Source organism: Budorcas taxicolor, chromosome 8 (genome assembly GCF_023091745.1).
Source record: "Budorcas taxicolor isolate Tak-1 chromosome 8, Takin1.1, whole genome shotgun sequence".
NCBI classification, from domain to species: domain Eukaryota; kingdom Metazoa; phylum Chordata; class Mammalia; order Artiodactyla; family Bovidae; genus Budorcas; species Budorcas taxicolor.
The window spans coordinates 8,886,332-8,958,420 of NC_068917.1; the positions used below are offsets into that span (position 1 = coordinate 8,886,332).

General features: G+C 41.8%; 1 protein-coding gene across 1 annotated transcript; it reads right to left on the bottom strand.

Moving 5' to 3' along the window:
* Positions 1–5,085: 5,085 nt before the first annotated feature.
* SCRG1 (stimulator of chondrogenesis 1) lies at positions 5,086–7,779 on the bottom strand. Its single transcript, XM_052645169.1, has 2 exons — positions 7,538–7,779; positions 5,086–5,140 (listed from the first exon to the last, which is right to left on the bottom strand). The coding sequence occupies exons 1-2, from the start codon at positions 7,777–7,779 to the stop codon at positions 5,086–5,088; spliced, it is 297 nt and encodes a 98-aa protein (XP_052501129.1).
* Between the last annotated feature and the right edge of the window lie 64,310 nt (positions 7,780–72,089).

Genomic DNA, 72,089 nt, shown 5'->3' on the forward strand with positions numbered 1-72,089 from the left:
ATTATCTTTTTCTCTTTTAACTTCTCTTAGTTTCCTTCATATATTTTCTGGCTCTGTTGTTTGGTGTGTATATATTTGTAATTTTTAAATCTTATTGTAGCTTGACCTTTTGTTTAACTACAAAATGTCTCTTGTACAATTACTTTAACTTAAAATCTATATTGTTTAATATTAGTATGGCCAGACCAGCTGTCTTTATTGCTATTTACATGGATTTGCATAGCTCTGATAGCAAAGTTTAGATAATGATCTAGGCAAGTGGTAGTCGTTCAAAAATGAATTTTTGTCATGTTATTGCTTATTCAATTATCTGAAGTTAGTTTAAAAGTGTCAAGAAATGTCTTATATATGTATATGTATTTTTTTCAAGTGTGTGTACTATTTACTATAGAATTCATTTTTCTGAGATCATAAAATTGCTTATATTTATTTGTAGCTAAAAGCTGATACTATAAACTGTAGTTTACTGTGTGTGTCATGTCCCAGTTACATTTATAGTCTACATGGTCAACTATAGTTCTCAAATAATAATCATAGTAATTGCTGCTGGATTATCAGATGTTTATGTGCATGTGTATCACGTATATGTGCATGTGTATGGGATGTACATCCCCTTTAATGTATATTTCAAGTGGACATCAAGTCAGTTTTATATCCAGAATACCCAATAGACTTATATTTTGACTTCTAAGACTCTAGAAACATAGATCACATACAGTTTTTTCATTTAAAATTTACTATAGGTCTTTATTTATAAAATTCTGAGAGTATATTGGCTACATGTATGCCATGCATTGCTTTCCAGTTATACCGCTATACAAAAATGAGAACATTTTGGTGATATCATTTTATAGAAGTAAATTGAGGGAGCTAATTCAATGTCCATTTACTATACTTTTAAAATATCTGTTTCTCTTTAATTCTTTGAGAAAAAAATTTAGGTATAGGCTGTTAATGCAATATGATTTAGAAATATATGAATTTGATAATTTTTTCCTTTTGTGAAAATTATTTTAAAGCCCATAGTGTTTACTGACAAGATTATTTACATTTTAGAAGCACCTGCCGTAATACTTAGCTAAAACAATTTATTATTAAAAGAATTCCTGCGTATCTATGAGCAATTATAAGGAAGTTAAAGTTGCAGAATAATCTGTGAATGTTCTTACCTGTCCTCTCCCTCTGAGAATTGTTGCTCATTGTTTTATTTCTCCATGTTGCTTCCAATCTTTAATAATCCTCTAGGATTAGTACTTAATCCCAGGAAACAAAAAAAGCAAAGCATCCCTATATATTATGATGAGGAAAAGAAAAATTTCATCAGGAAGAGATGAGATATTAGTAAGTATTACCAACAACCATCAACTTTGTGCTCAGTACCATGGAATTTATAGTAAGAACAAAAATATAGAAAGTCAAAGGTAAATTTTTATTGTTATTCAGTAAGCATTTAGCATATATAAGCTATATGAAATGTACAGTCGTATGTCTAATACCAGTAAGTTTGCTTTCCTGAAAAGGAAATAGATTAGATGATGCTATTAAGTAAAGCAGAGGTTAAGACTTGAGTTCTAGAGGAAGACTGGCCATATTCAAAACCTGGCTCTACTGCTCTGATAATGTAATTCTGGATGAACCACTTAATCTCTAAGCCTTGCCATTTTTGTCCATAGAGTAGGGATGATGTTGGTAGTAAATACCTTGTTCAGTTGAAAGATGGTGTTAGTACATTTTCAATAAAAGCTTAGTCATCTTGTAGCTAAAAGCTATTGAAAAAAAAAACTATTCATTAAATAATTGGATGAAATGTTTGCTTTTAAAAACATGTTGACCAAGTCAGAAACTGTTGCATAAATTGTGTGAACATTCATGTTTTTACATTTATAAGAAACAGTGTGTGCTTCTATAATGCATTTGTTTCTAAAAGAATGTAATATAATTGGATGTTACAAGCTATTTCCAGAAAGGAAAGAATATGATGAAAATCATCATAATTATCTATAAAATTCCATTTATTAAATATTCAGCCTTTTTTCAAGTGCTGTTTTTCTCATCAGGGTTTGATTGCAGCATTAAGGGAATACTTAATAAAATGCCATTGCTGAATTGCTTTTTTTGTCTTCCTCAGAGACAGTCTATACTGAGTGGAAAATGTAACAGATTTACTGATAATTTTCTTTGTTTACCTATGCTATGCACTGTTCCAGAAAGGATGTAAGATTTCTGTTAATGAGTTAGTTTGACTTTAATACCTGTCAATTCAGTGCAGGAGAAAAAGCTCAATCAAATCATATGCTATGTTGATAAAACAATATATTTTAGTTTTTTAAACAATTCCACTTCATGCATTTTTGCAGAGGTCAAACTATTTGAAAACATGTTCTTACTTATGCTTTTGTAGCTTTTAAGAGGAACTGAATTCTGACTACCTCAAAATTATCTTATTATTTTTTTAAATATAAATTTATTTATTTTAATTGGAGGTTAATTACATTACAGTATTGTATTGGTTTTGCCATACATCAACATGAATCTGCCACAGGTATACATGTGTTCCCCATCCTGAACCCCCTTCCCACCTCCCTCCCTGTACCATCCCTCTGGGTCGTCCCAGTGCACCAGCCCCAAGCATCCAGTATCATGCATTGAACCTGGGCTGGCGATTCGTTTCATATATGATATTATACATGTTTCAATGCCATTCTCCCAAATCATCCCACCCTCTCCCTCTCCCACAGAGTCCAAAAGACTGTTCTATACATCTGTGTCTCTTTTGCTGTCTCGCATACAGGGTTATTGTTACCATCTTCCTAAATTCCATATATATGTGTTATTGGTGTTTTTCTTTCTGGCTTACTTCACTCTGTATAATAGGCTCCAGTTTCATCCACCTCATTAGAACTGATTCAAATGTATTCTTTTTAATGGCTGAGTAATACTCCATTGTGTATATGTACCACAGCTTTCTTATCCATTCATCTGCTGATGGGCATCTAGGTTGCTTCCATGTCCTGGCTATTATAAACAGTGCTGCGATGAACATTGGGGTACACGTGCCTCTTTCAATTCTGGTTTCCTCAGTGTGTATGCCCAGCAATGGGATTGCTGGGTCATAAGGCAGTTCTATTTGTAGTTTTTTAAGGAATCTCCACACTGTTCTCCATAGTGGCTATACTAGTTTGCATTCCCACCAACAGTGTAAGAGGATTCCCTTTTCTCCACACCCTCTCCAGCATTTATTGCTTGTAGACTTTTGGATCACAGCCATTCTGACTGGTGTGAAATGGTACCTCATTGTGGTTTTGATTTGCATTTCTCTGATAATGAGTGATGTTGAGCATCTTTTCATGTGTTTGTTAGCCATCTGTATGTCTTCTTTGGAGAAATGTCTATTTAGTTCTTTGGCCCATTTTTTGATTGGGTCGTTTATTTTTCTAGAATTGAGCTACAGGAGTTGCTTGTATATTTTTGAGATTAGTTGTTTGTCAGTTGCTTCATTTGCTATTATTTTCTCCCATTCCAAAGGCTGTCTTTTCACCTTGCTTATAGTTTCCTTTGTTGTGCAGAAGCTTTTAAGTTTAATTAGGTCCCATTTGTTTATTTTTGCTTTTATTTCCAATATTCTGGGAGGTGGGTCATAGAGAATCCTGCTGTGATTTATGTCGGAGAGTGTTTTGCCTGTGTTCTCCTCTAGGAGTTTTATAGTTTCTGGTCTTATGTTTAGCTCTTTAATCCATTTTGAGTTTATTTTTGTGTATGGTGTTAGAAAGTGTTCTAGTTTCATTCTTTTGCAAGTGGTTGACCAGTTTTCCCAGCACCACTTGTTAAAGAGATTGTCTTTAATCCATTGTTCAGCCCAGTAACTCCTATTGAACACTGAATAGATACCAGATACTGTTCTGGATGTGGTCTTCAGAAACAGATCAGGGACCCCAAAGGATGTATTTCAATGAAATAATGTCACTTTAATACACAAGATGGTTATCTCCTAGTTTTACTACATGTGTGATGCTTCTCAAATGATTCCCCACAGCAATACTTTATAAAGCATCCTATACTTCTTCTTTGGAGCAGCAGGCTTCACATTTATAAATGTTTGTAATGATTACTGTTTTGGTAGGATACAAATTCCAAGAAGAGAAGTCCGTCTTATTCATTACTACATTCCCAAATTGTAACATCCCCAAATAACTGGCACTGAGCAAGTATTTCATACATTTTTATAACATGAAGGACTTTCTGAAATTAATTCTGCTGGCTACCAGTCAGTGAACACTCCTAAGGTATGGAGCATAGTCCAATACTGCCTCTAACAACCAGAAAATATCTTTGAAAGAATCTGTTTTATTTACTTTTAAAATTTGTGTGACTTTTTAATTCTCATCCAACATCTATATCTTTTAATATGTGTTTTGTTATTCCCCCCAAAAAGGGACATGTCTCGGGTATGCTGCATAGTTTTAAGGATACAGCTATGTGAGTGTTTTGGAGCTGGAACTCTATTCAAAGTCTGTCTTGATTTTTTAGCAAATATCTTAAACTTGAGTTAGCATCTGAAAGATTGGTTTAAGAATATTTATCTTGACAGTTTCATTGTTTTTAAAAGAGCAAAATGCAAATACACTTAAAGTATTTGGCATGCATAATATTTATTCACATATTGACTCCCTTTTCCCCTCTTACTTTTAATAGAAAATTTCTAGTTTCCCTTCCAAGAACCTCAATTTATCTCTGGTTCTTTCCATTAAGTGTACATGGTCAATAACTGTTAATGAAGAAGTGAAAGTATTCTTCATTTTTGATCCACAGTTATGGCTCTGCATGTAGAAAACAGCATTCTTTTATCAAGCATATTAAACACCTTGTAGATGAAAATTTTCTAGTGAAAAATTTTAAACAATGTCCACAGAGAAAAATTAAATTGAATTTTTATTACTACTTATTTAACACAAGTTTGCTTAGACAAGTAAGAATTTATAGAATCTGTGCTTTATTGCACTGCACAGAAAGCAGAAATACAGTTACACTATTATAGCACTGTTTGTGGGGAATTATGGGTGGTTTGTCTGGAATACATGAAGATTTTCAGTTATTGTTGCAAGGAATCACAAAAGAGATCTTTGGTCCAAAGAAGACATCTCTGAAAAAGAGTAGAACATGAATTAAATCCAGCTGGAAATTAAGATATATGTTAGTCTTTGCTGGGCTAAAAATGGACAGTGATTTCCAGGATTTCAGACATAACTGTTCTTTTCAGGTGAGCAAAGTACAACGAGAATGAGTGGGAAGACTTGCCACAGGAGCAACAAAAATCAAGAAGGTAATCAATTCTTCTACTTTTCCCCATTTGCCATTGACATGATGCTATCATTTATTGATAAAGAAAAGCAAAGACTGGGTGACTTCAAAACATTACAATCCTACCAAAAAATTCACTTCTCTGTTATGGGTGGGATGGGCATAATGTTTAAGTCTACTGATAAGAAACAGAAGTTTAAAATTTTCTAGGGAAGCAAATAAATACATTTCTAGGTTTTATAGGGAAAGATGAAATGTTGAGCTACTCAGCTTCACTCTTGTTGGAAAAATCACTTAAGGTGATATATAGAAATGTGATGCTGCCTTCTGTACTAACGTTATGTGTAATCAAAACATGATCCACAGGAGTTGGAATTATTAAGGCGGGAAAATACGGATAAACTAATTAGGAAAATGAGGGCTGTTTGTAATAAAATGCCACTCCATTTGAAAAAAATGCATGGAATAATATCAAATTATATGTGTGTGCAAGGTAGTATTGTGATTATGGCTCAGTAGAAATATACTTAGCCTACAGTGTACAACATGATAACCGTAACTAACACTGTGTGTGATATATTTGAAAGTTTCTGAGATAAGATATCCTAAAGTTATCACAAGGGAAAACAATTTTTTGACCATGTGAGGTGATTTGTGTTAACTGCACTTATTATGGTAATCATTTCATAATACATTTGACCCTTGAACAATACAGCAATAAGGGGTGCTGACCTTCTGTGCAACCAAAAATCTGTGAATAACTTTACAGTCAGTCCTCCATACCTGTAGTTCAACATCTGAGAATTCAGCCAATCATAGATGATATAGTGCTATAGTATGTATTTAGTGAAAGAAATTTGCAGGTAAGTGTACCCATGCAGTTCAAATATGTCTTGTTCAAGGGTCAACTGTCTATTTCTTTCAACTCATTGTGCTGTACACCTTAAATGTGAACAGTGCTATATTTAACTGTATCTCAGTGCAACTGAAAAAAAAAAAGATGCAAAATTTGTGTTTACAGGTTAAAAAAAAAAGAAATATACTTAGCTATTTGTTGCTAATGCAAGAGCAGTAACCCTAAATCAGATAGAAACTACTTTATATATTCATACTTCTATTTCATCCATTAACAATGGATGATCACAAAATTATATCATAAAATAACTACAAGTACATTTCAGTAAATCAGTTTCAATCTTATAAGAAAATTTTAAGTATGATATTTTAGTATTAGATGGCATTTCATTTATGTGGGAAAAGTTAAGTCATTTTATGGAATCAGTTAACTTGCATTCTTGATATCATTGTTTAATCAAGTGATTCTCACAAAATTATGAGATAAAATGCATAATCATACCACTCAAAGGGTTTAAACCATAATTGCTTTGCTTTCTCTCCATTGTTTCTGATCCAGCTGGTTTGGTCTGGGGTCCAAGGTTGGATTACATTCTTAACAAGAACTCAGCTAATACCGGAGCTGCTGTCCTGGGAACCACACCTAAGAATCAACTGGTTTGGTAGAAACATTACCTGGTCCAAATCAGGAGTCCTGGGTTCTAGTGTCAGAGCTGATATTAACTAGTTATGTGGTTGGTGCTAGTCATGTTTCCTCTCTGCACCTTTCCCTGATAAAGCGGTTTTATCTGCCCTTTCTATCTCACAGATTTCTTAGAAAAATGAAAAACTGTGATGCCATATGTTGAAAGTAATTTGGAAAAACTAATTTCAGATGAAATAGGCAAGATCATAGTCTTTGAGATTCCCCAATAACCTGGAAAAGATTACATTAAAATCAAGAGCTAAAAATCTTTATTGATTCATCTACCTTTGTATTATACTTAAAATACATCTACTTTCCAAGTTGGTAGAAACTTCAATTTAGTTAATTTCTGGTTAACTCATATATAGAACTAGAAAGTTTTTCCTCTCACTGTTACCAAACTTTCTATCCTGTTACTTGATCTGTTCACTGGGATCTTTTATCCAAAACCTTTTAATAGACTGGAGTGTTCTTAATTTGTCTTTCATTTAGCTTTGCTAAAATCTGCCAAACTCTGTCTCTTAAATGAAAACATTCAGTTCAGTACATAATGTTGATGATCCTAAAAAATAGCTGAGATCTGAATAGGATTTTATTGAAAAGGGTGATAAGTTTCAGCAAACTCCTTGTGAAGGTGTCTTAAGAAAGTTGTTATGCATACATTTTACAACCATACGGTTTGTGACTGCATTTCCTTACTTTGGGCAGCAGAGCAGTTCGCTGAAGTTGCAGTAACAGATCATCTCACATCCCTTCCCATCCCAGAAGTGATCCTGGACATTGACATCAATCTTTGTCAGGTCAGCTACTCCTTCTGGAAGACTGTGACAGTTGCGATCTTTTAGTATTTTTCTGTAGCAGGAAAGGCGGTTTGCAGGCATGGCTTGGACTCCTAGCAGCAAAGTTAGTCCAACGGCGACAGCAAGTACTGTAAATTTCATTTTGGCTCTTGGCTGTGAGATAAAAGAAAATCCAAAATGTGTCAGTGTTTGTTTGTTTCGTAGGTTTTTTAAAAGGATGGAGTTCATCTGAACATAAAGTTCTGTAGTGTCCTCATTAACTCTTAAATTGAAAGAGTAGGAATTGATTTTTTTTCTACTTTATTTGAATGTCTTTCTCAAAGTTTTATGACTATCTACAATAAAAATCACTTGTTATATTTCTTTAACAAGCTCTACAAAGAAATACTGAATGAGAGTTGTGTGAGGGAGGGAGAAGGAGAAAGTGGGAAGAGCCACTTGGATTTTCAAGTACTCAAATTCATTAAAAAAATTTTTTTTGTTGCTTTACTTGCACAATTCAATGATTTTTGGAATATTTGCAGAGTTGTGTAACTATCATCACAGGCATGGATGTTCTTGTTGTTTTTTATTTTTGACCACGAGGCGTACGAAATCTTAGTTCCTTGACCAGGGATTAAACCCATGCCCCTTGAATCTTACCTGCTGGACTACCAGGGAAGTCCCCCAAATTCACTTTTTTACCAGTGTATTCAGTAGAGAAAAACTGCTTTTAAGATGATAAAACTGAAGTAAATTTCTAGAGCAGATATCATCATTGTGTACAGTGATTCTTGACTTTACATATCCTAACAACATTGTCAAATAACCTGGACCCCACCCTGACAGAAACAAAAAGCCCACTCATCCTGATGCTGACTGATTATATTCTATAGATATATTTACAGTTAAGTTTTTAAAAGTTTCAGACTTATTTAGGGGACTGATTTTTTTTTTCATAAGTTTAGTAATTTGTGAACACTTCTCCCACATGGGTTACATCTCAGTTGAAAGCAGAGGCTTGAATTCCCCATAAGAGACCTTTAGCCTGTTCTTAGACACCTACTGTAATAGGGAACTCAATTGTTGACTAAATCCACATATTCCACTGATACAGTTCTAATGTTTCCCTTCCTGGAAAATATTTTTCTGTGGCTTCCACCCATCGGTTCTAATTTGAACTCTTGTGGTCATACCAAGCAAGTTCCTCTTTTAGGAGATAATACTTCCAGTATAGTATTTGTATGGACTATTCCAAAAGAAGGCAGAGTGCCAAAGAATTGATGCCTTTGAACTGTGGTGCTGGAGAAGACTAAAAATCAAACCAGTCACTCTTAAGGGAAATCAACCCTGAATATTCATTGGAAGGACCAATGCTGAAGCTGAAGCTCCAGTATTTTGGTCATCTGATGTGAACAGACGACTCATTGGAAAAGACCCTGATGCTGGGAAAGGCTGAAGGCAAAAGGAGAAGGGGGCAAAAGAGGATGAGATGTTTGGACGGCATCACCAATGCAATGGACATGAACTGAAGCAAACTTCGGGAGATGGTGAGGGACAGGGAGGCCTGGTGTGCTGCACTCCATGGGGAGTCACGGAGTCCTCGCAGAGTCAGGGCTGGGAGACTGAACAGCAACATGGAATACTCATGATCTATTGAATCTGGCTTCTCTGGCCTACATATTAAACATGAAGAGAATAGAGGCTTTTGCAGTAAACGGAGACTAGCAAGATAGTGAAGGAGCCAGAATCAGACACCACAGCCCTTCAGATTGCTGAAGTATCCTAAATGTTTAGAGGAGTTCACCACGGAGCCCATCTGGCCTTGGTGATTTCTGTTCTGGGAGGTTATTAATTACTGATCCAGTTTCTTTCGTGTATACAGATCTACTCACATCATCTGAGGAAGGACACTCACTGCTTTTTATGAGTCTGGTGGTTTAGGTGGTTTAGTCGCTAAGTCGTGTCCGATTGTTGCGACCCCATGGACTGTAGCCCACCAGGCTCCTCTGTCCATGGGATTTTCCAGGCAAGAATACTGGAGTGGATTGCCATTTCCTTCTCCAGGGGATCTTCCCAGCCCAGGAATCGAACCTGGGTCTCCTGCATTGCAGGCAGATTCTTTTATGAGTTTAGAAACTGAAACTACTCTTTCATACTCTGACAGAGTTTTAGATTTTATTTCATATTCTGATTTGAATTAGTCATTTTTGGCCTTGCTTATATATTTTCTTAGAATTATAAATATTTAATTTAATTCTTACCTCCAAATACTAGTGAAAGGAAAGACAAAAAAATGAGATCTATTTCACTTTATATTTTTTTCAGATTTGAGAGAACAAGACCCTACAGTGTTGTATTACATCACAATCCAGTATAGATAGAATAATACCTTCCAATAATAATACCTTACACTTTGCAAATTGTAACATAAGTTGTATTTTTTTTAAAATGTAATTCTGTGAGGTGTTTTAGCTCTCAGTTACTTCTGATTCAGGCCTTCTTTATCCCCATAAGGTAATTGATGTTAAAAAAAAAAAAAGAGTTACATTTCCTGACATTTTTTCCAGATTACTCTTCAAAGAAGGATGATTGAATATCTTGTTAATTGAGCATTTAATATATGCTAGGAATCACCACAGTCATTAAACTTTAAAAGACATATTGAAGTCATATTGAAGTCTAAGACAGAACTCTACTATGTAAGCAAAGTTTTTGTTTAAAGAGCTTTATTGAGGTAAAATTGACATATACTAAAGGACAGCTGTTAGAGGGTACAGTTTGTTCAGGCACATGTATGTCCCCATTATACCATCACTGTAGTCAGGATAGTGAGGGGACCCATCAGCCCTAAGTCTCCTCCTGCCCTCTTGTCATCCACCTGTCTCACTCCTCCCTGTCCCCACTCCCATCCAGACAACCACTGACCTGTTTTCTCCCCCGAGATTAAGGTGCATTTTCTCCAATTTCATATCAATGGAGTCATAAAATATGCACTCTTTTTTAATCTGGCTTTTATCACTCAGCATACTTACTTTGAGAGATATATATCTGTCCATTGCCTGTATCAATAGCTGACTCCTTTTTATTGCTGAGAATTATTGCATTATGTGTGCTATAAATTGTTCCATCTGTCTGTTGATGGATATTTGAGTTTTTTTTAAGTTTCAGGCCGTTGCAAAGCTGTTGTGAACACTTGTGTACAAGGCTTTGCAAGATCAAAGCTTCATTGTGTGCATGTGTGTGCGTGCTCAGTTGGGTGTGACTCTTTGCTACCCCATGGACTGTAGCCCACCAGGCTCCTCTGTCCTTGAGATTTTCCTCTCCAGGGGATAGCTTTCATTACTCTTGAGCATATACCTATGACTGGAATAACTGGTGGGTGTATGTTTTACTTTTTAAGGAGTTGCTAAATTGTTTTTCCAAAGTGGTTGTACCATTTAAAATTCCCACCAGCAGTCTGCAAGAGTTCCAGTTTGTCTACGTCCTCTCCAACACTTGATACGGTCAGTATTTTTAATTTGTACATTCTGATAGGTGTCTTGTGGTTTTATGTAGCATTTCCTTAATGATTAATGGTATTAAACCTCTTTCATATGTTTTCTTCGTCTGTGTATCTTCTTTGTTGACCTGTCCAAATCTTTTCCCATTTAAAAAAAGTTGGATTGTGTTCTTGAGTTGTGAGGGTTCTTTGTATATTCTGAACACAAGTTCTTTATTAGATATATACTTTCCAAACATTTCCAAACATTTACTTCATCTATGACTTTCCTTTTCACCTTCTTATTTAAAATAAGCAAATGTTTTAAACTTTTAAAAGAAGGAAAAGTTTAAATTTAATGAAGTATACTTTCTCAGTTTTTTTCAATGGAATGTGTTTTTGGTGTTATTTCTAAGGTCACAAGGGCTTCCCAGGTGGCACTAGTGGTAAAGAACCCACCTGCCAATGCAGGAGACATAAGAGATGGGGTTCCATCCCTGGGTAGGGAAGATCCCCTGAAGGAGGGCGTGGCAACCCACTCCAGTGGTCTTGCCTGGAGAACCCCATGGACAGAGGAGCCTGGCGAGTTACAGTCCATGAGGTCACAAAGGGGTTGGACACAACTTAGCGACTAAATGACAACAACGTATAAAATAAATAACAAACTCCTGCCCTATAGCCCAGGGAAGTGTACTAAATGTCTTGTAATAACTTATAATAAAAAAGAATCTGAAAAAGAATATATAACTGAGTGACTAACACAACATTATAAATCAACTATACTGTATTTCAACAACAATAAAAATTTTTTGAAATAAAATTCTATCTTCCTTCACAGATTCTTAATCTGCCTTTCTTGCTCTAATTTTCCTTGGCATTTATAAACCTCTAAATTATTATAAAATATTCTTATTGTGTCTCCCCCAAATTGAACGGAAGCTCCAGGAAGGCAGGGTTTTTTCTGAGATGTATCCATCCCAAGCACCCTTAACAGTGCCTGTCACATTAGTGAAAGAATAAATAATATATCCTCATCTCTAGATGCTTACAGCCGGAGAAGGATGTGTCTCTCGGATTGCTAAACTCAGTAGCTAGTTGCAGAGAGCTGTTTACAACTGGAAGAGGTTAGTGAGCTGCTACATCCTTCAATTTGCATGTCATCAGGTACTATTGTTTTAATTTAAATTAATTCATTGTATTTAACTTTTGCTAAATAGTCTGACTTTAAAATGTATATCCCAATTTCTGGTTTTTGTTTGTTTGCTTGATTTTTGTCAAAACTAGCATTTGTTCTGGATTATTAGCTCATACCTGACTTAAAAATATATATATTTCTATGTATGTGTACATTTATGAGAAGATTCAACAGCAAACATCAGCTGCCTTTGCTGTAACCTCCCTCGCCTGATTCCTGTCTTTCAAAAGATTGGGAGTATGGGGAGGAGTTGGGAGGAGAGCTGTAAGCTCTTTTTGATCTTTTTGCCTCAATGTATTAGAATTTTTCTATTACTTTAGATCGCTGGCATTTTTCATATCTTTTTGAGCTATGATCTTCCTAGTTTTTTACTATGTAATCATGTTCTTATTTTTGGTAATCTAGCTTAATTTTGTTTATTTCTTGTGGCTTTTGAACAAACTCATTCATTTAGCCAGCTTGGGTTCCTATTGCCTTTCTTATATTTCCCACATTTAAGTGTAGGTTGTTCTTAAGCTCATTTCATGACTGTTAACATCTTATGCTTTCTTTCTATTAGATAGTTCTAATGAAAGCCATTAGATTTGTTTAAGAAAAATTATTTTTCTAAAAAAATAGTAATACTTAGTGTAAGGCATGGAAAATAAAGAAAAGCACAGATAGAATAAAAATCAACTAGAGTTTCAATGTGGAGAGGATGGTTGTGAACCTCACTTAGGACTTCTAATTTTTTTTTTAATTGTGATATAGTTGCTTTACAATGTTGTGTTAGATTCTGCTGTACAACAAAATGAATCAGCTATACATACACATATATCCACTCCCTCTTGACCCTCCCATGCAGTGGCAAGGATGTGGAGAAGGAGAAATGGAGATGGCCAGGGACACTGGGAAACTAATATTTATGTTCTTGGTGGGAAGTATGTCGGAGAAAGAAGTTGATGGAAGAGATGAGGTGAGAGAGAAAGACTCCAGGATGCCTATTAGGTTTCTGACCTGAATGGTGCTGACATTTATTGAGCTGAGGGGGATTTAAGAGTAAATTTCTGGACAAGTTAAACTGAGATGCCCATCAGATGTGAAATGAAGATGTTGAGTAGGCAGCTGAATGCAAATCTGGAGGTATGAATTTGAGGGTCATGGGGATACTTATTGCTTTGTCTTTGTCATGGTGGGACTGCAGGGCAGTGAGTACAGACTGGGACGAGAAGAGATGAGGGACGGAGGCCTGGGCCAGCCTCTGTGTGGGGACTGGAGGAGGTGATGTGGGGACTGGAGGAGGCGATGCCAGTTCCGTGAAGGCAGGGCATGCACCTTTCCCTCCTCCCTCACCTCTCAGAGGCCTGCTTCCAGGCCAGGCTCACAGGATGGGCTCACAAAGCATCCGCTGAAAGAAGGAACAAGTGAATTGCTAGAGAAGGCAGTGGGTGTGTTGCCACACCGCGTGCCTCTCTGGCTGTGTCCAGGCCAGAGCACAGAATGGTGTTTCTGTCTGCCTTAGTCACATACTAGGGTGGAAAGTTCCATACCTGGCAAGTACTCGCTTGAAGCTTTTTTAAAAAAAAAAACAAACAACACTTTATAAATTACCTGTTTGAATTGAAGTCTTCTCTTCTTCCTTTACTTAAGTACAGATAAATAGCTTTAACTGTTATTCTGCAAGTGGGGAAATGTCTGAACCAGTATGTTCCCATGATACATTGGTTTGTTTTTTCTTTAAAAGACACTGACCTTCATCCTTAGCAATCCATCAAGACCATATATTTTCAAGTGCCAACAAGAGTGAGATTATTTTGACCAATTTGAAGCAAATTGCTCTCTTTTTTCCCCTCGTTCTGTTGAAGGACCTGCCCTTTAAATTCCTCCTGGAATACATGCAAATTACAACAGCAAATAAAGCTAAAAACTGAACATCTGAGGAAATAACAAGAGATCTTTAGAGAGTTACCAATTGGTTTCTTTGAATTCAATTTTATGTAACTAACATTGTTCCTAATGTTGTAAGATATCATTCCTATCCCAATAGGATAGCGGCATTATTTTTTACAATAAAGTTATATTGTATCTCATTTTATGTGTTTAATAATTGATATTAACAAATACAGTTCAGATGAAAAACATCAAAAAATATAGATCACCTGATAAATGTCTGATTAATCATAACCCTGGATAAATTTTTTTTTGAGCTTTTTATTTTGTATTGGGGTATAGCCAATTAACAATGTGGTGACAGTTTCAGGTGAACAGTGCAGGACTCAGCCATGCATGTACATGCATCCATTCTCCCTCAAACTCCCTCAATAGTGGCCTTATTTTAAAAAGATCAATGCAGAGGATATAGGGCTGTAGGCAAGATGTTTCCGGTTAAACAATAAATCACTGCCACCATCATATAGGGAGGGGATTGCAAATGTTGGTTGTGTAAGGGTATTTGGCACCAGCAAGCTTTTGAATGACTGGACTTAAGGGGAAACTGAAAAAGAAAAATTATCTCATTTAATGGCCCAAACTTGTAGGATTATGTTGTGAAAGCGTTCAGACCTTCAGGGAGCAATGGTCCTGCAGACAGCTGATGTTTGTTTGTTCTAGCAACTGGCATTAAGAGCACGGGATGAAGCAGAATTGATGAATTAGAAAGGGCAGCCCTTTTTCTGATTGCTTTTGTAACACGGCCAGAAAGAAGTGAAGGCTGCAAAAGCAATGAAAATTCCAACCCAGAGCTTGACATTTAAAATATCAAATAGTTGGAAGAGATGAAAACTGCCATCCAGTCCATGACGGTGTCCATTCATCTTGCCTGGCCGATGAAAATCAATGATTTTTTTTTTTTTTCCTACGATTCCCTCTCTTTCTTATTAACTGTACCAGAAGAGATTTATATTGAAATGACTGAGCACTGAATTGAAACTTCTCAAAGTGTAGGTTAAAGGAACAGAAGTGGTATTACAATGTGAATAAGCCTTCCAAGCATCTTTAAAACAGTCAGCTCCAAGAGAGCCTCATCAGTGGAAAAACAAAGTCCACATCAGCCCCAAAGGTGATCTGCCTTCGAGCATCTCAGAGGATGCTATGAATATGCAGGCTTACATCATTCTCATTATTTCCCTGAAATCATCACCACTGCAGCATTTGGGAGAGCTTTTCACAGCTTGTGTAACTAAGTGAAGGACCTTTAAAGAGGAATTTTCATAAGTCCCAAAGGAAAAAAGAGTTCCTTTTATTGTAGCAGTATAGACACTGTGTTGTATTCCATCCTGGGGGTGCCGAGGATAAATTCCGTGAATTCCCTCTTTGTCTCACATATTTATACCAGTTTCTTTTTAGGAATCAGAATTTTTCAAAAGAAAAAAAAAAAGACAAACATTGCTTTCTCACTGTTTTTATACTTCATGTAAAGTAGGAATAAAGAGATACAGCTCGTGCCTTGAAAAGGAGCTCATATATTTCCATCAGTCTCACGTAGTCCTGAGTAGTGAAATTGTGGGGCCAGATTCAGAGAAGATGGGGGGCTTTAATAAGGACCAACAGTGAGGGAGCTGCCTCCTTTAAAGCCCCCAATTAAATGCCTTTCCTGTTAAGAAATGTACATTTTCTCTTCTCTTTTCATCTGATTCTTTCCCTCTAACTTGGGAAGTATCTTTTTTCTCATCACCTCCTCTGAGGCTTTCTCCATCTCCCTTTCTCTTCTGACTCAGACACAAAAACACTTCTGCCCTATTCTATAGCAGTAGTTTGCAGCAGAAACAACAACCTAAAATGATTTTTAAGGAAAAAGTACATACCCTTTTTCTTCTTCTTTCCTTTGGTCTTCTTGGCAGAGGAATCTCCTTAAATGCTCCAACTCACTGGGTGAGTTTGGGCAAAAGGAGAAAAGAGGAGGTGCTGGAAGGAGGTTACAAGTGGGCCTTTGTCTGCTTCATCCCTCACCAGCCCGCCTGGCAGGCCACTGCAGCCAGGACTGGGGAGAGGAGCCAGTGGAGAGAGACGGGGCTGCGAGACGGAGAACAGCCCCCTGGATTCTTCCAAACCAGGTGGGAGTGAGCTAACAGCTTCTTGATGGAAGGAAATAGCTGGTCTGCAGGCACCTCAGGGAGGCGGACTGTCACAGCCATGAAGTGTAGAACCTGAGACATTTACAGAAAGCACACAGAGTGATTTTTACCTTAAGGAGTGTGTGTGTGTGTGTGTGTGTGTGAGAGAGAGAGAGAGAGAGAGAGGAGAGAGAGAAACAGACAGGCAGAGAGCACAGAGTGGTTTTTACCTTAGGAGAAGAGTGTGTGTGTGTGTGTGAGAGAGAGAGGGAGAGAGAGAGATAAGGGCAGAAAAAGCAGAGGAGAGGAGGGAGGAGGAGCAGGAGGAATGGCCACTGTGATTCAGGAAGGCGGTTGGCTGAGGATCTTTTCCCTTTCACAGTTTCTTTGTGTGTTTTTGCCAAGTTTTCCTCACCATCCAGATGTCTTATTTTGATATGGGTTGCAGAGTTGGACATGACTTAGCGACTGAACAGCAACCATCCCAGCTTACCAGGTCTTCACCCAAATGTTATCCATCACTGTAAAACAAAACATAAAATGACTAAAGATGAAGTCTATTCTGTGCCTCAGAATAAAGGCATGAAAGGCATTTCATTCTGTTTGGAGTGAAGTGGGATTGTAGCATCTGTTAACTATCCTTTAGTCATTGTTGTTTTAATTCAATTTTGAGCAGACTTCCAGGAGTTAGAAAGATTATAATAGAGCAGGATCATCTAGATGACGAACAGGGGGGAAAGCATTCCTGGTTGTACTGAATGAACTTTTCAGCCAACCCAGTGTGTATGTCTGTGTGTGTATGTCTTATATATTTATGTATGTATGTATGTATGTATGTATGTATATATATGTGAGAGAAGGAAATCGCAACCCACTCCAGTATTCTTGCCTGGAGAATCCCAGGGACAGGGGAGCCTGGTGAGCTGCCGTCTATGGGGTTGCCATAGAGTTGGACATGACTGAAGTGACTTAGCATGCCTGTGTGCATATAAATATATATATATAAAATCACTCATGTCCAATCAAAGTTTATTACAAATAGAAAGTGTTAGTCACTCAGTTGTGTTCAACTCTTTGCTGCTCCATGGGCTGCAACTTGCCAGGTTTTTCTAAGTCCATGGAATTCTCCAGGCAAGAATACTGGAGTGGGTAGCCATTCCCTTCTCCAGGGGATCTTCCTGACCCAGGGATCGAACCTGGGTGTCTCACATTGCAGACAGATTCTCTACCCTCTGATCCACCAGAAAGAAAGAAAGTGAAGCCTCTCAGTTGTGTCAGCCTCTTTGATACCCCATGGTCTGTAGCCTGCCAGGCTCTTCCATCCATGGGCTTTTCCAGGCAAGAATACTGGAGTGGGTTGCCATTTCTTCCTCCAGGGGATCTTCCCAACCCAGAGATCAAACCCAGGTCTCCCACATTGCAGGCAGATTCTATACTGTCTGAGCCACCAGGGAAGCCACCAAATAGACAAATTTCCCCAAATTAATGACAGTGCCAGTTCATGATATAGAACTTAAGCAATAATCTTAAAAGCATCGGTGTTAAATTTGAAAAGCAGGCTGATTAGTATTTCCTGAAAAACAAGTAACAGTAACAGCAAAATGTTTCCAATCAGAGAAAGTCTCAGGAGATGTTTTAGGTATAAGTAATTGCAGACATTGGACATCTTAAACTTGGGGGGGAAAATGGGAACATACATAAACTCTTCCCCTGATTCCCACCTGGGAGCTTATGCCTGCACCCAGATTTAGGATATGCTGCTGTTCCTTAACCAGCCCCTTTCTCCCGTTTCCTCCAGGCTTAAAGCCTTCTGGAGTGGCTGAGGGTGAGGTGTGGAGAGAAGCAGCTTCAAGTTTCAACCATCACAGGTCCCCTCCCAGGAGAGAAGGAGGACCTGTTTTATGTGACTATCTTTGACAAAAGGATTTTCACAATAATGATGCTAATTGAAAACTAATTCACGGTATATTTGTTGACATAATAATGAGCTACAGACAAAATCGCCTTTGAAAATGTCTCTAAAAATCTTCCATCTGTTAAAAAGAAACAATTAACCTGTTTTATTAACTTAATTACTTTTGAGCTCCATATAAGAGTATTCTTTTTGATGAAAACTAAACTTTCCTCTGAACCTGGAATGTTTATGCTGAGAATGGCTTTTGCAAGTGGATTGAACAAGATAACCTCTAGTACCCAGACTTAGCTTTCTGCTACTGCAGTGAAACAGGAAAACTGACCCACTGAGGAACCTCCATGAGGCCCAGAGGAGACAGCAGAATTAATCACCAAGGGGCTGTGGCCTGTGATGTCAATCTTATGCTGCTGTAGCTGCAGGAAGGGACCTGCTTCCCAAAGGCCCTCCTGTTGGAATTAGGATGCACTTGGGAACTACTAGGACCCCAGACAGGTAGCCGTGACTGTAATGGGGCATATGGGGGAAACTTCCTGCTTAGAAACTTTTTGTCAGAAGAGCAAACACACAATCTCCTTTGCCTGGGTGTGCACAGCAAGGCACCCTGACCCGTAGAAGTCGTGAGCACCCTGCTGGACCTGATCTTTATTTTTTGCTTTTGAATACACTAACTTATTGTTCAATTTGTTTCAAAATAATCCCTGGTGTCTCAGACAGTAAAGAATCTGCCTGCAATGCAGGAGACCTGGGTTCAATCACCTGGAGTAGGGAATGGCTTCCCACTCCAGTATTCTTGCCTGGGAAATCCTATGGACAGAGGAACCTGGTGGGCTATAGTCCGTGGGGTTGCAAAGAGTCAGACAAGCCTGAGCAACTAACACTTTAATAGTGAAATAGTTTGGTATAACAGCAATCACTATTTAAAGTATTTTATGTTTTTAGGTATAGCTCAAGGCACGTGCATTCTGTTGCTTAATCAACCCTTTGCAATCCGTGGACTCCTCTGTCCACAAGATTCTTCAGGCAATAATAGTGGAGTGGGTTGCCATTTCTTCCTCCAGGGAATCTGCCCGACCCAGGGATCGAACTCGCACCTTCTGCATGTCTCCTGTGTTGGCAGGCAGATTCTTTACCACTGAGCCACCTGGGAAGCCCTCAGCTCAAAGAACACCCATTGCTTAAATGCACTTTGACATAGTAAGACAATGCTTTTATAGGCATCATTGACAGCTATGAACAATAAATAGCCTAGTAGACAGATTAAGGTTTAACCTTTCTTTTCTTTGGTGGCTATTTAGAGATTTAAAAGAACAGATAACTCATTTCAACAGGAATCTGCCACTGATACTTACCTCTGTATAATCTTCAGCTCAGACAGGGAATGCCAACAGCAAGCTTTCGTTAGCTTGGCCCCCTCCACCCCCAACAATAAAAATTATTCCCAAACCCTTGTTTTTATTTTAGATATATTGATCTTCTAGTGTAAAGCTTGTCTTTTTAAATACCAAATGCAATCTAGGACCAACAACCTGACTCTAAAGAGTGAGAAGAAAGCAGAACTGAGAAATTTCTTTCAATTGTTTGATGACTATGTACAAATTTTAAGAGGTCAGTCAATCTTGATACATGGAGCTAAACCTGCTGGTAAATAATCAATTACACTTCTCAGACACTGCAGTCTTTATCTTGTGACGAAAACTGATCTTTAAGTATCATAGAAATCAAGTCAGAAAAATGGACCTCAGGAGAGAAGTGAATCGAGGAGAACTGGCCAGTTTTAGGAGCCCATGGAATATTTAGAATGAATGATCATGTTCACGTGGAAATAAACTCTGGCAGGAAAAGAGGCCAAGAAAGAGGGAAACTTGAAAATGAGCCCTTTGGTTTCCTGGCAGTCTAAAAGAGGCCTTGGTCTGACAGTAAATGGAATCATAGTCCAGATCCCAACAATAATTGTGTGGTTTGTTGGACACAACCTACGTATCAAACTGAGAATGAGAAAAGGTTAAGTTGCCAACGGGTGTTCTCTGTAGAGCCCAAGTGGGTGCTGAAGCCTCTACAAGCCCCTGGTCAGTTGGTAATGAGGACAATACCTATATCAACATTAGTGATAAAAATGACATTGCCAAGTTCGCCAAACACTTCAGAAATCTTGGCTTATTTCACCCAAGCAACATTCCTTCCTGAGGTACTTTTTCAGGTGGGGAACTGGGGCTCCAAGAGGTCAGGCGGCGAGATCAAGCTCACCCAGCTGGTAAGCAGTGGAACTGAGACCGGAAAGAAGAGAATATTGTGCTGTTAGCCTGTTGCCTTGGTAGGAGGAGGAGTGGAATGAGAGTGAGCCTGAAATTACAGTGCAGTTGGAAATGGCAACCCGCTAGGGCCACAGGGCTTACATGCAGGGCCTTTTGCCCTCAGTTTTATAGGGTCTATTTCCAAAGTTGCTCAGGTCATCACCTTTCTCTTCATCCCACCCTCTAGAAAGGTTGTTTTGTACAGTTGTCATATAATTAGCTTGTTATGTCACATTCTATTTTCCATCCTGTGATACCCCAACTCTTAAATATACTTTTTAAACTTGCATGCATTAAGGATCAGTCTTCATACTGTAAAGGTCAGTGGGTTTTGACAAACACATAGTATTCACTATCCCCTATTACATTATAATACAGAATAGGCTCATTGCCCTAAAATATCTCCTTCTTGTTCAGTCGCTAAATCGCGTCCAACTGTTTGTGACCCTATGAACTGCAGCACGCCAGACTTCCCTGTCCTTCACCATCTCCCCTAGCTTGCTCAAACTCATGTCCATTGAGTAGATGATGCCATCCAACCATCTCATCCTCTGTCGTTGCTTCTCTTGCCTTCAATCTTTCCCAGCATCAGGGTCTTTTCCAATGAGTCAGCTCTTCGCATCAGGTGGCCAAAGTATTGGAGTTTCAGCATCAACATCAATCCCTCTGAATGAATAGTCAGGATTGATTTCCTTTAGGATTGACTAGTTTGATCTCCTTGCTATCTAAGGGACTCTCAAGAGTCTCCTCCGGCACCACAGTTCAAAAGCATCAGTTTTTTGGTGCTCAGCCTTTTTTGGGTCCAACTCTCACATCCATACATGACTGCTGAAAAACCATAGCTTTGACTAGATGGACCTTTGTCAGCAAAGTAATGTCTCTGCTTTTTAATATGCTGTCTAGGTTTGTCGTAGCTTCTCTTCCAAGGATCTAGCATCTTTTAATTTCTTGGGCTCCAGTTACCATCTGCAGTGATTTTGGAGCCCAAGAAGATAAAGTCTGTCACCGTTTTTCCTGGACTTCACCTATTCTTCCTGGAACTCTGACAATTACTGATCTTTTCACCATTTCTACAGTTTTATGTTTTCCTCACTGTCGTACAATTGGAACCCTAGAGTATGTAATCTGTAGAGACTGGCTTCTTTCACTTAGCAGTCTGTATTTGAGTCATTCATGTATTCTTAAGCTTTCTTAGCTTATTTCTCTTTATCACCAAATAATTTTCTGTGATAGTGATGTATCATGGTTTGTTCATCTTTTCACCTGTTGAAGAATATCTTTGTTACTTACAGTTTTGCAATTATAGATAAAAGTGCTATAAACATTTGTGTGCAGGCTTTGTATACACGTACATTTTCAAATATTTTGATCAATGTCTTTTTAACATTTTTCAGGTTGATTGTAATTGTTGATTTATAATCAGCTAACTTTTATATGGCTTCTCAAATATAGCTATTTGAAAAAATAATTTTCATATAATAAATCTGTTCAGAGTCAGGTATCATTTTTATAAAAATATAAACAATGAGCCCATAAGTGTTTTATGGAAGAAGAGAGCTCTCAATATAGAGCAACTTAAAATGTGTTTAGATTTCATATTCTTTGAAATATGAGCAGACATGTGGTCTGCTGAGGCCATTTCTTTTACATTGCAAACAGGGAAATTTATAGGTGTTAAATGAGCCTCAAAATTGTTCCTTTATTGCTGTAACCTCACTAATAAAACGTTGAAATTTACACATTTGGAAATCCAAATAAAACTTGCAAGTTGAAGTAATAAATACAATAGGGTCTTAGATAACTAAAAGCAGTTCCCTTTGTGAATATACATATCAAGTAGGACACAGGAAATCCCAAGAAATAATAAGCTTTGGAAATATTTTTCCTGGATATTTCATCTCTAAGTACATGATATGTGTTACATGTATTATAATCCTATTAAAACATCACTTACTGGGAATTCCCTGGCGGTCCAGTGATTCAGACTCAGTGCTTTCACTTCTGGGACCCAGATTTGATCCCTGCTCAGGGAACTAAGATCTATAAGCTATGCGGAGCAGCCAAAAAAGTTAAATTACTTACTGTTTCATAGGATATGGACATGCATTAGAGTGGAAGGCAAATATATTCACTGTGTGTGTTAATCACTCAGTTATGACCGACTCTTTGCGACTCCATGGACTATAGCTGGCCAGACTCCTCTGTCTATGGAGTTCTCCAGGCAAGGATACTGGAATGGGTTGCCATTTCCTTTTTCAGGGGATCTTCCTGACCCAGGGATCGAACCCAGGTCTCCTGCCTTGCAGGCAGATTCTTTACTGTCTGAGCCACTAGGGAAGCCAGTTATACGTTCACTAAAATTAATCTAAAACACAATAACAGTTCTACCCAAAAGCCTTTCTGTAACACAGTGTTCTATCAATGGCAAGTCAGCCTTTGCCTTTATTACTGGTATTGCAAAGAGAGCTCCTTTGGGAATGAATTAGCAAAAATTGTCCCCACATTGTGACCACTTTATAGAACCTTTACTGAGTTTTCCCACAGAATCCAAGTGATTTGTATTGATTGGACCAGCAGAGCTGAAGTATAAAATATCCCACATCAAGAGAGCTCTCTAGCAGTGTATGCTATGTTTTAATTTGTGTCTTAAGTTCCTCGATGTAAAGTATTTCAGAAAATAGTGTTCAAGTATCAGAATGAGGGATTTAAGACCATCATACAAGTTCCATTTGTTTCTCCTCTCCATAGAAATGATAGCCTTTTTAGGGTCAGAAAATTAATGAGTCCAAACCATATTGGCAAATGCTGGAATTTTTCCCCCTGACCTAAAAGTTTTGGAGATTTCTCCACTAGGAGTTTGATTCACTAAGAGGTGAGGACTGGCTTCCAAGAAGCTCATAGGGGAGGAGGGGATAGGGGGTGGGAGGGGTGGTTAGGGCTTTAATTCAGTGGAGGAAATTCAGGAGAGAATTCTTGGGATCTTGATTCTCTCTGAAGCAGAACACACCTTATGATCCATTTAACAGGGGCTTCTATAGAGAGACCCTCCCCCTTTAATATGTAAAATTATAGCAGGGGAAAATATTTTCTTCTATCTCTCTTTCACAAAAATATATATTTGTTTGTTTTAATTTGTTTTTGGCTGGAGGAGCAGCAAGACATTGGGCCTCTGGATCTTCTTGGGTTATTCCCTGAATACTGTTGATGATGACAATACAAGTGAGTTGATATTCATGTCTCTGGTGAAGGAAGATTTACAAAGATTGTTCTCAGTATCCCCTCCCATGTGCCAAATTGAACTTACCAAGAGTCTTCCAGGAGAGGAATCGAGGCCCTCTCCCCTTCCCTTCTGAGATTCAGCTTCCTAAGAACTGAGATGGCCCTGGCACTGTTAGCAAGAAAATGTAAAATTTCCCCCAAGATACAAGAGGGAGTCTTGGTCAGGGACTTGGGCTCCAGACCAGAGCCTAGAGGTTTGTGGGGGATAGCGTGTTCTAGATACAGTGTGCAGCTGTGGTTAGAAACCTAGTTACAGCCGGGCACCTTGGCAAAGCAGCCGTGTTTGTGGAACAGTGGCTGGCTGTGTGAATGCAAATCCAGTAAGTGTTGACTTGGGAGCCTGTGGCCTCCTCAGAGCCACCCTGCTGCCTGCATGAGGTTCTGAAGCAGAAAGGACAGCCTTTCAGCCTGACAGAACCAGTTCTCAACACTGACACCACGCAGAATGAATTAGAATCAGAACTAGTTTAAGAATTGAAATATAGTTGATTTACAAGGCTGTGTGAGTTTCTAGCATACAGCAAAGTGATTCCGATATGTGTGTGTCTGTGTGTTTTGTGTCCTTTTCCATCAGGGTTTATTACAAGATATTAAACATGGTTCCCTATGCTGGGCAGTAGGACCTCGTTGTTTATTTTATATATAGTAGTTTGCATGTGTTAGTTCCACATCCCTAATTTATGCCCCCACTTAGAAACCATAAGTTTGTTTTCTTTCTTTCTTTTTTAATGTATTTTATTGAACAATAGTCGTGGCACACAGGCTTAATTGCTCTGAGGCATGTGCTATCTTCCCAGGCCAGGGATTGAATTTGTGTCTCCTGCATTGGCAGGCTGATTCTTTACTACTAAGCCCAGCGAAGCCCTATTTGTAGACATCTTTTTAAATTTATTTATTTTTAATTGAAGGATAATTGCTTTACAATATTGTATTGGTTTCTGCCATATGTCAACATGAATCAGGCATAGGGATACGTGACCAGCGTGAGGTGATACCTCACTGTAGTTTCAATTTGCATTTCTCTCCTAGTTAGTGTTGTTAAGCATCTTTTCATGTCCCTGTTGGCTCTCTGTGTGTCTTCTTTGGAGAAAGGTCTATATTAGGTCTTCTGCCCTTTTTTTTTTTTTTGATTGGGTTGTTTGTATTTTTTAGTATTGAATTTTATGACCTGTTTGTGTATTTTGGAAATTAATTCCTTGTTGGTCACATTGTTTGTAAATATTTTCTACTGTTGGTAGGTTATCTCTTTGTTTTGTTTATGGTTTCCTTTGCCATGCAAGAACTTGTAAGTTTGTTTAGGTCCCATTTGTTTATTTTTGCTTTCATTTCTATTGCCTTGGGAGACTGTCCTAAGAAAACATTGGTATGGTTTATCTCAGAGAATGTTTTGCCTGTGTTCTCTTCTAGGAATTTTATGGTGTCCTATCTTTTAAGTCTTTAAGCCATTTTGAGTTTATTTTTGTTTAGGGTGTGAAAGTGTGTTCTAACTTCATTGATTAAGTGCTCTCCCAGCAGAGCTTGCTGAAGAGACTGTCTTTTCTCCATTGTATATTCTTGCCTCCTTTGTCAAAGATAAATTGAACATAGTTGTGTGGGTTTATTTCTGAGCTCTATATTCTGTTCCATTGATCCATATGTCTCTTTTGTGCCAATTCCACATTGTTTTGTAAAATCAGAACTTCAAATGGGCAGATCAGTTTTTTCTCTCTGGAACTTTGAAACAAGACTGCTCCCTTTGGACTAAGTAAATTCCCAGGTTGTGAACAATTTGGAGAATAGAGAGTCCCTGAGAGAGAGATACTGAATTACCTACAATGTGGAGGGATGGAGGCTTAAACAAATAATTAGAAAAACAGAGATGCCCAAATTTTGAATCCAAAATCAACGGAGGTCCTACAGATTAGTATGCCAGTTCATTGTGACTCACCAAGAGCTCAAGTGTTTGCCAAATTTGTTTAACAGCTGGAAAAATATTTTTAACTAGGAATCTTGAATGATGAGATTCTAAGGAACAGCTGTTGGAAAATGCGTTTTGAATGGCAGAATTTTAGATACTAAATTGTGGCAAAGGAGCAGTCAACGTACGGCAGGAGTTCTTTTCTGGAGCCTGTCCTTATGATGCTTACCCGTCTCAGGGTAGATCAGCCCCACCGTTCTGTGGAATTGATCACTGTGTTCTCATATTCCAGCCCGAGGAGGACAGAGCAGAGGGTGCTGACTTGAGGTCAGAGGCTTCTCCTGGGCTCAGTCTGTCCATCCTCGGCCTTTGAATAATGACCACCTACAATTCCTCATTGGCTCCCGGGTGTAGGGTTTTTTGTCCTTTCTGATGTTGTGCATCCTTAGTGCCCAGACTCTGCCGGGCCTGATTTAGATGCTCACTAGCTATGTGTTAAACAGAACTCCTGGCCCTCTGTGTCTTGGCAAAGTCACTAGAAACCTAACCCGGCATTTCCTTTGCAGAGTCTGTACTTGGACAGCAGGTCAGACCCTTCGGAAGGTTCGGGAGAGCAGCAGTGGCTGGGAACTCCTGATTGGGTGTGGTGGGCCCAGTCCTCAGCCACAGATGGAAAATGACAGTTCACTTGTCAATCAAACGAAACCCGTATCTGCCCAAGTCTGATCATTCCAGGACGGTGGGAAGCAGGGGTTCAGTGAAGCCTTTACAGGCTCCACCAGCTGAGTCGCTATCCCCCAGCTTACTGCTGCCCAGTCTAACAATGATGTGCAGAGTATTTAACCACTTATATGGCAAAATACATTTTATAAACAAATGTATTTCAGTAAATCATTATATAAGTAAAAACATTAAATTTTCCCTGTGTATTCTCTAAACTAAACTCATCCTGAAGCTACTTATGCTGTGATATAAGACAAAATGGCCACCAAGTCATTCTAGTTATTTCTAAGTCTCTTATTGATGTTTAGAAATTTCTGGGTGGGGACTTCCCTGGTGGTCCAGTGGTCAAAACTTCACTTTTCAAAGCAGAGGGTGCAGGTTTGACCTGCTGGTCAGGAAGCTAAGATCCCACATGTCTCTTGGCCAAGAAAACCAAACCATAAAACAGAAACAATATTGTAAAAAAATTCAGTGAAGACTTTTAAAATGGTCCACATCAAAAAAATCTTTTAAAAAAATTACAGCTCATGAAGCCTGTACCTGGAGCCCCTTTGCTTCCGTCCCCACCTGCAGTGGTGTCCCCCGCTGGCCTCCTGCCCACCCGGGCCCCTCCTGAGGGCCCACAGGGTCTGTGTCCATGCAGCTACCAACCTTGAGCTGCTTGGCTCATGGACCAGTATCCCAAGTCCATTACCACCTGCAGGGTGGCGTTAGATGGTCATCCAGTGATACGTGGTCTAACCTCAGCTGTTTATCAGCCCTCAGGGCCGTGGTTCTGTGTGTTAACCTGCAGGAACACTGTGCCAGTGCATAGGGCTGGATATCAGCCATGGTCTTGTCCCTTCTGAGTAGCTCAAGGCCCCGTCTTCTTCTCACGCCTTGCCTTTGGTAACCACACATCTGATCTCTTTTTTAATGCAGTTTTTCTTTTCAAGATTCCCCGTGTAATTGAGGGCATACAGTATTTGTCTTTCTGTGTCTGACTTATTTCACTTAGCACAATGCCCTCAAGTTCTATTCACATCTTGCAAATGGCAGAATTTCCTTCTTTCTTATGGCTGAATATTCCATTGTGTGTGTGTATATATATATATATATATATAGACCGCAGCTTCTTTACCCATTTATTTATCAGTGTTCACTTCAGTTGTTTCCATGTTTTGGCTGTTGTGAACAGTGCTGCTATGAACATGGGTATCTCTTCAATGTAGTGTTTTCATTTCCTTCCGTTATATTCCCAGAAGTAAAATTGCTGGATCATATGGTAGGGTCCATTTTAAATAAACCAAAAGTAGAACTGGCCCATTTTTAAATTGGATTATTTGTTTGTTTGTTTGTTGGCTATTTAGTTGTATGAATTCTTTATTGTTGTTCAGTGACTAAGTCATGTCTGACTCTGTGACCCCATGGACTGCAGCACCCCAGGCTGCCCTGTCCTTTGCTATGTTCTGGAGTTTGCGCATACTCATGTCCACTGAGTCGGTGATGCCATCCAGCCATCTCATCCTCTGTTCCCTCCTTCTCCTCCTGCCCTCAATCTTTCCCAGCATTGGGGTCTTTTCCAGTGAGTCATCTCTTTGAATCAGGTGGCCAAAGCATTAGAGCTTCAGCTTCAGCATCAGTCCTTCCAATGAATATTCAGGGATGATTTCCTATAGGATTTTAGAATAAATTCTTTATATATTTTAGCTATCAACCCCCTACTAGACATAAGATTTGTAAATATTTTTCCCATTATATAGGATGTCATTTCATTTTCTTGAGTATTTCTTTTGCTATGCAGCCTGAATATTTTGACACTCTGCTCTGGGTAATACTTTTTCCCCAATAGCTTGGGCACTTAGGAAGAGATCTTTAATTCCAAATGGTTTAAGGAAAATTTTCTTAACACACCTGAGCACCAGAATCAGCCATTTGATGAGTTCCTTTGCTGTCCACCTGAAGCTATTACAACATTGTTAATTGGCTATACTCTAATATAAAGTAAAAAGTTAAATACAAAAAAAAAAAAAGGAAAGGAGCAGCCATTTGAGTGAGACTGAGAAATGAATACTGAAACTGCATGTGTGCACTGGGTCTGCGTCTGGTGTTGAGGAGAACCTTTAGCTTAGGGGGCCTCTGTTTGGGGTCCAGTGTAAGCACCCAGTTTTCCTCTCCATTTGTAGGGACAGTGCTAAATCTAGTGACATACCTCAGTGAGACTGAGACTTAGGAAATTCATGGTTGGTTGTTATCAGGGCCTCCTGCCACTCTACAGACCACCCCTATGGAGAGTGATGCACAATTTCCTTTAGGTTAATTCCATAAGTTGCATTTCAGAAAGAAAGAGTGACCTGACATTACAGGGAAACCACTTTTAGTTGCTCCATTTCCTGGAGCCTACAGCTTTTTCTTTTTTTTTTCTTTTGGTACAGCTGGCAAAACGCCTGGGACAAGATGTATTCAAATCAAGTCAAAGCAGAGCTGTGTTCAGAGAAACAGATGGCCCACCTAAGGTGAAAAAATTACTTTCTTGCGGGGAAAGGCCGAGTGGTTTATTCACGTCTTCCTCTAGGAAGGCAGGAATGTGTGCAGGCAGAATAAATACAACACATCACAAGGGCATGCCACAGATGAACAGAATAACTGGTTCTGAGCCAGGCAGTGAGAGGCATCGTCCTGCTCCAGGAAGGCTGCGGGAACTTGTCACACACATATGAAAGTGCTCCCAGACCTGGAAAGTCACTCTATCAGTGGAAGTAATAAGAATCAGGACATAAGGGAAGAGACCCTGCAGTCCACTCTTGCTGAGAGCCTGTCATGACACGCTGAGAAGACGGGGAATGGTTAGGATGAGCCAGGCACAGGCTCAGGAAAATGACTGAATATGAACAGAGCAGAATTGTGTTGTGTTTCATCTGAAGAAACCCTGTTTGGGGTTAATGTGGTTGGAGGTGTAGTAGACAGATAATCTGGGTTTGTTTAGAAAAGGGGAGACATGGAATGGGAATTCATCACTGCTTATCTAATACTCTCTGCAGAGGTTGTTGTTCATTGTTTAGTTGCTAAGTCATGTCCGACTCTTTGGGACTTCATGGACTGTAGCCTGCCAGGCTCCTCTGTCCATGGAATTCTCCAGGCAAGAATACTGGACTGGGTTTTTGTTTCCTTCTCCAGGAGATCTTCTCCACCCAGGGACTGAATGGATATCTCCTGCATTGGCAGACGGACTCTTTAGTACTGAACCACTGGGGAGGCCCTAAATGCAAAATAGAAATACCAGCATTGCATATTAATGTCTTCTTTCCCTGACTGGGAGAGTTGGCCAAAGAACTAATAGTGATGACTGTTATAAAAATGATCTTGAAATAGTTGCTATATAGATAAAATAAGAGATACCTTCACTTGCAACTGAGATTTATGGAGGTTCTGTGAGATGGCAAAATGGGGTTTGCAATGCAGGATGTTTATTGCTCCCAGAGGCTGTGGCTAATCTCTTATGAAGCAAGGTTTCAGTTGAGTAGTGATTGAGTAATTAGAACAGAGATGCATTGTGTAACTCCTTCTTCCTCTTTATTTATTGTGAACCAGTGAATATCCCTAGTATCAAGCTATAGGCCAGCTTAATATATTTGATTTTTTAATATCTCATATCATAAGAGCTCAATGGTTCTTGCAAAAAGTGCCCACAGAAAGCCATGGCCTTATATGTATCTCTGCTGATGCTGAGCTTGTCTGATAGATTCATACATGGGCATCCTAACAGCCTTGTGTTTAAAGGGAACAAGAACTTACATTTAACCACCTTATCTTTACTTCTCATGGCTAAACTGTGAGACTGATATTATATCCCATATGTTAAGGGTGAAATTGAGATGCAGAGAGATTAAGTAACTTTCTCCAGGCAGTAGAGTACCTTCAAAGCTGAAAAAACATGCTCTCTTCTGCTCAGTTTTATACAGGAGAAGTGAGTGAAGTCACTCAGTCATGTCTGACTCTTTGTGACCCCATGGACTGTAGCCCACCAGGCTCCTCTGTCCATGGGATTCTCCAGGCAAGAATACTGGAGTGGGTTGCCATTTCCTTCTCCAGGGGATCTTCCTGACCCAGGGACTGAACCCAGGTCTCCTGCATTGCAGGCAGACGCTTTAACCTGAGGTGTTAATATAGTTGTTGTTCAGTTGCTCAGTCACGTCTGACTCTTTGTGATCCCGTGGACTGTCCTTCACTGTCTGCCCGAGCTTGCTCAAACTCATGTCCATTGAGTAGATGCTGCCATCCAATCATCTCATCCTCTGTCGCCCCCTTCTCCTCCTGCCTTCAATCTTTCCAGCATCAGGGTCTTTTCCAGTGAATTGCTCTCCACATCAGGTGCCCAAAGTATTAGAGCCTCAGCATCACTTCTTCCAATGAATATTCAGGATTGATTTCCTTTAGGATTGACTGGTTTGATCTCCTTGCAGTCCAAGGGACTCTCAAGAGTCTTCTGCCACAGCACAGTTTGAAAGCATCAATTCTTCAGCCTTCTTTATGGTCCAACTCTCACATCTGTACATGACTATTGGAAAAATCATAGCTTTGACTATATAGTAGAGCAGGATTTTCAGATTTCAAACCAGGCCCAGCTGACCCCAAAGTCACTGCTTCTTCTGCTGTGCTCTGTGGACACGTTGGCATATAGGAGGCTTAAGAAATTGCTAAGGGTTATTTTTGTTTGTTTTTAAATAGTTATGCTATTCTGTGTAGCTTTTCTTTTTTACAGTTGTGTGTATGTGTGTAAAGTACATATAATATACAATTTACCACCTTACCCATTCTTTTTATAATTTTATTTATTCATTTATTTATTTTTATTTTTGCTATGCTGGAGCTTCATTGCTGTGCAGGCTTTTCTCTAGTTGCAGTGAGCAAGAGTTACCCTCTGGTTGCTGTTTGTGGGCTTCTTGTTGCTGTGACTTCTCTTGTTGCAGAACACAGGTTTGAGGCACGTGGGCTTCAGTGGTTACAGCACATGGGCTTGGTAGTTGTGGCCCACGGGTTTAGTTACTCCACTGCATGTGGAATCTTCCTGGACCAGGGATTGAACCCATGTCCCCTGCATTGGCAGACAGATTCTCATCCACTGTGCCACCAGGGAAGTCCCATCTTACCCAGTTTTAAGTTCAGTGATAGTTAAATGCATTCATAACATTGTGCATCCATCACCACCATCCTTCTCTGTAACATTTTGCATCTTATAAAACTAAAGTTGTATTCCTACTAAACAATGATTCCCCCTTCCCTTCTCTTCCAGCCCCTGGGAACCACCAGACTACTTTTGTCTCTAAGAATTTGACTACTCTTAGTACCTCATACATCTACTCAGGTTCTCTTTTGGTGGCTGTTTGCATGAAATAACTTTTTCCATCCTTTTACTTTCATTCTGTTTATGTCTTTGGATCTAAAATGGGTCTCTTGTAGATGTAGTCATATTCTGTGTTTTTATCAATTCTGCCAATCTCTGTCTTTTGATTGAAGAGTTTATTTCAGTTCAGTTCAGTCACTCAGTCATGTCCGACTCTTTGCGACCCCATGGACAGTAGCATGCCAGGCCTCCCTGTCCATCACCAACTCCCAGAGTTTACTCAAACTCATGTCCATTGAGTCAGTGATGTCATCCAACCTTCTCATCCTCTGTTGTCCCCTTCTCCTCCTGCCTTCAATCTTTCCCAGCATCAGGGTCTTTTCCAATGAGTCAGTTCTTCCCATCAGGTGGCCAAAGTATGGGAGTTTCAGCTTCAGCATCAGTCCTTCCAATGAATATTCAGGACTGATTTCCTTTAGGATGGACTGGTTGGATCTCCTTGCTGTCCAAGGGACTCTCAAGAGTCTTCTCCAACACCACAGTTCAAAAGCATCAGTTCTTCAGCCCTCAGCTTTCTTTATAGTCCAACTCTCACATCCATACATGAGCACTGGAAAAACCATAGCCTTGACTAGATGGACCTTTGTTGGCAAAGTAACGTCTCTGTCTTTGAATATGCTGTCTAGGTTGGTCATAACTTTTCTTCCAAGGAGTAAGCGTCTTTTAATTTCATGGCTGCAGCCATCATCAGCAGTGATTTTGGGGCCCCACAATAGAGTCTGCCACTGTTTCCACTGTTTCCCCATCTGTTTGCCATGAAGTGATGGGACTGGATGCCATGATCTTAGTTTTCTGAATGTTGAGCTTTAAGCCAACTTTTTCACTCTCCTCTTTCACTTTCATCAAGAGGCTCTTTAGCTCCTCTTCACTTTCTGCCATAAGGGTGATGTTATCTGCATATCTGAGATTATTGATATTTCTCCTGGTAATCTTGATTCCAGATTGTGCTTCCTCCAGCCCAGTGTTTCTCATGATGTACTCTGCATATAAGTTAAATAAGCAGGGTGACAATATACAGCCTTGACGTACTGCTTTTCCTATTTGGAACCAGTCTGTTGTTCCATGTCCAGTTCTAACTGTTGCTTCCTGACCTGCATACAGATTTGTCAAGAGGCAGGTCAGGTCATTTGATATTCCCATCTCTTTCAGATTTTTTCAGTTTGTTGTGATCCACAGAAGAGTTTATTTACAATTAAAATAATTACTGGTAAGGATTTACTTCTGTGATTTTGCTATTTGTTTCCTAAATGTCTTGTAGCTTTTTTAATTATTATTATTCATCTCCTGCATTACTTACTGGCTTCTTTTGGTGTATTCAGTTGATTTTTAATTTAATTTTTAAAAATTATTATTATTTTGGCCTCTTGTGTGGCTTGCAGGATCTTAGGTCCCCTTGTGATAGTGCAGTCTTAACCTCTGGATCACCAGGGAAAGGCCCTGTGTCAGTTGAGTTTTTGTAGTGAAATGTTTGAATTCCTTTATTTCCTTTTGTGTATCTTCTATAGCTATTTTCTTTGTGATTACCACAAAGATTTCCTTTAACACCCTAAAGTTATAACAGTATAGTTTGAGTTTATTCCAGCCTAACTTCAATAACATACCCCAAATCCTTTACAGCTCCACCCCCATCCCTTTCATTTGGTGATATCATAAAATTACCTCGGTCTACATCATATGCCCCAAAATGTAAAATATTATATTTTAAAAATGCAATACTCTTAAGTCATGTACAAAACAAAAGGTTCAGTTGCAAACCATTGTTACAATAACACTAGCTTTCGTAATTATCCGTGTATTTACCTTTGTTGAGATCTTGATTTTTCCATCTTGTATAAGAGTTAATTCTTAGGTAGGTTGATAAGGAGTCTGGGGCCCTCAAGGAGGAAGGGGTCCAGGGTCCTCAAGGAGGAGAAAGGGGTCCAGAGCTCTCAAGGAAGAGGAAAAGATAAATGTTTTTCCATCTGAGGGGCTTCTTGATTTTTCCATCTGATGGGTTTCCCTGCTGGCTCAGTCAGTAAACAGTCTGCCTGCAATGTAGGAGACCTGGGTTCAATCCTGGATCAGGAAAATCCCCTGGAGAAGGAAATGGCAATCCACTCCAGTACAGACAATGGGGTCACAGACAATGGGGTCACAAAGAGTCAGACAGGACTGAGTGACTAACACTTGTGACTTTTCCAGAGATTTGAGTTTCTCTTATGGCTTCAAATGTCTTTTCATTTCACCCTGCAGGGCTCTCTTGAGCATTTCTTGCACAACAGGTCCACTGGTAACAGACTCCCTTGCTTTTATCTTGATATCTTAATTTCTCTCTTACTTTCCAAGGGCAGTTTTGCTAGATATAGAATTCTTGGTTGAGGGGTTTTTTCTTATAGCATTTTGACTATATCAGCCCACTGCTTTATGGTCTCCAAAGTTTCTGATGAGAAATCTACCGATAGTTCTATGAAGGATCCCTTGTGTGTGATTATTTGCTGCTATATTGCTACTTCCTGGATGTTCTCTTTTTTGGGGCTTTCAGCTCACCATCCTTGGACATTGTTGAACTTGTTGGATATTTATATTCATGTTTCTCATCAAGTTTGGCACGTTTTCAGCCATTATTTCTTCAGATATCCTCTCTTCCCTTTTCTCTCTTCTCTTTCTGGGACCTCTAGTATGTATACGTTGGTCTGCTTATTAGCGCCTCACTAACTAGCACTGTTTAAAAAATAAAAAGGACGCTGTTCCCTTTAAATCTCCTGGCTGTCACTTAAGCCAGATGAATAAGAGGGACTTGCATTGGGGGAGGGGGGGGAGGTGCTACAACAGTGACACTGCCTTTTTGTCTGGACCTATGTGGTCAGAAATAGTGACCAGTGATCAGAGCACAGACCACTGGTATCCACTTTGCCCACCCAGGCTCCTGCGAGTTGTGGACAAGCTGCTCCAGGAATCGTGCTTAGCTGCCTGCCATGAGGGTTAGGATGCAAGGCTGCTGTGGTGCTGAGAGCTGAAACTGGCCCAAATTAACTGTCCCCATCTTCTCCTGGACATTGCAAGCCTTCAATAAACTGTCCAGAGTTCCACAGTAGTTACATCAGACAGATTCTGCCAGCTCAATTGCTATCCAGGGTGGGACACAGAGTCTCAAAACTTCCTACTTCATCATCTCCCAGAATTGGCCAAAATTTAAAAAAAAAAATTTTCCTTTTTTTTTTTTTTTGGAGCAGTTTAAGTTCACAGCAAAATTGATTGAAAGGTACAGAGATATCCAATATAGCCCTGTCCCCATTATCATCAGGGAAATGCCTCTGGATTTTAAAGTGTGGGTGTGTGCATGTGCCTGCTTAGTCATGTCCAACTCTTTGCAGCCTCATGGACTGTAACCCACCAAGCTCCTCTGTCCATGGAATTTTCCAGTACTGGAGTGGGTTGCCATTTCCTACTCCAAGATTATGAAGTACTACCATTAAAATCATGTATAAGGAAACATTTCTTGAGAAAAGGCTAGTTGTCATATTGGAGCATTTCAGTGCTTTCCACAGCTGGCATGTCTGGCCATTTTAGGACCAATACCCATGCACCAGGGGCTTCTTGGTACTTAAGAGGCAGGAACCATCATGTCTTCTTCTTCTGGGTGTGCATTTGAAGTGCAGGAATAACAGTAATACTGTCTCCCAAAGTCATGTGCTGTCAGTGGCCCCAGCATCTTCCTACTTATCTGGGAGCCATCTTTCATTATGATTTATCCTACTTGAAGCTTCTTGGTGTAAATAGTTGCCAAATTTTAGAGTCTGTTTCTGCACCGTCTCACCCATTGCTGTGCTCACTCCCACTCTTTTGTCTCAGATCCGTGAACATGGATTCCATCCTGTTTGTTATATGAGTCTGCTGAATAATTCTCCCCCATGCCAGATTCCATCACATGGCTGCTATCTGTATCATCTTATAGCACAGCTCCAATGAGCTCATGCTTTTGCTCAAAAAAAAAAAAGGTACCTCTCCTATTCCCAAATCCCTAGAAACAGGTAGTTCCCAATTTCCCAGAGTCTCTTCCCAAAGCATGAGGTCCTAGGACTAGAGGGAGCATTTGATGTTTTGGGGTGGTGTTTCCTCAAAGTGGTGCTTCCTGAAAAGCTATCATCAGATGCAACAGCTCTGCTTTGTAACAAATCTATGCCGCTGCTGCTAAGTCGCTTCAGTCGTGTCCTGCTCTGTGCGACCCCGTAGATGGCAGCCCACCAGGCTCCGCCGACCCTGGGATTCTCCAGGCAAGAACACTGGAGTGGGTTGCCATTGCCTTCTCCAACAAATCTGTAAGAAAATAGTAATTCTAGACTCTCCAATCTCCACAGAAAAGCCCTCATCTTTTCCCATTAAGTTGTTGTCTAGCGCCACCTGGTGTTAGAACTAGGCAGCAGCGACTCTAGAGAAAAAGGAAAGAAAACCCTGTTAATGTTTTATCCCAGACTGATTATCTTTAGCACCAGAAAGGAACCTTACAGATCAGTTAGATGGATGCCTCACTTTATAGATCAGTAATTTATCCAGGATTTAGAGAAAGAACTGGATCAAGGTTTCAGTCCCAGGCTTCTCAGTTTTCCCACACATCCACTCCTTGCCCCCATAACTTCTTTTTAACACAGTCTTAACCACTGGACTGCCAGAGAATTCCACCCCACCTCCCACCCAACAGCCACCCAACCCTCCAGAGGAACTGGGCCAGAGTGATGATGCAACTTCTGGAAGAAGACAACAGAAGGATACTAACTTTCACTGACCCCTTCATATAAACCAGTTACTGTGCTAAGTACATTATAATATCTCATTTATTCTTCACAGGTAGCCTGTTCCTATTCCTGTTTCACCGTTGAATAAGGTGAGAAACGGAGTGGCTCGCCACAGTTACGCTGTATTACTTCTCACCGTTACCCGCTCCCTCCTTGCCCTTGTATCTGGGCCACACTTACATTTCCCTGCTCCCACTGACTCTGCGCTTGGCCAGTGGGACTTTCTTTGGTCAGTGAAATGTGAATGAACTTGATGTTTGCCCCAAATGAGAAGAGGCTGTAAGTTCCGTGGTGCAATTAGATGTACTTCAGCCCTGTCCTCCTCTGTGGGGACAACATACCCCAGAAGGTGGCTGTCTCTTCAGCTCTACCCCTGAAATAGGACACACATGAAGCAGGTCTGAGCCCACCAGTCACAGTCGACCGAGTTAGCCTGCAGCCTTTACGAGATGTAAACAAAAAAATGAATATTTGTCCTTTATGCCATTGAGAGTTTGGGGTTGTTTGTTGCTGCAGCAAAGCTGACCCATACAGGCTTGAACACAAGTCTGACTGACTCTACAATCTCTTGTGAAACTGTAAAAAAGAAACTTGCTCTCAGGCGATGTCTAATTAAACTATCTTGAGAATCTATGTGTTAGGCCTTTTTAAGTAATGAATTAACTTGGCTGCACTGGGTCTCAGTTGTGGCATGTGGAATCTTCAGTTGTGGCATGTGGGATCTAGTTCCCTGGCCGGGAAATAGAACCCAGACCCCCTGCATTGGGAGTGCAGAAGTCTTAGCCACTGGCAGGGAAGTTCCTGTGTGCTACGTATGAACTTATTAAGATTCCCGCCTCCTTGGATGCCTTGCTTAATTCTACCCTTGCACTGACACGTATCCTGAGGGTCTGATTTCATTCTGCAACCTGCTTCTCCAGTTCCGCCTGCTCTGTGCTTTTGAGTCTCTTTTCCTTGATTTACTTTTTCCTCGTTTTAAAAGCACTTATTACCTTCCAAAATACTCTACAATCAACTTATTTACAACACATATTTTTTAAACGCTGCCCAGTTGACTGTTAAGAGGGAGGGAGTTTTTAGGCCTGTTTGCTTTATTGTCATTCCTTCGTCAGGGCCTGGCGCATGTGTGCCCAGCTGCTTAGTCACGTCCCACTCTTTGTGACCCCACTGACTGCAGCCCACCAGGCTCCTCTGTCCACGGGGATTCTCCAGGAAAGAATACTGGAGTGGGTTGCCATGCTCTGCTCCAGGGCCTGAACCCAGGTCTCCCGTGTTGCAGACTGATTCTTTACCATCTGAGCCCCCAGGGAAGCCTGGCACATAGTAGGCGCTGAAAAGTGTTTGATCACTGAATGACTGAAAACACTTCTGAAATCATGGTAGCTCTTGTGTTTTAATAGCTTGACCAGTAGAGGTCATAGATGAGTTCTTTAAATATCTTGGACTTGCAAAGACTTCTACATCTGCTTTTATGTCAGGATCTGTTCACTCTGGATGTCTCGGGGATTAGTGTGGGTTGCCCTTTGGCAGTGATCAATCTGGTGGTGGCGTTTGGCGTATATCATGAAAACTGCTGAAAGTGGCAAATTGATGATGCGTCAGATTGTTTTCTCCTCCATCTTTGACCTGGTATTGGCAGTCAAGTAGGATGCAAAATGGGGCAGAAAGTGTTGGCTTTAAGGTTGCATCTATTTATAGAAGTTGCTTGTAAGTAAAAGTTAAATTCAGTCAAACAACCAGCTGCTGCTGCTGCTAAGTCGCTTCAGTTGTGTCCAACTCTGTGCGACCCCATAGACGGCAGCCCACCAGGCTCCCCCGTCCCTGGGATTCTCGAGGCAAGAACACTGGAGTGGGTTGCCATTTCCTTCTACAGTGCATGAAAGTAAAAAGTGAAAGTTAAGTCGCTCAGTCATGCCCAACTCTTAGCGACCCCATGAACTGCAGCCTACCAGGCTCTTCCGTCCATGGGATTTTCCAGGCAAGAGTACTGGAGTGGGTTGCCATTGCCTTCTCCGCAAACAACCAGAGAGGATAGTAAATGCTTAGTGTCAGTTGCAAAGCTATTTGCCTAGATTAACAACACAACCTCCCCAAAGTGTGTGTATGTGTGTGTATGGTGTGTGTATGTTCAGATATAGCCTAGACATCCTGGAACCCTTCACTGACCATTTTCTCTCCTCTTTTACAACAAAACATGGCAAAGCAAGAATCATGAGCCATGACTCTGCCTGTGTGTGTTTTATTCTCCCTGACTGACATACTTAACCTCACTGTGTATAACTGCATGGTGGGTAGGGGGATTTAAAGGGGTGATGACACTGGATTGGAAGCTAATTGTTTTCTTCAGGTTGGCCAGTTGTTGGGTTGTGGTCGATTGATGAGTTCAAGGATAAGGATTTAAGAAGGAAAGAAATCTAATTTTGTGGCTTGCCTCCCATATACCAGGCACTGTGCTAAGTACTTTCACAGGTCATCTTGTCCACTCCCTGCAGTGAATGGCGCCAAAGGTCACACCTAGTACTTACTGGAAGCTCAAAAATGACTGAATAAAGAAGCGAGCGAGTCGATGACTGTTCAGAAAAGGATCTGTTTCTTTGTTTTGGTTTGTTTGAGGGGTTGCTTTGTTTTATTTCCTCAATAGAACAAAATCCAACTGAAACCCAGAATGTGGGTGCATATGTTTGGCGTTTATTCATACCACATGTCCATTTGCTAGGCACTGAAAAAGGATGCCTGGAATGTGGTTCCTGCCTCAAGATACTGGAAGGTAGGCGTGGGCGGGGATGGAGCACTAAGGGGGGCTGTTGTTCTTGTTTAATAGCTCAGTCGTGTCAGACTCTTTGTGACCCCATGGACTGTAGCCCACCAGACTCCTCTGTCCATGGGATTTCTCAGGCAAGAATACTGGAATGGGTTACCATTTCCTTCTCCAGGGGATCTTCCTGACCCAGGTATTGAACCCACCCAGTCTCCTGTCTTGGCAAGCGGGTTCTTTACCACTGAGCCACCTGAGAAGCAAATAGCCAGATAGCATAGTTTTCTTCTATTATGAGGCTTGTTGCTAGATAAATGCAAGGGTGGATTCTCCTATCTGATGATATAAAAGAATCAACTACCAATTACTCAACAACACGTTTAGTGTGGTACACTGGGCAGGAGAGGACGAAGAGTGCCCCCAAAGGTTTACAGAGGAGTGCGTTCTCACTCTGGCTTCTTCCTCTCCCCTCTCTTTCCTGCTCTCCTGTGCTGAGACCCTTCCTGGACTATTAGGCATGTGATATAGTCAATGCGAGTGTAATCGGTACACAGAATGTAAAGACGCCAAGTGTGCATGAACAAATGAGAGGTTCTTAGTCAAATCCAAACAAACACATACTTGATAATGGCTTTTGGCTGAAATGCATTTTTATATTTTATAGCATGTTCCCATTTGCCCGTGGTTAGCGAAGATTAAGCTTGCCAAGCTTTAATGTGGTGCAAATGCCATGTTGAAGTCAAGTGTGCGGTTACAGGATCTGCAAGTAGAGAGCGTTATCAACAGCTGTGGTTTTCCAATGCCTTGTGAGACTGGAAAACCAGAGCACATGTGCCTTTAGTAGAGTGGGCATTAACATGCCCATTAATGTTTTAAAATATAACTTGTGGTCACTGGTCGTTTCATATGGTTTTATAGTTACAATGAAATTCTGATTACGTTTGATAATGTCCAGAAGGCAGAAATTGGTTGAGTCCCTCATTAATTAATTATTGAAGGATTTATGGAGAGACTTCTCTGTTCACGGACGTGTACTTGGTGCTAATTGTAGCCAGTCATGTCCCACCCCTCCCCATCCACACGTTTGCCAGAATTGCCATGAGTGTAAGTGTTCATTTGAATCTCATCCTTTTCCTTTTATCACCATTAAAGGATGCATCTTAAGAAATAAAAAAGTCAAAAGGTAGGAGAAGTGTCATAAAGATAATGAAGGAAAACAGTAGTTCTAAATTGTTAAACAGTTTACTTCTGTAGAGGAGGAGGATTCTATATAATGGTTCAAAGTATCTGATGTGAAAACCCATTTGAAATAAATGACAGAAATTTGAAATTTTGCTTTACCTAGTGTCTTGAATTGATAAGGTTTCATCATAAATATTCTCTCACACATCTACTGAATCTCTTCCTACTGGCATAGGAACATGGAAGATTGTCAGTCATCATCTATTTCTGCCAATTTTCCATGTTCCTATGCCAGTCATCAGAGAGAAAACAACATATGTACTTTATGACTCCTGAACTGACAAGAATTGGCTGCTGTGGAAATATTTGCATGGTTCTGTAACATCCAGTAAACCCAGCAGTAGAAGTGTATTACAAAAAAAAAAGAAAAAAGATGGACCTTCCCTGGTGGCTCAGTGGTAAAGAATCTGCGTGCCCATGCAGAAGACATGGGTTCGATCCCTAGTCCCAGAAGATCCCACATGTAGCAGAGGAACTAACCCTGTGCACCGCAGCTGCTGAGGCTGTGCTCTAGAGCGTGGGGGCCGAAACTACTGAAGCGCATGCACACTAAAGCCTGTGCTCCACAAGAAAAGAAGCCTGTGCCGCGCAACTAGAGAGAAGCCTGTGCGGCAACGAAGACCTAGCACAGCCAAAAATAAATAAAATCCTTTTTTAAAAAAAGAAATTACAGAGAAAAAAAGAGTTATCAGTGAGCTGCCAATTTCATGACCACCACTTTGACTTAATATTTTTTTGCTCTTGTGGCATTCTTTCCATTTTCCAAAAGATCTCTCATGACCCCTTAGGAGTGTCTAGCCAGGAACTCAGAAGGCATAAGCTGTTCGAAAAGATCACTATGCTTTTCTTGAGTTTCATTCAGCAGCAAGGAATTTTCTGGTTGTTTTGATTGGTAGCTGGGCTTCCCAGCAGTTTTCCAGTGCCATAATACTCTTTCATTCCACTTAATTTAAAAGACACCCATTCCCATGTATCTCAGACATCTCCTGAATCTCTCCTACATCCCCTCAGGAGTCAGTACAGTGGCCACTGTGTCTGCAGGCCTTAGTCCTCTGTGCTGTCAGAACTCTGTGCTCTTTCATTCCATTGGCTCAATGCCCAATGAGATGCACAGAAGACCAGATACGGGACATTAAACCAGCATATCTCATCAGTCTTTCACCTCATTGTATAAGCCCTCCAGTGCCAATCCACCCTTGGAATAATAATAACAGCTCTTCTCTTCTTGCCTTCTGCCTTCCCCCACATCTTTTCCTGAGACCTACGAGGGTAGTTCCCAACTGCTATAATAATAATAGTTGTTGTTTAGTCACTAAGTCAGGTCCAACTCTTTCGCAGCTCCGTGGACTGTAACCCACCAGGCTCCTCTGTCCATGAGATTTCCCAGGCAAGAATACTAGAGCAGGTTGCTGTTTCCTTCTCCAGAGGATCTTCCTGACCCAAGGATCAAACCTGCATTTCCTGCATTGGCAGGCGGATTCTTTACAGCTGACCCACCTGGGAAGCCCCCATAATAAAAATAGGCAGTATTTATGGAACATTCCAAAGCATTTACCAGACAATTCAAGGACTTTATATGCAGAGCAGGCCTCGGTGTCCCCACCTTTGCTTCCACTTTTATGCCATCACTCCCAGCTCGGGTCCTGAGGCCCCAAACTAAAAGTTCTCCTGGGGTAGAATTTTAATTGCCAGATTTAACAAATAGAATTACAAAAATACCAGTGGGATTTTAATTTCAGATTAAACAAGGGAAAAAATTAATATAAGCATGTCCCAAATATTGCATGAGAGGTACTTATGTTTAAAAATTACTTATTTTTAAAGATTGGTTTTTGATATGGACCATTTTTAAAGTGAGGGACAGGGAGGCCTGGTGTGCTGCAGTCTATGGGTTGCAAAGTGTCAGACACGACTGGGTGACTGTACAACTACAAATTTTTAAAGTCTTTATGGAATTTGTTACATCTCACTGTTTTATGTTTTGATATTTTGGCCAAGAGGTACATAGGGTCTTAGCTGCCTGACCAGGGATCGAACCCACAACCTCTGCATTAGAAGTCAGAGTCTTAACCACTGGACCACCAGGAAAGTCCACTTTTTGTTTATATAACCTTGCCTTTTCCAAACCAAGTCACTGTCCCTACCTCCCTCTCAAGCTTTCTGTGATAACTCATTCCCAAAACATAGGGAAGAGGGTCTTCAGGAAGTTCTCCTCAGAGTAAGCAATATAAAAATCCCTTGATTGTGCAATTGTAGGTGTGCACAGTAAGCCCATGTGCAAGCTTAGGTTGGAGGCAGCAAGACAGAGTAGCAAGCATTGGGAACAGAACAGGTCTATGTTGCATGGCAGCCCTAGCGCTACTGCCTGTAGGATCTGGGAAGGTCTTTAATCGTCTTATGCTACAGAGTTCTCGTTTTAAAAAAGAGAAGACTGCAATTGTAAGGTTGTGCATTCATTTTCTAGGGCTGCCGTAACAAAGTTGGTGGTTTAAACAACAGAAGGATGTTACCTCCTGGTCTGGAGGCTGAAAGCTTGAGATCAAGGGATGGTTCCTTTTGAAGCTGTGAGGGAGGCATTTGCTCCAGGCCTCTGTCCTCAGTTTGTAGATGGTGTAGACAGTTGTCTTTATAGTCACATGGCGTACTTCATGTGTGTGTCTCTGTGACCACATTTCCTTTTTTTTTTTTTTTAAAGGACACAAATTATATTGGATGAAGGTTCTCCCTGATACATCACGCTGACCTAATTACTTCTGTAAAGACCTTATTTCCAAATAAGGTCTCACTTGAAGTACTGTGAGTCTGGACTCCAGGGTATCTTTTGGGGGGAACATAGTTCAACTTACAGCATTTTGCTGAAAGAATGGAATATGGCAATTTATAGGAGGCACCTAACAGAAACACTGGATTGTAAGAAATACTTAACAAATAGTAGCTTCTGTGGTTGTTATTAAACAGTTTTATCTTATTTTATAATGATCTTATGAGTACATGGTTATTCTCTGGGATTAATGGACACATATATAGAAGGTCGGGCTTCCCAGGCGGCTCAGTGTTAAAGAATCCTCCTGCCAAGGCAATAGACACATGGGTTCGATCCCTGGGTCGGGAAGATCCCCTGGAGGGGAGCATGGCAACCCACTCCAGTATTCTTGCCTGGGAAATCCCATGGACAGAGAAGCCTGGTGGGCTATAGTCCATGGAGTTGCAAAAGAGTTGGGCATGACTTAGCGACTAAACTAACAACAAACACAGAAGGTCTAGGTGGGGAAAATGTATAAATATCCAGAAAATCTTAGGCATAAGAATCAAATATTGAGAATAAAGAACTTTCTGTTACTGTATGTGGTTAGAGTAGAGAAAGAGCAGGGATGTAGGACAGATGGTGAATAGAGGAGATAGCATTTAATTACCTAGACTGACTGATGTTGGATTGATGAACACTCGATTTTAGTTCACTTTGAAAACAGAGAATCAAAGTTTACCCTTGGACTAGACAATCTGCCAGAAACAGTCAGAATCATTATGTTTTCAGAGCAGAAAAAAGTCACCAGAGAACCAGTCACTTGATTCTGATGACAGAAAAACTCAGACTGAAGTTATCCTACAAGCAGCATTACTTGGAAAATATTTACAAGAGCAACAGTTTCAAGCCCCTGAGGGATTTGAAAGTGGTGCATTTTCTGTGGCACCTTTCACTTCAGTGTATTATTTGAAGAGAAGTTCTTACTGCTAATAAAACTAGAAAGGAGAAAATTGAACTTGGTTCATAAAGAGAGACACCCTGTTCCCTGCAGGATATCCTTGTTGGGCTGGGTAACTAAGACGATGCAGTGGTGGGGAATGTGTGGTGGGGAGGGTAGGTCTTCAGTACCACAAAGAAGGCTGATTATTTAAGAAGTCTGGCCTCCATTAAGAATAGAGCAAGAGGAAATATGTTTGATTTGCAGAAGGAAGGATTTAGGCTGGATCCAAATACTCTCTTTATTGGCAGTCGGTAAAATAGATACCCAAGGGAGGCGTCTATAGAATTATGATCAACATCACATTGTTAATAGTTTCTGAAAATAGTAAGGCCTTATGAATATTCTGTCCAGCATATGAGATTTGCCTGTGAACATCTGAAAGAACATTTGAAAGAACATAGCCAGGGTGAGCAGCAAGAAAGAGTCTCATTGACCTCAGTTTTCTTGCTTTGTGACTTGAAATGAAATCTAGAGCAGAGGACAGCCTCAGCATCAAAAACAAGGAAGCAAAGAACCACTTCTTAAGGAAAGTGTGCAAAAGGGTGTCCTCTCTTCCCGCTACCTCCGTGCCACCTGTCACAAAATTGAGGATGTCAGGAACTTTTTGCGCACAGCCAGAGGAAAGCATACCAGATCTGTTAAGATCAAGAAAAATAGGGATCCTGTGAAGTGGGGGGCTAGGGTGCAGCCACTCAGTGACTGTCACAGACCGAGGGAAGGCGGAGCAAGGGGGCAGCCCTGTTCTGGGTTTGCAGCTGAAGCAACCAGTCCTGCTGACTTACCTGTATTAGCATTTTAAAAGTTCAAGCGAACAAGTTTTTAAAGGGATAAAAAGGCTACATATCTTCTAACTGAGCCGGCTGGTCACCTGTGCCTCCCAGCCTGGGTGATGCTGTGGGGGACTTAGCACGGAAGAGTGGGCCCTGGATCTGGTCGGGAAGCTCACCAGGCTTGTGGCTTCTCAGTGGTGGGATCTGTGGACATGAACAATCTTCAGCACGTTGGGTGATTTGAGTGCACTTTCATGATTCGCTCTCATTTTACCCCCTTGCTATTTCCACATGCCACAAAAATCCCTCCACTCCCCTCTGAATTATGTGCTGTTCAAGACAGATGCTCGGACCTCCCACTCAGGCAGGGCAGCCCCAGCTCCGCGAACTCACAGGACCCATTGTTCGTCCCTTCCGTACCCAGTGCTGTCACCGCAGGCCCGCACTCCATCGCAGCCGGGAGGGTGGGAAACAAGCCCCCAGAGGGTCATCCATCATGCTCATAAATGCTCTGAGTTCTACCAAGTTCCATCAGAGTTCACCTACACACCGAAGCAAAACAATCCTGCTCTGTGCATTCTTGTTTTCTTCAGTGTATGTGCTGCCCACAAACGTGTGTGAAATATCTGCACATGTAATGGGTGCGCTTGAAGCTGTGCGCACATCTGGGCAACTGTGCACAGCGTGCACCAGGCTGCATGCCAGGGCACAAGGATGCCTGGCGCGGGCAGAGCCTCCACCTTCACGGTGGCACAGAGAGGCCGCGCTGCTTCTTGGCTTGCATGTTCATGAATCACCATTCTCTGGTTTTCTCTCCAGCCTGCCTTTATGGGCTGTTTTTTCTCCCCCCTCCTAAAAATTGAAAAGTAGTTGATTTACAATATTGTGTTATTAATAGTTTCAGGTATACAACAAAGTGATTCAGTAAGTGCGGGCAGCTGCGGCCGGCGCACTGGGCGCGGCCGAGAGGAGCTACCCCACGTTCGAGGTCAGGGGCAGAAGCCGGGAGGACCCCATGCCCGAAGGGCGGCGGCCAAGAGGAGTTACCCCATGTCCAAGGTCAGGGGCAGTGGCCGAGAGTGCCAGGCTGCCACGGCGCAGGAACGGCTGAGAGGAGCGTATCCAAGGTCAGGGGCTGCAGCCGGGAGGAGCCACTCCATGCCGGAGGCCACGGGTGGCAGCCGGGAGGAACAACCCCACGTCCGAGGAGCGGTGGCTGCGTGGGCACAGGAGGGCCTAGAGGAGCTATCCCACCTTGAAGGTCAGGAAGGGCGGTGGTGAGGAGATACCCTTTCCAAGGTAAGGAGCAGCGGCTGTGCCTTGCTGGAGCAGCTGTGAAAAGATACCCCACGCCCAAGGTAAGAGAAACCCAAGTAAGGGTAGGTGTTGGAAGAGGGCATCAGAGGGCAGACACACTGAAACCATACTCACAGAAAACTAGTCAATCTAATCACACTAGGACCACAGCCTTGTCTAACTCAATGAAACTAAGCCACGCCCATGGGGCAACCCAAGACGGGAGGGTCATGGTGGAGAGGTCTGACAGACTGTGGTCTACTGGAGAAGGGAATGGCAAACCACTTCAGTATTCTTGCCTTGAGAACCCCATGAACAGTATGAAAAGGCAAAATGATAGGATACCAAAAGAGGAACTCCCCAGGTCAGTAGGTGCCCAACACACTACTGGAGATCAGTGGAGAAATAACTCCAGAAAGAATGAAGGGATGGAGCCAAAGCAAAAACAATACGCAGCTGTGGATGTGACTGGTGATAGAAGCAAGGTCCGATGCTGTAAAGAGCAATATTGCATAGGAACCTGAAATGTCAGGTCCATGAATCAAGGCAAATTGGAAGTGGTCAAACAAGAGATGGCAAGAGTGAACATCAACATTCTAGGAATCAGCGAACTAAAATGGACTGGAATGGGTGAATTGAACTCAGATGACCATTATATCTACTACTGCGGGCAGGAATCCCTCAGAAGAAATGGAGTAGCCATCATGGTCAACAAAAGAGTCGGAAATGCAGTACTTGGATGCAATCTCAGAAACGGCAGAATGATCTCTGTTCGTCTCCAAGGCAAATCATTCAATATCACAGTAATCCAAGTCTATGCCCCAACCAGTAACACTGAAGAAGCTGAAGGTAAATGGTTCTGTGAAGACTACAAGACCTTTCAGAACTAACATCCAAAAAAGATGTCCTTTTCATTATAGGGGACTGGAATACAAAAGTAGGAAGACAAGAAACACCTGGAGTAACAGGCGAATTTGGCTTTGGAATGCAGAATGAAGCAGGGCAAAGACTAATAGAGTTTTACCAAGAGAATGCACTGGTCATAGCAAACACCATCTTCCAACAACACAAGAGAAGACTACACATGGACATCACCAGATGGTCAACACCAAAATCAGATTGATTATATTCTTTGCAGCCAAAGATGGAGAAGCTCTATACAGTCAACAAAAACAAGACCAGGGGCTGACTGTGGCTCAGATCATGAACTCCTTATTACCAAATTCAGACTCAAATTGAAGAAAGCAGGGAAAACCGCTAGACCATTCAGGTATGACCTAAATCAAATCCCTTATGATTACACAGTGGAAGTGAGAAATAGATTTAAGGGCCTAGATCTGATATATAGAGTGCCTGATGAACTATGGAATTAGGTTCATGACATTGTACAGGAGACTGGGATCAAGACCATCCCCATGGAAAAGAAATGCAAAAAAGCAAAATGGCTGTCTGGGGAGGCTTTACAAGTACCTGTGAAAAGAAGAGAGGTGAAAAGCAAAGGAGAAAAGGAAAGATACAAGCATCTGAATGCACAGTTCCAAAGAATAGCAAGAAGAGATAAGAAAGCCTTCTTCAGCGATCAATGCAAAGAAATAGAGGAAAACCATAGAATGGGAAAGACTAGAGATCTCTTCAAGAAAATCAGAGATACCAAGGGAACACATTTCATGCAAAGATAGGCTTGATAAAGGACAGAAATGGTCTGGACCTAACAGAAGCAGAAGATATTAGAGGTGGCAAGAATACACGGAAGAACTGTACAAAAAAGATGTTCACGACCCAGATAATCACAATTGTGTGATCACTCGTCTAGAGCCAGACATCCTGGAATGTGAAGTCAAGTGGGGCTTAGACAGCATCACTACAAATAAAGCTAGTGGAGTTGATGGAATTCCTATTGAGCTATTTAAAATCCTGAAAGATGATGCTATGAAAGTGCTGCACTCAATATGCCAGCAAAAAAAACTCAGCAGTGGCCACAGGACTGGAAAAGGTCAGTTTTCATTCCAATCCCAAAGAAAGGCAATGCCAAAGAATGCTCAAACTACCGCACAATTGTACTCATCTCACATGCTAGTAAAGTAATGCTCAAAATTCTCCAAGCCAGGCTTCAGCAATATGTGAACCATGAACTTCCTGATGTTCAAGCTGGTTTTAGAAAAGGCAGAGGAACCAGAGATCAAATTGCCAACATCCGCTGGATCATGGAAAAAGCAAGAGAGTTCCAGAAAAACATCTATTTCTGCTTTATTGACTATGCCAAAGCCTTTGACTGTGTGGATCACAATAAACTGTGGAAAATTCTTTAAGAGATGGGAATGCCAGACCACCTGACCTTCCTCTTGAGAAATCTGTGTGCAAGTCAGGAAGCAACAGTTAGAACTGGACATGGAACAACAGACTGGTTTCAAATAGGAAAAGGAGTACATCAAGGCTGTATATTGTCACCCTACTTATTTAACTTCTATGCAGAGTACATCATGAGAAATGCTGGACTGGAAGAAACAAGCTGGAATCAAGATTGCCGGGAGAAATATCAATAACCTCAGATATGCAGATGACACCACCCTTATGGCAGAAAGCGAAGAGGAACTAAAAAGCCTCTTGATGAAAGTGAAAGAGGAGAGTGAAAAAGTTGGCTTAAAGTTCAACATTCAGAAAACGAAGATCATGGCATCTGGTCCCATCCCTTCATGAGAAATAGATGGGGAAACAGTGGAAACAGTGTCAGACTTTATTTTGAGGGGCTCCAAAATCACTGCAGATGGTGGCTGCAGCCATGAAATTAAAAGACGCTTACTCCTTGGAAGAAAAGTTATGACCAACCTAAGTAGCATATTCAAAAGCAGAGACATTACTTTGCCTACTAAGGTCCGTCTAGTCAAGGCTATGGTTTTTCCTGTGGTCATGTATGGATGTGAGAGTTGGACTGTGAAGAAGGCTGAGCACCAAAGAATTGATGCTTTTGAACTGTGGTGTTGGAGAAGACTCTTGAGAGTCCCTTGGACTGCAAGGAGATCCAACCAGTCCATTCTGAAGGAGAACAGCCCTGGGATTTCTTTGGAAGGAATGATGCTAAAGCTGAAACTCCAGTACTTTGGCCACCTCATGGCAAGAGTTGATTCATTGGAAAAGACTCTGATGCTGGGAGAGATTGGGGGCAGGAGGAGAAGGGGACGACCGAGGATGAGATGGCTGGATGGCATCACTGACTCAATGGATGTGAGTCTGAGTGAACTCCGGGAGTTGGTGATGGACAGGGAGGCCTGGGGTGCTGCGATTCATGGGGTCGCAAAGAGTCGGACACAGCTGAGTGACTGAACTGGACTGAACATATGTATTATATACAATATTTATATTACATAACTGAATCACTTTGATATATATATATATATTTATTTCAGATTCTTTTCCATTATAGGCTATTATAAGATATTGACTATTCTTCCCAGTGCTATACAGTAGGGTCTTGTTGGTTATCTTTTGTATATTCACTGTTGCTATTTAGTTGCTAAGTCATGTCCTGCTCTGTGACCCCATGGACTGTAGCCTGCCAGGCTCCTCTGTCCATGGGATTTTCCAGGCAAGAATCCTGGAGTGGGTTGCCATTGCCTCCTCCAGAGGATCTTCCTGACCCAGGGATCGAACCCACATCTCCCACGTCTCCTGCACTGGCCAGTAGATTCTTTGCTGCTGAGCATATAGTAGTGTGTGTATCTTGTGCCTTGGTTTTAATAGCCTCACTCATCTAAGCATCTCCAAAACCTGTGATTAGTTAGGGTCCTGGCCTGCTGCTGACTCTCCCCTCCACCGCTTCTCCCCACACACCCAAATTCACCAAGAACGTCTATGGCTCAGTAATGAGGTTAAGATTTCTCCCCATGGAATCCAGGAGAACATGAAAGACAGACTATCTTTTGTGTTAACATCAAGTCCGGCTTTCACCATCTTCTTTCTACTGTAAGCTCTCTGCCCACTTACTTTAGAAAAGAAGCAAACTTTACCTGAGCTTCCTAGAGCATGCAGTCTTGTTACTGAATAATCTTTAAACAGTTTACTATGTAAGACACCCAGAGCAACACGTACACACACATGCGCTCAGTGTATGTTAAAACCAACCAGTGCGGCATCCTTTCCTTGTGTCTAATCTGTGGCTGCTTCCCATCTAGTTTTCACCTCATGAAACTCATGAGAAATCTGGAGTCATCACCTCAGCTTCAGTCTGCGTGTTCTGAGGAGTCCTGGAGGGCAGATGTGGTAGGAATTTGAAGGCTGTTTCTCCATATTTTTGGATCCTTTCAATATGCATCCTTTATACACAGATGTATAGAACAATCTTTTGGAATCTGTGGGAGAGGGCGAGGGTGGGATGATTTGGGAGAATGGCACTGAAACATGTAAATTATCACATGTGAAATGAATCGCCAGTCCAGGCTCGATGCATGATACAGGGTGCTCGGGGCTGGTGCGCTGGGATGACCCAGAGGGATGGGATGGGGAGGGAAGTTGTGGAGGGGGTGGTTCAGGATGGGGAACACATGTCCACCCAGGGCTTATTCATGTCAATGTATGGCAAAACCAATACAATATTGTAAATTAATTAGCCTCCAATTAAATAAATTTATATTAAAAGATAAATAAAGTATCATGTTAAAAAGTGCCTAAAAGTGGTAGTTTTTATGAGAAGGGAGAACCCACAAATTCCTTTCTCATTCAGCTCAAGGATTTTCTAATCTCTTTCAAAGTAAAACCTCTTGACTGGAGTGAGGCTTCTAGTTTTACCTCTTATGAAGAGTGTTTTCAGACCCCTTAGAAGACATCCTAATAGTCGAGAACAAGAGGAAATTACTACAGAACAGGCGGAAAATGATCCAGGACTTGTATCAACAAAGTTGGACAACAATGATGAAATTCCATAGTTTTATCTAGAATCAGCCCTAGCATCCTGGGATGATTAAGGCTGAGAAGGCCAGGGGATGGTCCTGTTACAGCTGTGATGCTGGTGATCCAGACTGACCTGCAGGCGCTGGTCACCTACCTTTGGAGAGCAAGCCCCCAGACCCAGGGGGGCTGGAGAGAGTGGGGTTTGTGTTGCGTCTCCAGACAGCTAGAGGAGAATTTGTGCCCTGGGGAGATGGTTCTGCCTTGCCTTTATTGATGACTTTCTCCTCTGAACTCTCATGTTTCTTGGTTTTCTAATTAATTTTTATTTGAGTATAATTGCTTTATAATGTTGTGTTCGTTTCAACTGTATAACAAAGTGAACCAGCTGTATATATACATGTATCCCCCTTTTTGTCACCAGGGAGCACTGCGTAGAGCTCCGTATGCTATACAGCAGGTTCTTATTAATTATCTATTTAACACATAGTGACCAAGTGAAGTCGCTCAGTCATGTCCGACTCTTTGCAACCCCATGGACTGTAGCCTACCATGCTCCTCCATCCATGGGATTTTCCAGGCAAGAGTACTGGAGTGGATTGCCATTTCCTTCTCCAGAGGACCTTCCTGACCAGGGTATCAAACCCGGGTCTCCTGCATTTTAGGCAGAGGCTTTACCGTCTGAGCCACAAGGGAGTATGTCAACCCCAATCTCCCAGTTCATCCTACCCCACCCCCTTTCCCCCATGGTGTCTGTATGTTTGATCTCTACGTCTGTGACTCTGTGCTTTCACCTTGATGCAAGTTTATATGATTCATGCAGTGTACCGATACGCCGTCAGCTTTCTCTCTGCATTTTGAGGACAGAGAGTATGTTTTAGAGCCATGCTGACTTGCAGCAGTCATTGTGCATGATGGCTGCTCCCAACGCTGCAAGGTCCACAGGAAAGCAAGGGGCAGGGTATTAGAGTCAGGGAAGCCTTTCCCCGAGGTCTGCACCAGAAGTCCCTGGTCCAGCACTGGCAGGATGACAAGGCTGAGGGAATCCGGAGACGAGAGAAACCCTGACGTGCCTCACCCAAGCCCACTCTGATCTGGTCTCCAAACTACACGAATTAATCAATGTTCTTCTCAGGTAAACTAGTTAGCCTTTTTCCTTGCAAGAAAGCATACTAATTGATACCCCTATACCTCTGAAATGTTTAAAATGATGTTAAATTGATGTAAATTAAATCTGGCTTCTCTTTGAAGAAATATTATATACTTCATATTACATTTCTTTTTAACATTTATTATTAGTCTGTGCTGGGTCTTAGTGTGGCGTGCGGGATCTAGTTCCCCTAGCAGGGATCGAACCTGGGTCTCCTGCTTTGGGAGCATCGAGTCTTAGCCACTGGACCACCAGGGAAGTCCCAGTTCATAATACAATTCTGATAAAGAACTCAGTGTCCAACTTTTTATAGAAATTATTTTTTTAAAATGCCATGTTGAGTCAAACATATATGATGTCTTTCTAGAAAGTTGTTTTTACAGAGCATGTGACTGATAATTAGGACAGAATAGAGCCAGTCTCTTCAAATTCAAATTCTTGTGACTATGCATCACATGGAGTTCTTGTCTTCCACCTTCATAATTCCTCCGTTGTGGTCAGTGCAGGAAGTAAACACTCTTGCAGGTCCCAGAATTGACTGGGGTTTTTAGGGGACATTTCACTCTCTGAGGAGACTTTTAAGGGTATTTGGGCCCACATGATAAATTCTTAAGACATCATGCAAACCTACTTTTTAAAAATAGTTTTATATATTTTTGGCTGCACTGGGTCTTTGTTGCTGCACACAGGCTTTTCTCTGGTTGTGGAGAGCCAGGCCTACTCTCTAGTTGTGGTATGTGGACTTCTCACTGTGGTGGGGTTTCTTGTTGAGGAGTGCCGGCTCAGTAGCTAAGGCACACAGGCTTAGTTGCTCCGTTGCATGTGGAATCTTTCTGGATAGGGATCAAACCCATGTCTCTTGCATTGGCAGATTCTTTACCACTGAACCACCAGGGAAGCCCCAAACCCACTTTTTAATGGAGGTATTCCTAAGCCAATTATTTTTTCACTTTATTAACTGTAAAAGTCATACAGGATTATTTCTTAAAACTCAGACAATACAGAATAAAAATGCTCCCCCTTCATGCTGCTGAGGATTATACTAGTATTTATCTTCTTTGTGATTAGGCTGAGGCTATCTAAGTGTCATATTTCAGAGGATCTGTGAGGTCATAATAGGAAAAGGAAAATAGGTCAAATAGGAAAAGGAGTACATCAAGGCTGTATATTGTCACCCTGCTTATTTAACTTCTATGCAGAGTACATCATGAGAAATGCTGGACTGGAAGAAACACAAGCTGGAATCAAGATTGCCGGGAGAAATATCAATAACCTCAGATATGCAGATGACACCACCCTTATGGCAGAAAGCGAAGAGGAACTAAAAAGCCTCTTGATGAAAGTGAAAGAGGAGAGTGAAAAAGTTGGCTTAAAGCTCAACATTCAGAAAATGAAGATCATGGCATCTGGTCCCATCACTTCATGGGAAATAGATGGGGAAACAGTGGAAACAGTGTCAGACTTTATTTTGGGGGGCTCCAAAATCACTGCAGATGGTGACTGCAGCCATGAAATTAAAAGACACTTACTCCTTGGAAGAAAAGTTATGACCAACCAAGATAGCATATTCAAAAGCAGAGACATTACTTTGCTGACTAAGGTCCGTCTAGTCAAGGCTATGGTTTTTCCTGTGGTCATGTATGGATGTGAGAGTTGGACTGTGATGAAGGCTGAGCGCCGAAGAATTGATGCTTTTGAACTGTGGTGTTGGAGAAGACTCTTGAGAGTCCCTTGGACTGTAAGGAGACCCAACCACTCCATTCTGAAGGAGATCAGCCCTGGGATTCCTTTGGAAGGAATGATGCTAAAGCTGAAACTCCAGTATTTTGGCCACCTCATGGGAAGAGTTGACTCATTGGAAAAGACTGTGATGCTGGGAGGGATTGGGGGCAGGAGGAGAAGGGGACGACAGAGGATGAGATGGCTGGATGGCATCACCGACTTGATGCACATGAACCTGAGTGAACTCTGGGAGTTGGTGATGGACAGGGAGGCCTGGCGTGCTGCGATTCATGGGGTCGCAAAGAGTTGGACACAACTGAGTGACTGAACTGAACTGTGAGGTCATAATAATGCTAACATATTGTTTGCTTTTTCACTGCATTGATGTTTGCACCGATGGTACAAAGGCAACAGTGGGTAAAACTGCTGGTCCCTTAGTGTGAAACTGCACTGTGTATCCAGCTGTGTTGATCAGCGTTGCATTATTCATCACCGTGCATTCACAGGAGCCCCAAAAAGCCCACTTTAATTAAGCATGTTCTTGAAGAATTAGTAAAAATTGTGAGTTTTATTCAATCTCAACTCTGAGCATGCATGCTAATAATATTCTATGACACATGAAGCACTTCTACTGCATGTGAAGTCCTACAAGGATAAGCCTTTGTGTCATTATCTACATTACAAGCTAAATGAACCTCTTTTTTCGTTAAGCACTGTTTTTACTTGGAAGACAGACTGCAGTTATTCAGATTGAGTTTTGGCGTATCTTTTCTTTCAGATGAGCCAAGTGAGCCAGTTACTCCAAGGAATGTTGCCAGTGACAGTGTGCTTTCAAGTGAAAGTTTAAACTTTGAAAAATGTGTCTGCTACTGTGAGAGCTTGATAGCGTCTCAATACTGGAGGCATTTCTGATGAGTCAGTGGTGTTACTAATTACTGTGATTTTTTTTTTTTTTTTTGGATATTGCACTGTGAAACATGTCAGCCAAAGGGTTTTAGAATCACATTATGTAAACTTCAAGCAAACACCACTTGCCCAGTTGTGGTTCAGAGTCAGAGAAGAAGAGCTACAATGATCTGAGATGGCTGTTAAACACTTCTCCTTTTGCTAATGATGTATCGGATAGAGGATGGATTTTCTATATATATTTCCCGCAAACAACATATCATAGTAGACTGATTGCCCAAGAAGATGGGAGAACCAGCTGCCTCCCGTGAAGTCAGACACTAAGGGAGCTTGCAAAGGTATTTTGTTTTTCATTTTTATTTGGCTGTGCTGGGTCTTTGTTACTGCACAGGCTTTCCCTAGTTGCAGCCAGGGGGCTGCTCTCCAGTTGTGGCGTGCAGGCTTCTCATTGTGGCTTCTCTTGTTGCAGAGCACGGGCTCTGGTGGGGTGGGCTTCAGTAGCTGCCCCACAGCATGTGGAATCTTCCTGGAGCAGGGAGCAGATCCATGTCCTCTGCACTGGCATGGGGATTCCTAACCATCAGGGAAGTCCTATAATGAATATATTTCTTAAATTTCACCCTTTCATTTTCTAATATGATTCATGTCAGTAGATACAACTAACAAAACCTCTTCAGGGTACTCAGTATTTTTAAAGAGTGTAAAGGGGTCCAGAACCACAAACTTGAAAATGTGCTTCAGGAAACATGAAAATACTGGAAATACAATGTCAGGGGTACAAACCAGAACACTGAAATGGAGGTGCAGTGACTCTAACTATGTGAAAATATATGTGCACAGAAAAGGAATAGGATGAAACTATAAAATAATAATAATTTAGGTGATTTAAGTTTTATTTTCATAAAATTCCCAACTTTTCTACAATAAAAATGTTTTGTTCCTATAATCAGGAAGGATAGAATTTTGGTTCCAACCACAGAGCATATATTTATCTGCCTTCTAATAGTGGCAGCCACCAAAAGAGCATCATGTTTTCATTTTATTAGTTGTGTAGAAGGGTTTAATGTGCCTGACTCTAAGACAGGGATATTTTTAAATAAAGAAACTTTCCCAAATCAAATAAAAGCATTTCTTTCTGGTAGTTCCCTGAGGAGGTGATAAACTTGTTCAAATGACATTTTGGGGGCTCCTATTGAAGAATTGGACTTCCTTTGTGGCTCAGACAGTAAAGAATCTGCCTACAATGCAGGAGACCCGAGTTCAATCCCTGGGTTAGGATGATCCCCTGGAGAAGGAAATGACAACCCAGTCCAGGATTCCTGCCTGGAGAACTCCATGGACAGAGGAGACTGGTGGGCTACGGTCCACGAGGTGGCAAAGAGTTGGATACAACTGAGGGACTAAACAAAAATAGCAAATTGAAGAATTGTCTATGAAGAGTCAGCCACAGAAGAAATGGATCTCCTCTCTCTATAGAGATACAGGATTCTATCTTCTCCCTCCTCTAACAGCTTCAGCTAACAGTTTATATGCTTGTTGACACTGACCTTGAAAGCTGTTGTGAAGGACCATAAGGCCACCTACAGGGGAGGAGCCCAGAAGAGCCCCCAGTCTCCTTATAAAAGCAAGTCTCTTTGGAGCTAGCCTAAGTTACTTGGCTGTACTCTGCAAAGGAGAATTAAAAGAAAGCAAGGGGAACTTCCCTGGTGGTGCAGTGGCTAAGACTCCGTGCTCCCAATGCAGGCGGCCTGGGTTTGATCCCTAGTCAGGGAACTAGATCCCACATGCTGCAGCTAAGACCTGGCACAGCCAAATAAATAAATACAAATGTTTTTTAAAAACAAAATGAGGACTTAATTACACTTCCCTTTTTATCCCTACTCAGTACAGAGTGCCATACTGAGCACAAAGCAAAGCCTCAATTAACTTACGTTAGCGGCAGCCTCTATGCCATCCTAGGGTCATTCAGGCTGCGGACTGGATTGTCTGTGTTGACATCGCTCAGCTAAAGAGAAGCTGAGAGTTATCAGCTTGTTTAGACTCAAAGGTGATTCCGCTTTCCCTGGTAACCTAAAATTCAGTCTCCTACTGGAGTGACCACTTCAGCATTCTTAATAATGCAGCTTCACTCTGTCTTAGTCTGACCTGACGTCTCCAGCTGAGCTTATTCATGCAAGGCCAACAACAACTGGAGAGAGGCACCTGCTGGCCTGGCCATCTGACCTCTGCCATGTATCACTGTCCTGCAGATGAACAAGTCAGAACAAAGGGACGGACTGCGCAGAGACAGGGCCCTGAACGTATAATTTTCATGGAAAGTTTGGCCTCTGGCTTACCCGTCAACTCCTTCTAAAGAACAATTGCCTCTCAGGTTGAATCATCTCTCTTTTGCCTGCAACGTACAGGAAGATAAACCAACCTGCCCAATGTGACTCTCTTCAGAATGAGGTTTTCTGCCAGGATTCAGGTGCTGGAAAACTCATGTCCCTTGAAAAGAAGCCCCAGAAAAATGAAGACTTATTTGTATTTATTTTTGCATTTGGAGAGGGAGGGCGATGTCATCCATGTCTTAGACACATCTTAATTTGCGGATTTTTTCTTCTAAGACTCTCCTAATTGGATGAAAGTGCGCCGGGGCTGATTTATGGATCTCTGGAGGTGCCAGGCATCACTTCACATGTGCACAGCTGCTCCGCAGCAGTTTAACTTGGCGGAGGGTGTAAGCCTTGGAATTGTGTCATCTATTTGTACATGGTTACAACAGCCTCCTTGTGCAGGTTCTTCAAGATTCCTTGCAAGCATGGCCGAGCCTGGGCGTTGAAGGAGTCTCATGGAGTGATTTATCCTATTGGGAGGCTTTCAGAGTTTCCAGAATGAAGGATGAGACATGGATTCAGTTCCCCAGGGAATTAGAGAGATGGGCTGAGGTGGAGAGGCTGCCAGAATGTGAGACCTCAATCCCACAGTGGTCATCCAGCCAATGCTGGAAGTGCCACTGTGCACAACAGGCTCAATTTCATTCTGAGGTGTCACAGGGAAGCAGCTAAAAGCAGGAGCATGGTTGGGGGGGGTGGGGTGTGATGTTATGTGAGTCACCGCAGGTATAAATAACTTGAGAAGCTCTACTGACAATAGAGGATCTGGCCTCCACAGTAGCTAACAAGGCTATCTTCAAACTCAAAGGGCCTGCGTTCTGGCCCTGATGTCCTTTGTAGTCAAGGATGATAGTGTGGACACTGTGTTTCTCCCTGTAGCCAAGTGTGGCTGAAAATACCCGGGTGACAGATGATAAGGGCTTTCTGTGGAGCGGGGTGTGGGATGGGGCATGGAAAGCTTGTGTGGGGGGCCTCCCAGCAGTCAGCTCAGCTTGTCACAGAGCATCAGGACTCCATCTGCAGCGACCCAGCAACCCTGGCATCATCCCCTTGGTTCCAGTGGCCCACAGGTGTCTCCACTCTTGAGCATCTTTCCCTGGGTCCTGTGACCAGGGATTTCCCCTCCTACCTGGCTGCTTTCTGTCCCACATGCCCATGCTGGGCAGGCAGGCGGGGGCCAGCTTTCTTGCTACACTGTTTTCAGGGGGTGAGGGGAGAGGCCTTTGAGGTGGGCTGGGTCCTTTGACAGCTTTGTTGATGGGTGGTTTTATTTTGCCACTTCAGCACTGATTTGTTCCCAACCTTTAAGGCTGAAAGGACTTCCCCTCCTTTCTCAACGTCTCCTGTCTTAGACCAGGGAATGCAGAGGCAGTGCTTTGGGCTAAGATGGGCCTCTCCTGTCGGTAGGCTAAGTGGACCCTTACAGAGTTTATAGCCTTAAAAAAACGGTACCATACCAGCCTATTTTCAAAATCCTTTTTCTTTAAGGTTAGAAATTCCTAAAGGTTAATCTCAGAAACCTAGTAATGGGTTCACAAGCCACCGACAGAACTCAAGTGAGGCCCAGGCAGCGCTGGTGGCTTCAGCCAATGGCAAGCACTGAGTGGCTGCTTTTTACTTCGCCTCTTTGGCAAATAAAAATCTTCTCACATGTGGGTTCAAGATGGGATTAGGAAAGATAGGAAAAGGGCTTTTTGGTGGTGCCTTAGCCTTAAAATCTCCTACAGGAGGAACTGCAAACTATCTGAACAGGGAAAGTCCAAGAAGCTTACTAGCTCCTTCACTTCCTCGAGAAGCATCTGAACTGAGGGTAGCTTTGGGCATAAGGAACTTGTGATGAGGATGGGTGAGATGAGAGGGTGGGGGCTGAGACCTACCCTGGCCACTGGGTTTCTGCGGGAGGGAGAGACAACCCAGTGCCTCCACGAGCAGCCAAGGGACACCAAGTGTCCAAGAAGGGACACCTTCTCTGGAGGGAGAAGGGCCCTGGAATTAGGAGGCAGAGGAACTGAAAACAGACTTTGTCTACTTCACAATCCTGTCTCTTTGGTTTGAGGTCATCCAAGAGTCCCATCCTACACAATGTTTGAAGCTGTTTCTCCAGGGCACATCTCTAAATCAGCTGTCATCTCTTCCTGGCCCTGAGAGGATGCTGGAAGTGAGGCCCAGTCCCCAAGTCTCCAGCACATGAACCAGTGGTCTCTGATCTTGTAGATATTATTTTTTTTTTTTAAAGAAACTAGGAGGAATGGGATTAAGGGTAACAAGCATCTAGTATGTATTGTTATTCCCATTTTGTAAATGAGGAAACTGAAGTTTGGTTATGGAACCAGGCTCATGTGAGAGCGAACAGCAAAGCTGGGATGTAAACTGAAGCCACCTCCCAGGGGTGAGCAGGTTGGCAAGTCAGCCCGAATCAAGGAGCCCCTGCATTTGACGTCGGCAGCTCTGTGTCAGAACCCTGGTCTTCTCTCTAAAGTCCTGACCAAGAACTCCAGGAAAACATTTAAGTTCTCCTCATGGTGTTTGAGAAGGAAATAGTTCCTCTGAGATCCTCCTTCTCCAAGGAAGATCCTAGTAGGTTTGGGTTGATAGACCCCCAAGAAGTCACTGGTAATAGAGGCTGACACCCCTATAAAATCAATCTATGCCCAATAGGCTGAGCCCTTGGTTTCCTTTTTTCCACTGGATTTCTGTCAGGAATCCCAACTTCACAGCTTGTGACACGATCCGGCCCTTCCAGTTACAGAGCTCTTCCTCATGAATTACTCAGTCAAACCTCAAAGCCCGTGTATCGTTCCTTCTTTGTCAGGTGAGGACATGGAGACAGAATGCCCATGCCTTCCTGACGGCAGCACAGCTAGGACCCCGGCGACTGGGGTAGAATCTAGAACACGAGTGCTGTTAGCACTGCCCCGCCCTGCTCCTTCTCCACATCCTATGCAAGGGTTTATTGAGGACCATGCTTCTGCACAAGGCAGCCGATGGCAGCAGTGGCCACCTGGAGGCAAGGTCCTAGGGTGTGGTGCTGGTGGGGTTGGCCCAAGAAATTAAAATCAGGGCTGACTGGGGTACAACAGGAGGGATGCCAAGCTTGGCCGCCAGACCCAGCCTGAATTGGGCAGTGCTGGCAGCATGCAGTGTTATGAAACATTTTCAAAGTACCTAAGAAATCTTTTTTAAGGTGATAAAATTTCTATGTTCAAAGTGTTAGAAAATCTTTGAAACAAGCCATTCCTAAGTAAGTTGAGGTAAGTATTGCTCAGACATACTATTCACATGTGTAAGAGTAAGTTCTTCATAAAATAGAACTGAATTCAATTGTTTAAAATGGGCTTGCTCTTGGGTTGCATGGAGACATGCATGTGATTTAATTGTAGCCCTCACTTTGCAACGTTCTGACTGTCAAACAGACATAGGATGGCACCTTTCCTAGGAAACGGGATTTATAATATACTCTACACTTAGTGAAAATTGAGTTTGTATATTAGTTAGGGTTAGATTGCTAGAGGATCCAAAATAGCACTGGTTTAAAGAAAATAGTTTATTTTTCTCTCATGAAAAGAGGTCAGGAGTCATGGATGGTTTGGTGGCTTCCTGGTGTCAAGGACTTCTGCTCCTCCTATCTTGTTACTCACTATGCATGAATTCTATTTTCAAATTCACCTCATGGCCCAATATGGCTGCTGGAGTGCCAACAATTATATCTGCAGTCCAGGGACAAAAAGACAGAGGGAACAAGAATGAAGGAACACTCTCTTCCACTTCCACTTATGTCTCCTCGGCTAGAACTCCATGATTTGCCAGGTCTGGCTACAAAACAGACTGAGAAATGTATGATTTTAGCTAGCCATAATGTTCTCAGCTAAAACGATAGTTAGGATTATTTTTACAAAGAAAAAAATGAGAACAAATATTTAATGGCAATTAGGGGTCTATATACCACAGCTTGATTCTGGAACCTATTCCCTGCATCTTGTTGCCTAGGCTCCAACACTTGCTTCTTGCCCACGTGCATTTAGATTTCCAGCGTTAAGGTCCTGTTGAGAACTGTGGAATGTCTGAGATTCCCCCTGCTTGTGAGTGAGGAGCCAGCATGCCAGTGTCCTGGGTGCTGGCAGGAGACACAAGGCCCTGGGTCAGAGATAAAGGCTTAGTTACAGCAACAGTCTGAGTGCCAGTCTTTTCTTGTGGCAGCTCCCAGCCTCAGTCCCCATAGGGTGACAGCTGCACAGCAGCAGCTGGCATCACCGGAGAGGCACTGTGAGCTCAAGCAAGGCAAGGGTTGTCTGGTGGGAGGGGAGGCTGCTGGCCTTCTGCAGAGGGAAACTCCATCTCTGTACTTCCAGGCCGTCCACTGTGAGGCACCCTTGTGAAGACGGTCCATCCAGAACATCGGTGTCAGCGTCTCCGCCTGCAAGATGTCAGAGGAGAGGCCGTGGGGAACAAAGACCGACGTGACACAGTACACGTGGAGCAGGTCACCAGGAAAGAAGCACCAGACACTCCCCGGCCTCTTGTGAGTGGGCAGAGCTCTGGGGGCTGTGGGGGAGGGAGGGGCGAGGCTGGACCTCGAGCCGGTAGAGGCTCTGCCCCACGTGCGGGTGTGCAGATGGGGCCGATGCTTCACAAACCTGCCCCTGTCCTGAGGAGTGTGTGGAAGTTACACCTACTCTCCGTGGACAGATGGAGTCAGGTTCTGCTCATCCCGTGTGTCCTGTTGGCCCTCTGTCCCACCCCTCAGCATCCTCTCATCTCCCTGAAGGAATTCTTGTGCCCTGAGTGAAAGCATATCTCCTGTGTTTCTGAATTCAGGAGGCTGGTTGCCCTGGATTCTAGGGTTCCCTGGCAGGGCATAAGGGTCCACCAGGGACAGGCCACTGCTGGTCTGGGACTGGAATACCCTCTGGATTCCCTCAGGGAAACGAGAATTTCAGGAACCCTCACAGCCCTCAGGATGGCAGGACTCACTGAGGTGACCTGAGCTCAGAGCTGAAAGTGCTCCTGATAGGTTGTTAGGGGCTGGGGTATGGTGGGGGGAGTACAGCCGTCCTCACCCTGTTTGGGGGAAGTTTAAAAGCATACAAGTGAGTCCAGTCAGGGGAACAAAGGCAGGAAAGCAACTGTTTAGTGCTCCACTTGTCCTATGGAAGTAAAATGCAAGTCATGTATGGAGTTTTAAATGTTTTAGTATGTAGTTGCTGAGTCGTGACTCACTCTTGCGACCCCATGGACTGTAGCCCAGCAAGTTCCTCTGTCCACAGGATTTCCCAAGCAAGAATACTGGAGTGGGTTGCCATTCCTCCTCCAGGGGATCTTCCTGGGATCAAACGTGTCTCCTGCATTGGCAGGCAGATTCTTTACCTGCTGAGCCTTTGGGGAAGCCCAGGAATGTTTTAGTAACCGTATCAAACATATGAAAAATCGATTAAATTAATTTTAATATTATATTTTATTTAACTCAATATACTGAAAATGTGATCAGTTTAGTATGCAGTCAGTATAAAATTATTTGGGAAATAGTTCACATTTTATGCTAATCTTCCTAGTGTAGCATGCATTTTATACCTATGGTGAGTCTCAATTCAGACAAGTCACATTCACGGGTTCAATAACTATATGTCTGGCTTCCATACCAGACAGCAAAGGCTTAGTCCAAGATTGTGTGGCGTGTGTGTGTGTGTGTGGACTGTGTGTGTGTGTGTAGTGTGTGTGTGGTGTCAGTGGTGCTTGACACGGACAATACATGTACTGTCCCAACCTTGTCTTCTGTGGGTGGGGCAAGTGTTCTGTCTTCCCAGGTGTGCAGGGTGTCCTTTTCTTTTGCTCACATCTTCCTTTGCACACGGGAAAGTCAGCTATAGGGGAGACTTGGTGCTTGCTACCTTAGAGACAGGCCCATATCTGGCTGGCTTAAAGAACATTTATGGACGAAATGGCCAATCTGAAGTTTTTCTTTTTTTAAAAAAAAGAGGTTGTGGGGAGACAGGTTAAAAAGCGAAGAGGAAGCAGGAGGAGGAGAAAACCTTGTAAACTGCAGAATACACTACACTTGCGGTCAAATGGAACAAATTCTTTACACAGACTTGGTACATAGACTTGTCCTAGGCAGTGTGCTTGAAGGGAGAATTCCCAAGAAGCAGTGAGAGGTTCGGAGTCATTCACTGACTTAATCAAGATCTATTTTCTTGCCTTGAACAGTGCCAGCTGGAATATGTTACATTCTATCCCAGGAAGGGAATCCAAGGAACAATTCCCAGCAAGCAGTTGTTCAGTATGCAGAGAGTAAAAACCTCCAAGGCCTTTCATTAGAAGTTTCACAAGATTTTTCCATCATCTTCCACCTAGAGCAGTGCAGTGTAGCAGTGTTAGCCGCTCAGTGGTGTCCGACTCTTTGCCACCCCACGAAATGTAGCCTGCCAGGCTCCTCTGTCCACGGGATTCTCCAGGCAAGAATACTGGAGTGGGTTGCCATTCCCTTCTCCAGAGCATCTTCCTGACCCAGGGATCGAACCCAGGTCTCCTGCATTGTAGGCAGATTCTTTACCATCTGAGCTACAGGGAAGATCCACCTAGAGAGATGTAATCAAATGGGAAAATTAGGACTGGAACATTATACAGTTTGGGACCCAATGCTGTGTTGGTGTGAGGAGAGAATCAGATTCCAATCAGAAGGCAATTTGAGTTTTGGTACAAGATATTCACTTAGGGCAGGCTTCCCTGGTGGCTCAGAAGGTAAAGAAGAAGATGGAAAAAACAACAAGGCAAGCCTGGTAAATACCTGACACAAACATGGAACAGTACAAATACTTAACTCAGCCCTGTCCCAGGTACCTGAGATAAGTGCTTGGTCTAATGATATTTTAGCATTCAACTCTGTAATATGTGACAAAATAATGGAATTAATATGCAAAACTATAAAAATGCAGTGAACTCTATATTGTGAATTGAACTGCACACTGTGAACTGGGAAAAATGAACATCAATTTGAGGGCTATGACAGACTGAAGATGTATAATTCTGAAATATTATGTTCATTTACTTTATCTGAGATTTTAAGGAAATGCCAATATTCTATTTGACTCACAGACCTGATGTAGCCCCCTTAACCATGAATGTCCACAGGAGGAAAAATGAACTGAGCCTAAAACTAGTTTCTCTACTTTCTGAACTATTATCAGCTAAGAGTTGTCCCCCTCTTCCAAATGTGGGCCTGATATTAATACTACAGAGGGGTGGTATCTATACACATATGTATGTACAATTCCAGGAAGCTGGGACTTTTCTGGATCATGTGGACTAACAAAGAATTTCTCATGGAATACACAATGAATTGAAACAATGCTTTAAATTTTTTTTCTTAATTATAATTTATCAAGTTAATGTAGTCTATTCTTTATTTGGATGTGACTAAACAGTCTACTGACAAAAGGTATTTTCCTGTTGTACTAAAGAATCACATGACCCAGTTTTTGGCATTGGTCTAGAATCTAGGCATTATTGTATTATGCAATAGAATCATTAGAGTTTAACCTAATTGACTACTCAAGTCTCTACAGATTAAAAGTCAGTGATTCCACCCATGAGACAAGCCAGCACAGGTGCACAGCAGTTGACCCTTGACCTGCCAGCTGTTGCCTTTTGGGTTCACGTGACTGAGAGGAAGGTGGAAAAGCCCGAATTTGTTGACAAAAACTGCTAGCCACCAAAAGCCAGAATTTTTTTGCCTTGGATTATTTTGGGAGAACCCCGCCAACAATTTCATAAAGATAACTTGGACATTTGCCTATAATTCTTGTAACCCCTCCCAGCTGGAGCTAAGTATTAGCATTAAAACACTCCTGTTAAAATGGTCCTCCAAGGTTCAGTGTCTCTATGCTGCCTTAATCTGCTCCCAGTTCCACTTCACCTGAATTCCCAAAGCCACACGTGTTCTTCTATTCCAGTGATGCGGAGTCACATCAAGTCAGCCAAGCCAGCAAGCTTGGGAGTTGGAGAAGAACATTTTGAAATCATCTAAAAAGAACATGTTTTTTAATTACAAGAGGGTTGAAGATAAGATTTCTCCCCAAATAATTGAACCCAAAAGGAACTAAGGCTTTGTAAAAATGGAATTATTTAAAAAATCAATAGTGTTCAATAATTATTTCAATGATATAAGTCAGTGCTCCCTACATATTTTAGGCCAATAGGCCCACAAACTCCTCCCACTTTTCCCTCACTGATGAAAACCTTTCCATAGTGTGTGCTATGTGCCGAGCACGTGGGTGGGTATCCAGACAATGCTCTGTGTGAGGGCGATAGCCCTGCTCCGAGAGCCATTCTCTGAGCTCCAACCAGACAAGGACAGCCACCCGATGCCCTCGCATCTCTCCCACTGACACTCACTGAGACTTATTCCATGGCTCTCCCCTTTTCAACTGACAGACATCAGAGAATGACCGTGATTGTGGAGAGCCCAGTACACTAACGACACAAAGCATGACTTGAAAGTGGTTGCTTCCCTATTCTGAAACCCACTGATAAACACAAACTTTGCAGATAAAACAACAGTAATGGAGAACAGGTGGCAGTTGCTAGGGGTCGGCGGGAAGGAGGGAGCTGACGGCAAAGGGCAGCAGCGGGAGCTTTCTGTGGGATGGAGTGGTTGCTTCTGGGTCCTCATGGTGGTGCATCTATGACTCTGTGCATCTCAAAATGTACAGAAATGTGCACACACAAAGTGAATTGTACCATATGCACATTAACAGTAAACTCAAAGGGACCGACCCCTCTATACTGTTGGTAGAAAAGTCAATTGGTGCAGCCACTGTGGAGAACAGTATGGAAGTCCTTAAAACTGTATGATCCGGCAATCCCACTCCTCAGCATATATCTAAACAAAACTTTTAATTCGAAAGGATACGTACCCACCAATGTTCACAGCAGCACTATTCACAATAGCCAAGATATGGAAGCAACCTAAATGTCCATCAACAGATGAATGGATGAAGAAGATGTGGTATATATGTACAACAGAAAATAACTCAGACATCAAAAAGAATGAAATGTTGCCATCTGCAGCAGCTCAGACAGACCTGTGAAGATAAACATTTAATAGATGTGCTGGGCAAGAATAAGACTCTGTCTCCTGAAACACAGCAAGAGCGAGAACTCTGCCCCCAGAGACAGAGTAAGCAGTGACAGCGCAGGTCCAGACCCTATTCCAACCAGGCCCGTCGAATCAGGCAATGAGCCTGACTCACCTGCATATTTCCAGCACCGTGTTTTGCTCAGAGTAGGTGCTCACAATGTCTTGTTTTACCTGAAGTGTTGGGAGTAGAAGGCTTCTGGCAGGCACAACATACAGAGCAGCGACTCGGAGTATCCCCGGTGCACTGATCCATGTAACTTAGAGTTAATTCTGCCACCGTGTGTAAACAAAGACTGCCCAAGGCATTTTCATTTCGTTTAGTTTGGCTGTCACTCAAGGCAGAGTTCAGAATTAAGGAATTGGATACTATCTTGGATATTAGTGATGGGCCATAAAAAATAAATTAGGTCCTTTAAATAGTAAGTACTGCATAAAACCACCCAGGGATTAGCCAGAGAAAAAAATGGCAAAGCAAATTTTTAAGAAAATTTTTCTGTAATCAATTGAATCTTTTTAGAATTCAGACAATATAAGATGACTCAGAATTTGGTCATAAAAAGAAAGCTGCCAAAATAATAACATAAAATAAATGTTGAACCCTTTATTTTTATGAGTTTGTTTTCTCAAAAGAAAACAGAGGTGCTGCCAATTTATCCCTCAGTAACTTTCCAACTGGTAAAGCATTAAAATAATTTATGCTATTTAAAAATTATAAGGAATTCATTAAATTGGCAAGATCTCAGATTTCATGTATTGAGGATTTTGCTTTGATGGGAAGCAAACTCCCTATTGGGATTAGATATTTTTGGATATGAGCAGCAGTTCTCTTCTCACTGGAGGGAAAATGATGAATAAATGAGTGAATAAGAAATTCTTACCTGCGAATTCCTCTGTCAGCATCAGATACCAACAAAGCAGCCTGCAGGAAGGAGGGGCAGGGGAAGGTGGGGTGGGGCTCGTGGAGTCTGGCCTTCTGGGTGTAGGTAGGGAAGAGCTGCCCTCCAACCCAGGGGGAGGCTTGCTCCTGCAGCCTGACTGTCTACACATGGCCACAGACTCTGTAAGAGGCATATGTTGTTGCTTATGCCACGTTGTAGCTGCCCAGGCTCTGTGCCTGCACCCATGTCTCTCTAGCATATGAGAGACAGCCTTTCCAGAGGTCTTACCTTCGTCAGGAGGGGAAGCATCTGGCCCAGCCCAGATGGAGAAGCGAGGCAGAGTTAGGATCAGGGTTACAGTTCATATTAGTGATCTGTCCATTTCCTTTCTTCTTTTCCTTTCCCTCTTTCTCTCTAATCTGTTTATCATTGGTAAGCACCATAATATATATTTACCAGGTGGCATAAAATGTTATCAGTTCAGTTCAGTCTCTCAGTCGTGTCCGACTCTTAGCAACCCCATGGACTGCAGCATGCCAGGCCTCCCTGTCCATGACCAACCATGGACTTACTGCTTAGGCAGTAAGGTTGATTTTTAAACTTTTTTCCCCATATATAATTGACATAAAACATTATGTTAGTTTCAGAATGGAGGTAGAGAAAAGATGGTGAAGTAGGACTTGAGCTCACATCCCCTCACAAAAATACCATAATCACAACTAACTACTGAACAACCATAAACAAAAAAAGACTGGAGCCTACCAAAACAAATATTCTACATCCAAACGCAAAAAAGAAGCCACAGTGAAATGGTAGGAGGGGCACTTTTACAATATAATTAAACTCCAAACCTGCAGGGTGGGTGACCCACAAATGAAAATAATTATATTGCAGAGGTTCTTCCAGAGGAGTGAGAGTTCTGAGTCCCCCATCAAGCTCCCCAGCTCTTGGGCTGAGGAGGCCCTCCCTCGGAAACTGCTGCAAACCACACATAGCAAGGACCCAGAGGTAAAGAGTGTCTTGGTGCAGGGACTCTGCAGGCAAGGACTGCTGCATGGAAGCCCCAGAATAATGTGGCTGGGCTTCCGTCACCTGTGACTGTATCTGGTGCTGTCAGTGACTTTAAAATTTTTATTTTATAAATTAAAAAAAATTGTCAATTCAACTCTTATGTATTTTCTCTTAGATGGTTGCCTGATTGTCTTCATGTTTGTGGGAGGTATAGCCAATATTTTTCATCTTGATTGAAATGTATATTTTGCTTTGTCTTTTTTCCTTACAAGAAAATGATATTAATCTGAGTATTATTTAATTGCAGACATATAGTTGGTCAATAGGCACGTAGAAGCTCAACATAGCTCATTATTAGACAGAAGCAAATTAAAATCACTATGAGGTACCACCTCACACTGGTCGGAACGGCCATCACTAAAAAGTCTACAAGCAATAAATGTGTGAAAGTGAAGTCGCTCAAGGGAGTGGATAAAAAGGAACCCTTCTGCACTGTTGGTGGGAATGTAAACTGGTGCAGCCACTATGGAGAACAGTAGGGAGGTCCTCAAAAACCTAAAACTATATGATCCAGCAATCCCACTCCTGGGCATATATCCAGACAAAGCTATTAATTCAAATACACACACACACACACACACACATGCACACACACACATATAATGGAACATTCAGTTCCCAGTTCAGTTGCTCAGTCGTGTCCAACTCTTTGCGACCCCATGGACTGCAGCACTCCAGGCTTCCCTGTCCATGACCAACTCCTGGAGCTTGCTCAAACTCATGTTCATCGAGCCAGTGATGCCATTCAACCATCTCATCCTCTGTCGTCCCCTTCTCCTCCTGCCTTCAATCTTTCCCAGCATTAGGGTGTTTTTCAATGAGTCAGTTCTTTGCATCAGGTGGCCAAAGTATTGGAGTTTCAGCTTCAGCATCAGTCCTTCCAATGAATATTCAGGACTGATTTCCTTCAAGATTGACTGGTTTGATCTCCTTGCAGTACAAGGGACTCTCAAGAGTCTTCTCCAACACCAGTTCAAAAGCATCAGTTCTTTGGTGCTCAGCATTCTTCTTTATAGTCCAACTCTCACATCCATACATGACTACTGAAAAAACCATAGCTTTCATGAGACAGACCTTTGTCAGCAAAGTAATGTTTGCTTTTTAATATGCTGTCTGTGTTTTTCATAGCTTTTCTTGAGCAATATTCAATGAATTGGTCATTAAGACCAATATTCTTGACCAATATTCAATGGAATATTGTTCAATGATAAAAAAAAGAATGAAATGTCATTTGCAGTAACATAGATGGACCTAGAGATTGTCATACTAAGTAGCTCAAAAGGAGAAAGACAAATACCATGTGATATCACTTATATGTGGAATCTAAAATATGACACAAATCAACATATCTGTGAAACAGAGACAGACTTGACAAGACACAGAGAACAGACTTGTGGTTGCCAAGGAGAGAGAGGAGGGATGAACTGGGAGTTTGGAGTTAGCAGATGCAAACTATTACATATAGAATGGATAAACGAGGTCCTACTGTATAGCACAGGGAATTGTATTCAGTATCTTATAATCTATAGTGGAAAAGAAGCTGAAGTTGTATACCTGGAATTAACACGAATTATAAATCAACTATAGTTGAATTTTTAAAAATTGTAACTGTGTATGTTGATGGAAGTTGAATGAACTTATTCTGATCATTTTGCAAAATATACAAATATTGAATCATTCTACCGTACACCTGAAAACTAATGCAATGTTCTATATTTCTCGCTTCGTCGCTAAGTCGTCTCTGACTCTCTGCAACCCCATGGACTATAGCCCACTAGGCTCCTCTGTCCATGGGATTTCCCAGGCAAGAATGTTGGAGTGGGTTGCCATTTCCTTCTCCAGGGCATCTTCCCGACCCAGGGACTGAGCCCCATCTCTCGCGCTGCAGGTGGATTCTTTGTTACTGAGCCACCAGGGAAGCCCACTTTTCTACTGCAGGGTCCCTATTTTCTATTTGGGCACGAAGGAGGGAACCAAGCTGAATGAGTGTGATTAAGTTCCTGGCCTGAGATGTCCCCCACATGGTCTTGTGTTTGTTTTTCTTTAGAGGAAATGCTAAACCCTAGTGGCTCCCCCAAACACCTGGATTTTAGTATCTGAAAATTTAAGCTAATTAGCAAAACATAATTCCTACTTAATATAGCTTTCATCTGCTCATATCAATCTAATATGATTATTCCCAGTGCCAATTTCAAGTTCTAAATATAGTCTCCTGTAACAGGCAGCTTGCACAGAATCCCCATCTTCATTTCACTAGTTCAACTGCAGATAAGTGTTCCCTTGGCTATTCAGGCAAATCCTTCTAATCCTGGGAATGTGGTCCTTAAGTAACTAACCTCTTGTTGGGGGGGAAAAAAAAATACCAGCCCTGGTCTTCATCACATTTCTATACTCTACTGAGCCCAGGTTTGAGCAGTTCCCAGTTTCCTTGCATCTAGAGATTTTAGTTGCCTGTAAGGCTTCTGAATTTCCTTATTTTCCTGGCATGTTTGTTGTGGAACGTCTCACAGTTTTAGCCCATCCCCTCCTCCCACGCTCTCTCTTTCTCCTTCTAACCCTAGGAATTAAAGGTATGTGCTCTGCAGTTTCAGTAACCTGGCTTTTAAGTGAGACCGCAGTACAAAATAATAAATGAGATTTTAAACAATGTTTGAAGTGGGTGCGAGCCGTGCTGGACATTTCAAGACGGATATTCTTGCAGAAGCCATGGTGGAAGATGACGAAAGGCAAATGGATCACAGATGAGAGTGAAACAAAAACAAATGAAGAAAGAGAATGAACAGACACAGATTTTAGAAATCATTGTCTATTCCTAATTAGGCTTCATACCACCATGTTTGGTTACTGCTATGCTTTCATTCATGTCTTTTGACCTTGTTAAAAAAAAAAAAAAAAAGAAAGAAGTCACTTTGAGGGACCTCCATTTCAAATCCAGTGTGTGGCTCAATTCACTGATGGTCAGAGTCCAGCAGCCATCGTATACCTTCGGGAAAGCCCACCTTCTTGGTCACTGGGTCCTGCCTGGATCTCATTTCATTACTCAGGACAATATGTCATTCAGGTCTGCAGCAGTTTACATTGCTCTAGGTCTGAACACAGGCATGGAGCAACCATAAAATACCAAGAGTGGATGAGGAAACTACAATGCTCAGTTCTGGGAACCAAATGATGGCCAATGTACTAGCCCAGGTATGCATGCCAGGTATGCACCACTGTGAGCCAGAATGGTGCCAAGAATGACAAAGACAGGAGGGAGAGAATGAATAATTACCTACTGGCTTAATGCAGACATTGATTTGTTTTCATAATCTTAAGTTGAATATACCAACTCGATGAAAGTGTTGAAAAACCAAATATAATTCTTTATTAAAATAGAAAGCACAGTGAGGTATGCTTTAAAAAAAAAGACTAGGGAACTGGATATTTTCATGGCTCCACTGATGATTTGCTAATTGACAAAGGGAAAACCTACCTTACAAATGGAGACAGATCATCACCTTAACTCAGGGGTCAAACTGGACATCAGTAATAGCATGGCGGCCAGGCTTAGTACCCAGCTGGCATCACGCACGATGCAGCG

Excerpts from the sequence above, each read along its gene's own strand:
- SCRG1 (XM_052645169.1), bottom strand. The coding sequence starts at position 7,779 with ATGAAATTTACAGTACTTGCTGTCGCCGTTGGACTAACTTTGCTGCTA. Across the intron at positions 5,141-7,537 it reads GAACTGCTCTGCTGCCCAAA|AGATGTCTTCTTTGGACCAA; the intron begins GTAAGGAAATGC and ends ACTCTTTTTCAG.